At 38.2% G+C, this 72,089-nt stretch overlaps 1 protein-coding gene across 1 annotated transcript; it reads left to right on the top strand.

The window, feature by feature from the left end:
* Positions 1 to 13,499: 13,499 nt before the first annotated feature.
* On the top strand, positions 13,500 to 68,060 carry LOC109429070 (uncharacterized). Its single transcript, XM_029870680.2, has 3 exons — positions 13,500 to 14,981; positions 66,767 to 67,242; positions 67,305 to 68,060. The coding sequence occupies exons 1-3, from the start codon at positions 14,683 to 14,685 to the stop codon at positions 67,616 to 67,618; spliced, it is 1,089 nt and encodes a 362-aa protein (XP_029726540.2). The 5' UTR covers positions 13,500 to 14,682; the 3' UTR covers positions 67,619 to 68,060.
* The last annotated feature ends 4,029 nt before the right edge of the window (positions 68,061 to 72,089 follow it).

Below are 72,089 nucleotides of genomic sequence, written 5' to 3'. Positions count from 1 at the left end.
AAGTTTTTCTTTCAATCGATGACAGAACTTTACTGACTCGAACAAAAAAAGGAATCACAGGCCAGTTGATTAATGATAAAAGCCAACCTGTCGCCAAGAGCGCTAAACCAAAGAAACCTAGACAGAAGGAAGCCGGTGGCGAGTCGAGTGTTGAGTCCCCTTCCCCCAAAGATTTTCATTACTAAGCCGTGGTGGAATAGCCAGTTCCCGGCAAATAGGAACCAGTCAGCAGTAAGCCCCAGATTGTCACGTTTCGCACCAGTCAGTCTGGCTTATTCGTTTCACATATATGTATGTATGTATGAGGAGATATAGATAGCATAGCAGCAGCTGTCTGTTGAGGTTGGTCGGTCATATGGTAGGAGGAGATGACGATGAAGTAATCTTAGAGTCACGCACCCACAATCCCCGGGTGAAATCGCGACTGACACACTATGTGAGTCTTTGAGGCAGGTTCCACTTGAACGGAGAAGAACTTATCCTGGCTCTTTGCTTGATTTTGGATGCTTCAAATTCTGTAGATATCTGTAACCAAAAAAGCTTTTCTATAGATTATTCATAAGTATTGCCATTTCAATATTTATGAGCTTCTTTATCCAGCGTGAGCTTGCATGTTATTGATGACAAGTGAATGATGAACATCGTTTCATTTGAAGTAATCAATTAGCAACTTTGCAGATAAACAACTTTGGAAGATATTAAAACCATTAGGGGCATGATAAACATCGAAAATTAAGTAGATCCTTTTTGTTTTTTCCTTTTTGTGATACATGCCGTGAAAAAAGGGGAAACTTGCGAATTGTGAATCATATTGTAGACTAATTATCACGTATAGAAATCTATGAAGTGCTTGTATTAGGGGCTGTCCTTTTATTACGCAAGGGAATGTACAGCATTTATCGACACACCCTCCTCCCTCGTAAGCCTTATTCGCACGTGTAATACGGATTTTCACTTCACGGCAAACGTCATTGGCACATGTTACAAGTGTTCCAAGATAAACGAATTCATCAACAACTTCAAACACATGCTCATCAATTACTACCTCAGCAATAACATCACTAGGCCTGCCTCTGTCTCTGCCCGCTATCATGTACTTTTTCTTGGTAGAGTTAATCGTAAAGCCTATCCTCGGTGTATCTCAATAGAGATCAATATCGTCCGCAAAGCCGAGGAGCATGTGCGACCATGCCATTCCTCGGCACGATAGACCTCTCCTAATCGCTCCTTCGAGTGCAATGTAGAACAGCAAATTTGAAAGAGCATCGCCCTGCTTCAATCCATCCAAGATCACGAACGAGGTAGACACTTCGTCTACGATCCGAATAGTTGATTTTGATCCATCCATCGTTGCGCGTATCAGCCTAATTAGTTTCGACGGAAAACCATAATCTGATTTTCATTTCACTGTAGACGAGCTTGGTGGTCTAGTGGCTACCGCTTATGATTCGTATGCAGAAGGTCCTGGGTTCAATCCCTGGCCCGTCCCTTTCCTCCTATTTTGTATCTTTCTATTCACTTTCTCAATATACTATCTACTTATGCAACTCATGTACATACCTACATATGTTCGTTCATAGGCATCGCTAGAACCAGAAACGGATTGAAAAAATCTTTTTCCCTCCCTTCCAACATTCACAGCACAGTATCTATTAGATAATGCCGACGGGTTTATGCAATCAAGCGAACTGTGCCGTACATCTTCAAAATAATAAAACACACAATTCTATCCACGCACCAATACGTGAGCCCTCTGCCAATCATATCCTACCAATACTTCGACATCCGCACGAATTTGTGCAGACGCAGAGGTGTATATTCGGTCTGATGTGGATACACGATTGGATACGATTGCAATCATCACTTCCTTCCCCTTCCCAACATTGACCTGCAATCTGACGTGACAGGCGCCATTATCGCCTAAAATAGAAGATCACCAACGCTTACACACTGAAGATGCCTGCTAATCCCTGGCAGATATCTCATTGGTTCCTTGTGTGAGTATAGCAAATCTGGCGATACTGAACAAGCATCTACAAGCGGTAACTCAAGCTCAAACTCTCAAGCACAAGCTCAAAGCTTATTTCATTTCACTGAATTGTACGCTACTTTAAAATCAAAGAACAGTTGGTGAGTCTGCAAGTTATATTTCCGAAATTTATCTAGGATCATCCGCAGGTTAAACATTTGATTCGTCGTTGATCAGTTTTCATGAAAACCAACCTGTTATTCGCCGACTAAGGACTCATCAAGAGGTCTCAGTCTGTTGAACAGGACACGCGACAGTATCTTAAATGCCGAATTCAAAAAGGTAATCCCTCTGTTATTGGCACATACTCACATAACATAAGTGGAACTCTGGCTCAAAAAGTTGATGCCTTTCCGAGTACGTACGCTGGTATACAGGGCATCGAAATGTCAAATGCATTATAACATGATTGCCATACTATGTTTTAGCATGTATACCATTTTTCATTGCTGTGAAGTAAAACAAAGACCTCATAGGTCTAGGCTGGCAGCACGTGGAGATCTAAAATAGGGCATAAATTGTAATAAACTTTGTAAACTCAAGTCGAAAGTACGTTTTATGGCTTTAAATATAAAGGGAGATCGATATGTGGAACGTGGATGTGTTATTTCGAAGATTTCAATGAATTTATGACAACATGAATAAGTGGATTTCCAGCAGCTAGTTTTGCGCATATCTCAGATGCCAATCTTCGTTCCTGTATTCTTTGCCAAAACTGGAATACTGGTTGAATCAGATGTTTTTTGTTTACCAAAATAAGTGACAGTTCGACGCCTTTTATGAACGATATAACAGTTTTGCGTGCTGGAAAAGGATACAACTTTTTCCTTCGCTCTGACCATGGAGTTCCACTTATGTTATGTGACATACTAGTCTGAGCCCTTCTTTGTAGATTGGGCGTATGAGTCCATCCAACCAGCATGCTCCCAAATCTATACAATAAACTGGTACATTGATTGATGTAGCTGCTTGCTTTCGTGCCAGAAGCTCGACCGAGATCTCGTCCTTCCCAGCAGCCTTCTTATTTATCAGCTCCTTATGGGCCTTCTTAACTTCATCCAGTGTTGGTGGTTCTACTGCTAGACCGTCATCCATTATGGTGATCCTGTTCAAGGATGCACATTCACTGCTACCATTCAACAAGTGCTCCCTCCACCATTGTTTTATCTGCCAGAATATTTCCTTCCCAGTCAATGCACATGGTGGGCCCTGACGCAGTCTTGTGCCGCGCACCATTGATAGTTGCATAAAACATCCGCATATCGTTGCTGTCCATACTTTCCTGCACTTCAGCAATCACACTCTTTTTATGCTGCCGTTTTTTTTTTACTACGGTGGATTCGTTTCTCTGCTGCTCTTGCTACCCTGTACCGATCCCTGTTTAGCCGACTCTACTAGCATTCGACTTTTGGCGACATTCTTTTGGTTCGTTACTCGTTGGCCCTCTTCGTCGAACCAACCATTACGTTGGCATCGCTGAGCTGTACCTATCATCTCTTGCGCTATTATTGTCACTGCTTCAAGGATAAACTCCCATAAACCGTTGACATCTCCAGATCCGTTGGCCTCGCCCATCCTCTCGTCCAGCTTCTGATGGTACTGTGCAGCAACCCCTTTGGCAGACAAGCGTTGTTCCTTGAATTCATGACGCTGGTTAATCTCGCATGAATTTTCCGGTACAAAATAATGATCCGAATCAATGTTCGGGCCTCTGTAAGGCCTCACATCTATGACGTCCGAAAAATGTCATCAGTCGACCAATACGTGGTCTATCTGGGAGCAAGTGTCACCACTCGGGTGTCGCCAGGTATGTTTTCGGATATTCTTACGTGCAATGTAGGAAGGGTTTCCAACTACTTGGGCGCCGGCGTCAATTCCCGGGTACTTACAGAAAAACAAATTAAAATATCACGTGTCGCATATTTTCCAAACGTCCTTCCATAGGTAATCGTCTGCCACACCATTTTTGCAACGGAATCCACAGTCAATGAGCTATACGTTCACTCTGAAGCCGCACAAGTGCTCAAAGCAACTATTATCGCACATGAGTGCACTTCGTCAGCACAAAGATGGGTGCCGAACTGATTTCCCATTTGATTTTGCTGGAAGTTCAGCACTGGTGCCGGGAATTGGCTCCAGTGAACTCGTTCAAAATCAACTTTCCGGCAGTTAATCTTCACAACAATTACTGTTAACGACAAGTTCACGCAATAAGGTATCTGATTCAGATTGAAGAAGTGGATGCAAAAAAGGCCACGCCAAATAACGAATAACACTAGTTTACAAAATAAAACGAAAGTCGTGAGTTACTGTCAACGATCAAAATTTTTGAAGCACAATTTAGTGCTGATTTAGAAATAGAGCTTCAAATAATTTTAAGTAGAACAGTTTTTGAGTTTTACCTCAATATTGAGTTTTAAAACTTTTCAAAACAAACTTGAAATCTTTTTCCATAAATTTAAAGCTGAATACAATACCATTCGATCATCTGAATTCAGGTTTTGCGTCACATTAATGTAATTCAAGATATTGGCGAGTTTAAGGGACGATCTCCTTAAATTTTAGCAAAATTCTCAAAAAATTTAAAAAAAATGTATTTTTGTCAATAAGAAAAAAAATAAAAATTCTTTCTTGACGTTTATTTGACATATCATCCTAGGTAGGCGAATTACAGTAAAAATTTCAGCTTAATCGGAGCATTGATTACGGAGAATCAGATGTTTGATGTGAGCGACTTTGCTTAAAAAAAGAACAAAAATCAATTTCAAATCATCAACTTTGTATGGAAAGCCGATTTTTTTTTCTTTCGCGTTTTCTAACTCATGATCATCAGCTTACCGAGTTCAAAAATGCTGTAAACTGGTGTAATCTACTATCTCGCTATTTTTTAACGATCGAAATCTTTTGTCCCCAATCTATGTCTAGTTGATTGAAAAGGCATTATTATGAGCAATTTACATACACAATAACGGTATTTGCATAAATGTCCCAAAAATTGAAAAAAAAAATCAAAAATTCATTCACAGATTTCTTTGTAAATGTCTCTGAAGTTTTATCTACCCTGGAATTGCTGCATGAATTCCTGAAGGGATCCCATCTGAAATTCCTCAAGGGGTTCCTTCGGAAATATAGTGATTCGTGACACTTGATAGAGCGTGGTTACTGGTTGTGCTGTATTTGCCGAACGATCTTTCTGTTTGAGTAAAGTAGATTTGTGTCATAATCTGCTCGATCGCCTTTTTTTGCAATTCTGAGGTGTTAAATAAAACTAAGTGAACCCAGAATTTTCAACTTTATTACGACGGTCTCTGAATAAAACTTCCCACATCTAACCATCATGTTACAGAATATTTCAGAAAATCATCTATGTGATCCTCCAGAAGAGTCACAAAGAATTATTTAACGAAATTTGGCAAGAATTGTTTCACCAATTCCTACATGATATTTCACAAATCATTTCAGAGATTTTTGAGAAATTCACCCAGGGATTACTTCAGAAATTCCTCTAGTTATGTATTCATAAATTTCTCTAGGCATTCGTTTGGAGATCTCTTTAGAAAATCTACCAAAAAAAATTTCTTCAGAAATTCTTTTAAATCATCATTCTATTTTTGTTTGCGGAACTTGTCCGAGTATTCGGTTAAAAAATTCTTTACGGATTCTTTCTAAACATTTTAAATGGATTCATTTGGAAATTTTCTTTATATGAAATTCTTTCTATTCTATAAATTTTATGTAGAATTCCTTCAAAGCATCTTCCATGATTTACGTCTGAAAATCCTCCACTTTTTTTCCAAAAAAATATTCATGAATTTAAGTAAAAATTCCTCTAGTGGTTCTTACAAAAATGCGTTCAGAGGTTGACATTCTTCCAAGGATTTCACCAAAAATTCCCACAGCAAATTCCAATTTACACAGAAATTCCTTTAATGATTTCTCCAGAAGTTTCTGAAAGAGTTGTGTATGATTTTTTTTTTTAGAAATTCTTCCAGGGATTTCTTCGGAAATTCATTCAAAGATTCACCTTCTTTGCCACGTTGCTGTTGTATACAACAAGCGAGCTTTTTTAACGTGTTGCTCAAAATACAACAGCGCGACTACTGGAGGGTTAAGCATTCTCCAAGGATTTCCAAAACTTTCTCCGGGGTTTGCTTTAGAAACTATTCAAGTTATTTTTTTTTTAATCTGAATTTCAGTCAGAAAAACTTTCTGGGGTTTCTCTAGAAATCTCTCCAGGGACTCTTAAAAAAATGTGAGATCCATTCGGGATTATTTTGCAGGGATTTCTGAAGAAACCACCCGGGGGGTTCCTCCAAAAAAACTCCTATGGGTTTAAATTTGACTAAAAATTTCTTCAAAAATATCTCCAGATTTTCCTCCAGAGATTTCTTTACAAATTTCACCATTATTAAAAAAAAAAATACTTCCACAGATTTTTCGAAAATTCTTTCATTTTTTTTTATTTTTTAATGACACTTTACACTATACAGTGCATTCGTGGCAACATAATTCTTTCATGGATCCTTGCTGAAATCCATCCTAGGATTCGTTAAAAAAAATCTTTCTCGAGTTCCTGAAAAAATCTTCCAGGGATTTTTAAAGAAATGCATTCAGGGACTTCTTTGGAAACTGCTCATAGATTTACTTCAAAAAATTATCCAGGAAATCCGAAAGAAATTCATTCATATTTTTTTTTACAAAATCCTCTAAAGAGTTCCTTAGACTTTAGCAATTTCTCCAAGAAATTCTTAAGAAAGTCTTTCAAGGATAGCTTCCAAAAATATTACATATGTTCAAATTTTTTGCATAAATTGTTCCAGAAGTTCATCTACAAATTTCTTTCAAGACTATCTCCAATTTTCTCTAATAAATCTCCCCTTTCTCCTTAGTTTTTTTCCAAATTTCCATAAGTTTTCCTGAACTTTTTTTCCTGGAATTCTTGGATTGCTACTGCAGTTTATCCCGGAATTTTTCAAACAATTCTTGTTCGCTAGAGTTTATTTGAGAAGTTTCCAAAAATTTTGCACCACACTTTTGTGTATGTATTGTATTTTTCTGCCTGTATTCTTCATAAGAAAAGTTCCAAAACTCCGAAAAAAATCTCCAATTCAAAACATTGTGTTGGCAAAAAAATGTATCAGCGAGGAACGCTGGCAAAAACTTGAAAGGAAAGCCGACTGAAATCTCGAAAAAAAACCTTGAAAAAACAAGAGGAATCTACATATGTACCATATGGTAAATTTTATATAGGAACACTGAATTATTAGTAATCTAATGCTCCAAAATTCATCCTTTACGAAACAAACTATTACGGCACCGATTGATTACGTTCTTGTAGTTATCATTTGTGCTTACTTCTAACAACAGCGCTTCATTCCTTTGTATTGAGTAGGATGAAAATGGGAGCGTACACATGTGCTGAGTAAAGGAACCGATACCCTATATAGCAGAAGAAATTCTGAAATAATTCTAGGAGCAACGCTGGGAAAAATAACATAAATACTGGATGGAACTCAGGGTAAATTTCCTTCTTCTTGGGAGAATCCAGGAAATTAAAGCAACTTTTCGAAAAAAAAAAATCTTAGAGGAGCCCTAAAGAACATTACGGGAACTATTCGGAAGAAATTCTAGCAGGAAATGAGAAAGATTCTATAGAAATCCACTGAATGATTGCTACAAGTATTTTGGAAGGTTGTTTCCAGAGTGCGTAATCACTTTCGCATATTGATTTAGACTTGTACCGTTTCTTTTGTTGAATAAATAGTCTAGAAATAATGCGCGAATGCACGAATGACAAATTCTAGAAAAAACAACGGGATTTCTTTCTTCATCCATGCTTTTACGGAAGATTCCCAGAACATTTTTTCTTCTTCTCTCCTAATTTCCGTTGTTTTTCCTAGAGTTTCTTGAAATTCTGGAGCTCAAGAAGTAATATAGAAAATAAAACCAGAAACATTCCTGGAAGAAAGCATGGAATAAATGGCTGAAACAAGTCTGGATCATGGACGGTATAATCGAAAAATATTACCAGAATGTCCGAAAAAATCAGGAAGCAGCGCTGAGAAACATATTGGAAGAAATTTCAGAAAAAAAAACTATGTAGGGAGTCTCGGGAAGAATTTGAAGAGAAAAGCAGCATCTAGAACACGGAGTATGAAAAAAACCTGTGAAGAAAATATCTTAAGAACTTCGGGAGAAAATCTGGAGGTAACTCAAGACTTTTGGCATAATCACGGGCGTACATCCGGGAAAAATTCGTGAAGAAGCTTTAGAATATTCAACTGGGAATTTTATGAGAAATCCTGCGAGAAATTCCAAAACAAAATTTCAAAGGAAACTCTGATGAATTGTCAGTGGTCATCCTAGGATATGGTGAAGTGGCGCGGAATTTTGTACTTGTAACTGTCACTAACGAGCTGGCACTGAAAATTCTAGAACTTTGATAGGTCGCATGGTAGGGTTTGTTTCATGACGGTATGTGGCCACTTCCCTGGGGGCATGGCTTCTAGTCCGGAACAAGGCCAAGTGGTTCCACCAAGAAAGGCCATCCTTGTAATGGTCACCAATGAGCTGGCACTGAAAATTCATGAAGTTTGATAGGTCGCACGCTGTGGTTTGGTTCAGGTCGCTAAGTGGCCACTTCCCTGGGGGCATGACCTCTAGTCCGGAACATGGCCAAGTGGTACCACCAAAAAAGTGTTGTACTTCCATCGACAAGCTGGCGCTGAAAATTCATGAAATTTGATTGGTCGCACGCTACGGTTTGACTCAGGTCGGTAAGTGGCCACTTCCCTGGGGACATGGCCTCTAGTCCGGAACATGGCCAAGTGGTTCCACCAAAAAAGGTCATCCTTGTAATGGTCACCAACGAGCTGGCACTGAAAATTCATGAAGTTTTATAGGTCGCACGCTAGGGTTTGACTCAGGTCGGTAAGTGGCCACTTCCCTGGGGACATGGCCTCTAGTCCGGAACATGGCCAAGTGGTTCCACCAAGAAAGGTCATCCTTGTAATGGTCACCAACGAGCTGGCACTGAAAATTCATGAAGTTTGATAGGTCGCACGCTAGGGTTTGGCTCAGGTCGGTAATTGGTCACTTCCCTGGGGGCGTGGAATCTGTAACGGTGGCCAGGTGGTTCCCAGAGAGTTCATGAGTGCTTCCGGATATTGTTTAAACATTTTACCGAGGTTTTGTAGGATAAATAGCCTAGAAATAATGCGAATACCTTCAAGCTGATGACAAATTCTAGAGTTCTCTGGTTCAAGATAATCTATTACCCCAACGGAATCCGGAATATCTCCGGAACCACTTGGCCAATCCAATCCATCCTTGGACCATCAAAACTAGGGAAAAATCCCGATCCAACCGAGCCAAGAGAATTAAAATCGGTTAAGATTTGACTAAGTTATAGCAAATTGAAGGTAAAAATGATGTGCCAAAAAGTATGTTAGTACAGCAAAGGTTAATAAAGTGCACATTAAATCGAGGTAACATAAAATCGAAGTTCATAAAATCGAGGGTCCACTAAATCGCGGTATACCTGAACTAGCATTATTTGACTCCCAAGAAGAATTTCTTTGGTTTTTTTTAGGAAACCTGCGGACCACATTCAATATGAATATTTTGCAAAATTTCTTTAAAACTCCTGAGCTTCTAAGGTAATTCCTAAAAAAATTTTGGAGGCATCACGGATGCATTCTGAAGGAATACTAAGAGGAACCTTTATTGGGATTCTTGCCAAAATTATTCTGAGATAACCTGCAAGAATCTTTTTCGTGAACGTTCCAGAAAATTTAAAAAAAATGAGTCTGAAATTACGACATATTTCTCGAGTCTCACCTCTTTTTGGCATATTCTTCCAAGTTAATTGTTCAATGCAGTACACAATGTATGAATTGCATCTTCTGGAAACTTACCTTTTCTAAACAACCACAGGAATCTCTGGTGGAACACTTCCCAAGTAACAAACTTGATTCTATTTGGTTTTATTTGTTTTTATGATAGTTTTATCGGAACATTGTATATTCTAGTTGATCTTATCGGAGTTTCAGCTGAGCACAACTATTCTTCGTCAATATTTGGTTTTAAAAACACCTCCAAGAATACTTGAGGTTCAGTTCATAAAACCATAAACACAACAAGAACTGTTGAACTTATTTTCAGTTTTATAAGGCTCTTGTAGTTAGCTTCAATCATCCGTTCTTGATCAAGAGCAACTGTTCTCGCATAAGAACAGTTTGGTACATGAAAAATACAATAAAAAACTTAAGCATCAGATTTTGATTCTCATCATTCCATTATTGCTGCCAATCAAGAACACTGACCCGGAAACCCAACCGCGACGCGGTGCAGTGCCAAGTTCCTCCGGTTGCAGCATCCGAAATGAGGTTGGTTTGTTCATCCAGGACGTCGATTCCCTTGTAATCGGGAGTCAAATAATCGACCTGCAAAATCACTTACCTGTTGGAAATGCTAACCGGAGGAATAAGGCGCTGCACCACATCAAGGCCGGTTCCCGAAAAAGGTCTGCCTGGTTGGCAGCGGTACCGGGCTGATGATTAAATTTATCGCACTAAGTTCACAAAATCCACCGCGGTGCGATAATTTATTGTTTGTTTACAATTTGGCGTACATGATTTATGACGTTCTCGGTGGAGTTTGCATAAACCTAAATCAAGAATGTTATAAACCTGAGTACTCTTGAGTAATACTTCTTACCCTTGCATAAGATGAAATAAATTTAAGACGTTCTTGATGGAGGCCAACCAGGCTGCATTGAGAACGTTATAAATCCTAGTATTCTTGAGTTATACTTTTAGCTCTGGCATGAGTTGAAAGAAATTTAAGACGATCTTATGGTGATGTTGATTAAAACCATCGATGATGGACCGACCACCGGCCTAGATTTCAATGGAAGCCATGTTGAGAAAACTCATGAGCAATGTTCGCATGACCAGGAATAATATTTTTAAATATTTTATTAGTGCGTTATAATGGAAGCGCGTTGCAATTTTTGGAAGTATCTTGCAACATATATACGATGAATTTTGCTTGGCATTTGGCATCCTTGCTACATCCCGGAAATATTTCCAATTTGTGTAATAAAATAATCCAGATTACAATAGTGTGTCATTTTCATTGTGTTTTTAATTTCAATTTAATTCGCCGAACTTTTCTGTCGACAGAAAAGCTGCATCAGCAACAACACTGACAAATTTATTATCGTTTTATCGTGCACTTGAAGAATTCTATAAGGAGAGAGCAATTCGCCTTGAGGACAACTTGGGAAGTACAACAAGTTTTAAGAGAAATTTAAAAACAGCTCTCCAAGAGCATCTTAGGATGGGCCTCTTTGATCTTATGGCGGGTTTATGTTTGAGTTGATGTCGTGTTGTAGAGCAATTTGGTTTATGCATGGTTTTAAAGAACAGGTGTTGAAGAATACTTCAAAAGCATTATAAAATTAATTTTGTTACTTGGGTTGGTATGGTAAACATCAATTGTCTCACGAACAAAAATAGTTTGAATATTGATTGGCATATACCCGCTACTGAAACTGTTCTGTGAAATTAAAACCCATTCAATGAAAAGCCAGTTAAAAGACATAATCTCACCTTTCAAAAGCAAATCACATTTTCCTTATTATTTCAACACGCAATTGTTCATTAAATAGTTTTCCCATACAGGATTTAATCGCGTGTGTTTATATTTCTCACCTTTTTAGAGCTCACGTGCTCCTTCCAAATTAATTAAAGCGATCCCCATAATGCCAGCGGCATTTCGTGGCAAGCGGCCTAAGTGCTTCGATTCGGAAACTTTCGTGCGATACACATAAAGAGAAAGTTTTCGTTTAATGACGGTCCTCATGTTTGAAATCAACAAACATACACGTGTGGGGTATTGTACATTTGCTTGAAAATGGGCACAAAACTCCAGTCTGGTAGCACTTTAATAAACAACTGTCAAAAGAAACTAACAGTTCTTCTTGAACATGTACAAAAAAAGGCGGCGATGCAAAAGTCAGTATTTGAAAGTCGGAAATAGAAAGTATCAGTACAAATGTCGCAATGCTAGAACAAAAACGAACTTGGCATGCTTTCATTTGCACCTCATTCCCAAGAATTTCTAATTGAAGGGCGTTCAAATGAACTTCAAACAAATTATTGACAACAGGTATTCGGGCAAAAGTGCCAAAACAACACTCCAATTGGGTTTTTAAATTAAGAAAAATTCAATGATTTTTTATTTCTAAACAAAAGAGCACCTTTTTCTGAGCCGCTATGATTTTTTTTCAGATTTTTAGAACTTTATTTTGGTATCTAAAATCAATTTCAAAGAGATTTTTTGAAATCACCTTTTGACAGCTGGGCAACTGCTTGACAGCTCCGCTCAGTACAAAATTCGACGAGGGGTGATTCGACAAATCGCTCCCATACAAATTTCAAATTGATTTTTAAATAGGTTCCCGGGCACCAAAATTGATGAAAATTTGGATTTCGGCTCAGTTTGGCATGCAGATTCAGAATATGGAATTATCTCAGCACCACTAAAGAAGCCAATTATTTTTATTTTTCAGTTATTGAAGCATGCAAGAAATAACAGTCATGTGGCACAGAGTCTACATGAGGATTGTTTGAAATCTAAATATCTTTATAACGATAAATCAGGAATAGTTCTGCTTGCATATTAATAGAAATAAGTTGAAAAAACGGTGTAAATTAATCAACCATGATAGCATATTTACTAAAGACAGCAGCGCAATTCGAATCACTAAGGCGTAATAACGGTTCAATAATTGACACCCTATTAGAGTCAATGGTCCGAACAATGACCACAGCATTAAAAATGTATCGATCCCCGGTCATACTAAGGCTCTGTCACTCCCCGGCAGTACTATCAATAGACTACAATCGACTTTAATAAATTATTACTTCCTGGGCAAGCATCGTCCTCCCACATACCTAGTAGGAATGTAGTGTAGTAAACCGAGCGCAACAAAACCGCCCAACAAAATGCCCATCATGAGAGCGAGCGGTACGAGGGAAAAGAAATAATAACAACAATTTTCCTGTGATAAAAGCTGTCGTGCACGCTGTCATATCGTAACACTCTCCTCCGCGGCGCCCCATTGATGAAAAGTGTTGTTGCGGGCTTTGTGAGTCCTCCTGGGAAATGGCTGGAAAGTGCTGGGGCAGGGGTTCTCCACGATGTGAGACTATTTTTTCCAGTGAAGTTAGAGAACAGAAGATAAATAATAGAAGAAATAGAAGATAGAAAATGGAATAGTGAAAATACATAATTAAAAAATAGATAGGCGATAGAAGATAAAAAAATAGAAACTTAAATAACAGAAAACTTAAGATAGAAGAAAGATATAGGAAACAAAAGATAGAAAATACAAATTAGAAGATGGAGGATAGTAAAAAGAATATAAAAGGGTGAAAAGGAGATGGATGTTTGGTACACAGAGATAGATAGAAGAACTAAAAGCAGATAACAAAACCCCCACAGGATCGACATCCTGACCGACTGAAACACTTTCAACCCACCCACCAACCCCCTCCCAAACATGTGCAAGTAGTGGGAAACTCACGGTTTGTTTGTACATGCGCACTCACCCGCGGTTCTCCTCCCGGAGAGGAAGCTGGGACCACTCACTGGAAGGCATGTCCTCATCGTCCTCGTCGCTAGTTCTGACAAGCATCTAGCAGCTATCGGAGCCAGCACTCTCGAAGTATTGAACAGGACTTTCCCCAAGACGGTTGTGTATTTTCTTGACTCTCCAAAGCACAAGGATTATTTTTAGTGGTTGTTTAGTGGTCATTTTCCACCTAAAATAAGTACTGTTTTCCACGAATTCTTTGAGAAATGTGATGGTGCTAAATGTGTGTCAACTTCGATTGGGAAGTTTTCCGAGAAGGTATTGAAGAATCCGTGTGAAAGTTCTTTATCGAAAATGTTCCTCAAATTGACGATGAATCGGAAACCGGAGGAGCAGAGGGCTGCAAGCGGGGTTTGACAAATTGGAAAAATACAGCAGGAAGGGATGTGAGTGCGTGTTTATTTTGCTGAGAGAGCGACGGCGACAACGTCGGCTAGGATTTAATTAGAAAAGTCAACCCCAACAGTACTACTGGGTCTCCACTGGGGAGCAGTGATGATGTTGCTTGCGAAGGATACGGTTCAGCTAGCAGAAGAAGCTCCCCCAAATTGGATGGCTGCTGTTTTCGACAACACATGTCCTCTTGTGTATTGAGCTCATGGTGTAGTTCAGTGACGGAGCCTCGTAGTTCGCGTGGTCTCCAATTAGTTCAAAGCTGCTGTTGTACGCGAAGAATGTGTGATACTTTGCAAACATAAGAAGATAGCTTTCTGGGGCAATGGAATGCTCCATTTCCCCTACTAGCTGTTGCTCCGTAGATCCCTATCTGTAAGACACAAATAAGTTTTCCTCTCGTGCTGTATGGGCTTCTTGCCTACTCGATAGACAATCCAACAACCATCTGTGGAATACGCTATGTAGTGTGTTAGTGAATTAGGTGCAAATTATGTGTGCTGCAAAAAGTGATGCAATCTAAACGACAAACTAGCAATATTCTTATAAATGCGAATCTCACTGTTAGGCATTAGGCTAATCGAGAAACCCAACAATAATGGCCTTACAGAAAAAGTTGTCCAATAACGAATTCGAGTTGATCTCGATAAATAAAGTGAACAACAACAGCGCTGCAATGTCAACGACGACGACGACGAACAACGACCCCAATGGGAACGGTATTACAGGTATCATCAGCAACGGTGGTGGCAGTAACAATGGTGCAAATAGCAACAGCACCGGCGGGGCCAAGCCGGGGCAGCCCAAGAAGATTCAGTTTAGCACTCCGGAGTTCAGCATTACGCCAATCGAGACGCTGCCCGGGAGTGCGGCACGGCCACCGCCGAGTCGAAGGAGGTAAGCGGCTATGTTTATGGTAGGGTTGGGATGGGAGGAGCAAAGTTTAGCTAAACAACCATAAAATGTTGATATACGGCTGTTTAACGGCTCATTAATGTAATCCTGAACGAAATTGCAAGTTACCTGGCTTGTTGAGGAAACATTGTTTATTAGCAATCCGTAAATCAGGATGTCCTGATGTGATGAATCGTGAATGAAGATGAGATTGATTTCCGTTAGTTCATACACGACAAATCAGTGCAATACGCAATCAGGTTTTTTATACATTAATGTTTTCGCGTCAATAAAGGCTTCATGCATTTGTTTAGAAGGAACATGATCATGTTTCCATTACTTACCTTACTTACCGGTCATACTAAAGCCGAGTGTCCCCTGCTGTACGAAGGAATCGTATCCATTCTACTAGGCCCATAGCTGTACGTCTCCAGTTCCGCACTCTGCGATGGGTCAGCAAATCGTTGTTATCCGACATCCTGATGACGTGACCCGCCCATCGTAGCCTTCGCAGTGTGAACGATTTTCACGGTTTGATTCTCTCAGCAGCTGATGCAGCTCGTGGTTCATTCGCCTTCTCCAAGTCCCGTTTTCCATCTGCACTTCGCCGTAGATGGTACACAACCGTACGAAAACCCTGGCGGATGGCGAACATATCGGCACCAACATTTCAAAAGGGCGTAACTGCATTTTGAAACAAACCACTCTTTCACATCTGTGGGTCATATTTTAAGTTTCCCACGAAATTCACAAACATTACTAGACAGAGAAATTGCTCTTCTTACTGGCGGTGATTTGCATGGCGGCATTGAAATACGATCCACAGATGTGAAAGAGGGGTTTGTTTCAAAATGCAGTTACGCCCTTTTGAAATGTTGGTGCCGATATGGTCCGTTGTAGCGCGTTCACCCATGAATCCAGCCTGATATTGCCCCACGAACTCTCTTGCAATCGGTGATAGACGGCAGTATAAAATTTGAGATAGTATCTTGTAGGCAGCGCTCAGTAGTGTGGTCGTGTGATAAGTCCAGCAATCCGACTCGTCGCCCTTTTTATAGATGGGACACACGATACCTTCCATCCATTCCTCCGGTAATACTTCCTCCTCCCAAATCTTGGTAATGACCCAGTGTAGTGCTCTCACCAGTGCTTCTCCACCGTATTTTAGAATCTCGCTTGGTAGTTGATCTACTCCAGCGGCTTTGTTGTTTTTCAACCGGCCAACCTCCTCCTCAATCTCTTGGAGGTCAGGGGCCGGAAGTCTTTCGTCCTGTGTACATACTCCTAGATCTGTTACCACGCCACCTTCGGTACTTGCAACGTCGCCATTGAGGTGCTCATCGTAATGCTGCCGGCACCTCTCGACTACCTCACGCTCAGTCGTGAAAAGAATCCCGTGATTGTCTCGGCACATGTCGTCTTGTGGCACAAAGCATCTGCGCGAGCGGTTCAGCTTCTCGTGGAACTTTCGTATGTCCTTTGCGCGGTACAGCTCTTCCATCGCTTCGCGATCTCGTTCTTCCTGCTGGCGCTTCTTCATCCGGAAGACTGAGCTCTGCCCAGTGTACGCAGAATATGGCACCGCAAGCGAAAAATAGGCAACAAGGAAGGCACGTCAACAACGCTTCGTTTTTTCGTTAGAAGATAATGATAAAATCACTCCCGAGTTTGTTCACAACAAAAACGGTAGGAATATTTGTCTCGTTCTATTCACATCGTGATTTTCGCATTGTTTTACAACTGAAACTCGACTCTGAGGTTTGCAAGAGTCTTAATTCGTTCAAATGCTTATGAATTCGATGATGTGGGTCGAAACTTTCAGCAGAAAAGCCGGAATATCGGCACACGCATGACAAGCGATGTTTGTTTTACTGCTCTCATCGCCTGACATGCGTTTGTTGCGGAGCGCCTTTGTTACCAACATGCACCGCTTAGGACAAAGCGTTTGTTTTTCGGCGTGACCCGTTTTTCGTACCCTGGTTCTGCCTGTTCCGCGCCTGTCTATAACGTGCCTTATTCGCCTTCGTACGGTGTTGCAACATTCTCGCCCATGCTGCATTCTTCTCGTTTTTCAACTGTTCACATTCGCCGTCTTATCAGTCGTTTCTGTGATACGGAGTCGCGAAGCCTAGTGCTGCAGCTGAGGTACTACCTATAGGGCACTTGCTGGCTTTGTTTAGTGTGCCCAACAGACCCATTTGATTTTGCTGTGGAACGTTTCGTAACGCGATTCTCATCACAAAGCGTTACCAGCTAAATCAAAGGGTCTGTTGGGCACACTAAACAAAGCCAGCAAGTGCCCTATGGCGGATCGGATGTCCTTCCAGCCATCTTCAAGCAAGTGTAGCTGCGCCAAGTTGTTCTTCCGTTGGTTGGGCCACTGCTAACCGCTGCGCGTGGTCTTGAACCACTTCTACGTTACGAAGTTGCTCGATGTTGAGCCGCGGCGTTCGACTTCGACGCGTGGTGATAACTGTCGAAAGTTTTGAGCGCATGCATACAGCGACTAAGTAGTGACCCGAATCTATATTCGCACTGCGGTATGTGCGGACGTTGGTTATATCCGAGAAGAATTTACCGTCGATTAGAACGTGGTCGATTTGGTTTTCTGTTTGATGGTCGGGTGATCTCCAGGCGGCTTTGTGGATATCTTTGCGGGGGAAGAAGGTGCTTCGGACTACCATACCACGGGAGGCTGCAAAGTTTACGCATCGCTGGCCGTTATCATTCGATACGGCGTGCAGACTGTTTCGCCCGATTACCGGTCTGTGCATTTCCTCCCTTCCTACCTGCGCCTTCATGTCGACGACAACGATTTTCACGTCACGCGGCGAGCAACCATCGTAGTGACTTGCAATTCCATGTTCCAAGTTTCCAATCGTAGTCCTTATTTCGTCGTATGGGTCTTTGCCGATTGTATCGAGTCGTATTTCTCTTAGGGGCTGTTCATAAACCACGTAGACTTTTTGGGGGGAGGGGGGGTCTAGCCAAAGTCTACGCTCCATACAAATTTTAAATTTTTTGTATGGACAAAAGTCTACGAGGGGGGAGGGGGGTCTAAGATGGCCAAATTTTGGTCTACGTGGTTTATGAACAGCCCCTTATGTTATTCGCAATGGGGATTTTTACGGGTGGCTTATTGGGCCTACGCCAACACTCCTGTCTCGCCGGAGGGCCATCGTGCCAGTTCTGTATAACGTCCCGACCAACACTGGGACGACCACGCTGATGGGACTACCACCTTAGATCTAGGTGGGCGTGGTGCAGCGTTTCTTACGCAGCCGCTGGATGCCATAACAGACGCTGTTTGAGCCGCACCTCCTTGGTGAACAGACGCTCGGGTCGTATCTCCTCAATCTAGCTGAAGTTAGAAGGACAACAATGCCCAGGTTGCACTACCAGCTAAGAACACAGCTCTTAGCTGGCGGTCTTTGTCATCTCTTGAACCGCGGATCAGAACTACACTTTGGTGCATAATTGATCGGACAAACGCCGATTTTCATACAAAATGGCCAAGTTTAAGATGCTGTAACTATAGTTTGCTTTGGTGGATTGAGCTCAATTTTTGACATGGAACTACGAATATGCTGAATTTTGTGTATACAAAGTATAAAATGTTTTCGTTCACAGGTGTGGGCGTGGCAAGGCGTTGAAGATATTGCAAAAGTGATCGGACAGCGGCACGCGTGTAAATCAAAGAGGTACCGCTGTCCGATCACTTTTGCAATATTTTCAACGCCTTACCACGCCCAGACCTGTGAACGAAAACATTTTATACTTTGTTTACACGAAATTCAGCATATTCGTAGTTCCGTGTCAAAAATTGAGCTCAATCCACCAAAGCAAACCATAGTTACAGAATCTCAAACTTGGCCATTTGGTATGAAAATCGGCGTTTGTCCGATCAATTATGCACCACAGTGTATGTTGCACGCCTTCCTTATCGATTCACCGTTTTGCAGCTCAAACTCAAATTTCTGCGGTACTCCAAACAGAACGTGTGAAGATTTGGCGGGAGTCATCGTCTCAATTCACTTCTAGTTTCCACAAGTTCTGAATGAATATCTTGTGGGCTTCGTGGCCGTGCGGTTAGCGGCGACAGTCGTCTAGGCGTTTCGTAAGCATCGGAGTGCGGGTTCGATTCCCGCTCCAGTCGGGGAAAACTTTTCGTCAAACGGAAAATTCTCCATTGGGCCACTGGGTGTTATGTGTGTTGTCCGTTGTCTCGTGTTAGTAATGTTCAGTCTGTGCAGCCTCTGGCTGAAGACTGTGTAGCGTCTTTCTAATACTTCAGTATCGGAATAAAGTGGTTTTCAAATAACCCTGGAATTTAAATGCAGATTTGTTATACTTTAAAAATGTCTTATATAAACCTCACATGGTAACCTGTAACGGCAATGCACGCACAGTTATAAAAAGCAATGTCTGACTTCTGAGAATTAAATATATTTATTATATGAATTGCCTTAACTACAATAAATCTATGCCACTATTGAAAAATTATGAAACGCTGTTCATTTAATTGAAAAATTTTGTTGGTATTAGAAGTGTCCAAAGTAGCCCCCATTCGGTTTTATATGCGATGTGTCCGATTGGTGCATGAACAACTTTTTTGTTTATTGATGGATTTAGTTCAAATTTTGCATACACCCTACATACATACTCACAATTATTATGTGTAAAAATTGTGGAAATCCATTCACTACTTTGGGAGTTATAATATCATAAAGTTGAAAAACCATGAAAACGTGTAAAAAGAAGCCCCGCACGACGGTATGTACTTCTGGTCGGGATTCGAATCATTATGAATTGTTTAACCTTCGAGTGATCGCGCTGTTGTATTTTGTACAACACGCTGAAAAAACCTCGCTTGTTGTATTCAGCGTTAGCTTGGGGCTGGCGGTGGTGGCCAACCACGCGAGTTACAGAAGGCTAAATGCTGTTTCGTAGGTTAGATCTTATGAAATTGTTATGTTGATTGTTTGACTTGTCTTTATTATAGAGACTTTCAGCCCTTGGCTGGTTCGTCTCTTAAACTGTTATGTTATTTTCGATGAGTTTACAGAATTCAAAGAACACTAGCTTGAAAATAGGCAGGCGATGTTCTAGTGGAAGAAGAGAACACACATTCCACAAGGTGTGGTCAGCAGCATTAGTTATTTAATTTAAACATATTATCAGTGTCACAGATCTGGCGATGTAGACTGTTTTAGAAATTATAAACACACTAACGATTGACTGCCATTTCAATTTGAGCACAATGTCCAAAAAAGTTTCTTCTGGCTCTTATAGCAAACATGTCAACGAAGCAAATAATACCAGTTTTGTTCATGTTTCTTGTAAAACTTTAAAAATAGGGCTCTGTAAAAATATTAGCATAGTACAAAAAAAAACTCACAAATAAATCATTGAATTTTCAAACAAAATAAAAGTTACTGGATCGATGAAAAAGGTGTTTCTCGATTGGTAAAAGTAATTTTCACTGGAATATTGGATCAAGAACCATCATTATGGGCCTTCTGAATGCAAAATTTTTTGTTTAAAATTTCTTGACAACACCACTAGCATCAAACGCAAACGAATGTCTTCATTACTGCTTACTGCATTCGTTTTTATGGATTGCCGAGCTTTGCCATCTGAAGGATTGAATGAGTTGGAAAAATAAACTAGTTCAAATTAAATGTGTCCAGAAAAGCCAAAAAACTGTGTAGTAGTTCTTATGTTCCATAGAAAACTTTAAAAAATAAGAAACTTGATCTCGGAAAAAATATTTTGGCAATACTTCTATCGATTGCAAAAAATTCCTCAGATAACTTGTTGAGAAAGCGAATATGATAAAAACTTAGATAGTCTTTGGTATTTAGTGATGAATATTCTTTAAAACATTAAAAAACACCTTTGTGCAAATCAGAATTTGGAGAATTCAGTTCTTTGTTAGAGAACCCGACTGTTCTTCAAAATATCAAGACAAATATCAAGACAATTGAAAGGAAATACAAAAATGTGGAACACAATGTGCTATATTCTAAAAGAAGTTGGTAGAAATTATCGAAATCTTGAGATACGAAATCAGACAGTTCGTTCATTGGACCCCTCTAAAAGATGAAACGACACTAAATAAATAACAGAGCACCATATGGGTCGAGAAGCAAGCCTTTACACCATTAATCTTCTCCTATCGGCGTTTTTGCAGTCGCCCTCATCCAGCTTTAGTTTTTGTTACAGTTCGAAACAACATCCACGTGCTATAAAAGCTAAATCGAGCATAAAAATTCCAGCAGGCCGACAAGGTTAATCAGACTGTTCGAAAGTTCGAATCGAAACATTCCAAGCTCAACCTTTGCTGAAGACTAGCAGCACCCCAAATACTCCCTGATTGGATTGAAAACGATTCGACAAAGGCATTTCGAAACAATGACGTCAATGCGAGAGCGAGAAAGATAATCGGAAAACTGGCTAGCCCCCATGGCTGCGGAAAACTCGAAATGACCGCAACTGAGAAGGGAAGATGGTGGAAAAAGCACCTAGTGTGTGAAACCTTGACGCTTTTGACGCTTTCAAGTTTTTTAGCATGCAATATCTTACAAATTACAACATCACGGTTACTGAAGAAACAAACACGGCTACTGGAGGATTTTAAATACGAGTACACAGGATCAAAAACTACAAATCGATGCTTTAACATATGGTATAATTCGATCGAATTTTGATTAGTGTCAAATAGATGTTGACTTCTGAGTTGTCGTTGTCAAATATTAATAGACCCTGTATACTCGGAACCTTAGAAAACTTAGCATTCAAAAATCGAAATTTATTTGATACCATCATCCCCTAACTGCACGTCACACGTGTACCTCTGATTGAACTTGTGCTTCTATAAAGAACCCCTAGGTAAGCCTCGATAATACGGATAGGAATCTAAGTAGGGTATTGGTTCCCTTCTTAAGCAGGTGCCTCCCATTTTCATCCTACGAAAAACAAAGGATTGAAGCGCTGTTTGTTTTGTTTCTTATTTTTGTATTTTTTGTTTGAAGTGAGCACCCATGAAAACAAAAAGAACGGAATCAATCGGTGCCGTAATCGCTTGTTTTCGAATAGGATGAATATGGGAGCGTGAGATTAATGATGGAACACATACCCTATATCGTATTGGGAAGCCGCGTTGCTGTATATCTATAAATCTATACATTCCAGGTGCTGAAAATCTATCCAATAGGCAATCTCGGTCGTCGTCTAGGTCACAGTTGTGCTACCTTCCACTGTTCGATTGGCTGGTTCTGTTTTGCCTTCATTTGTATTCATGAGCCACATTGTTTGCACAGGATCAAATCTACACGCACAGATGGCGCGGTGGCAACTGGCGATGACGACGGTGATGGTGATGATGACGATGATGGGATAAGTTTTCGGTAAAGCCGGGTTGTTCATTCATGCCTTCAAAAGATTCAATCAGTCAGCAGTAGTGTGGGCGACAATCGATCCCATTTAAGTGGAATAAATGAACTCTTGCAAATCCATTCAAACAACCTTTTCCTAGTACCCGAAAGGCAAAGCATCAACAGGAAGCCAAGTAAGCGAAGTCAACGGTGAACCGGGTCAAGTGGAAGAATTCCAAAGTACGGATACTGAGAACCCCTACAAACGGAGGAGGGGTGAAGAGCAAAAGTTTCGACTTTTTCGGGGAATTCCTCTGTGATGCAAAACTGGCACAGGAGTTTCACAGCTTTGGCTTAGTCTAGTCTAACAACAAACATTCACGATTGCTTTTACATTATACACTGAAGTTTTTTTACGCGGTACCGCGTAAAAAACCGCGTTATTTCAAAAAACGTCGTAAAAAAACCGCGTTATTTCAAAACCCGTCGTAAAAAAAACCGAGTTTTTTCAAAAACATGCGCAAAATAGTCAGGATTACATCTAACGTGACTTGATTTTTATGGACTTTTTATACGACGTTTTTTGAAATAACGCGGTTTTTTTTACGACGGTTTTTGAAATAACGCGTTTTTTTACAACGTTTTTTGAAATAACGCCGTTTTTTTTACGCGATTTTTTTACACGGTACCATTACCGTCGTAAAAAAAACTTCAGTGTAGTATCAAGAGAATTACACTGACTTTTGAATGGTTTATTCTTCAATGAAATAAGAAATCACCTTACACAGTTTAGAATAAACCACAAAATACCTGTCCAGCTGTTGAATAATACGGCATTGCTGTGTATATATTTAGTAGACAGCAGGTAACTTAAAACAAAACCAATACCGCTTGCAATATACATTCAAAACCCTAAATAATCCACCTAGCGGCGATGGCGCCTTTCTCGTGCCCATGGATGGAAAACATCATTCATTTATTACGTATCCCTCACTCACGACCAAGCACAATCTGATGCGAGTGTGGTTCTCCCCCAGCCCCCAGCCAAGCAAAATCTTTCCACTTCAATTAGCTTCTTTAACGGTGTTGAGATAATTTGATATTCTGAATCTCCATTTTAAACTGAGCCGAAATCCAAATTTTCATGAATTTTGGAGTCCAGGAACCTATTTAAAAATCAATTTGAAGTTTGTATGGGAGCGATATGTCGAATCACCCCTCATAGCAGTTTGTACTGTGCGGAGCTGTCAAACAGTTGCCCAGCTGTCAAGAGATGATTTCAAAAAATCTCTTTGAAATTGATATTAGGCACCAAAACAAAGTTTCAAAAATATGAAAAAAATCGTAGTGACTCAGAAAAAGGTGCTCTTTTGTATAAAATAAAAAAATCAATACATTTTTCAAAATTTGAAAACCCAATTGCCCTTTCATTTTAATCGCCGAGCACCGGGCGACGTATACAACGACGGCCGAATGAATCGCTACTGATTCTGTGTGCCGAAGACCAACGAACCAATATTGAATGAATGTTTGCATTCTGAGTCGGGTGCGAGAACATTCATTTTGGGACGTTCATTTAGCGTTCAGTGAAAGCATTCAGTACTGGGAATTGAGTCAATGAGTGAGTGCGTTTTGATTCAATCAGCTGAATGCCACTCGGTAGTTGAGAGAGCGAACGTTCTTTTCGTATACACCGATCCAAGCCGATTCATTTCACACTCTATTTGTTTCTCTCAGGGTTTCTCTCTTAGGGCTTAAAACTCCATAAAATAGCCGCCATCTTCTCATACCAAATATACCCATGTTGCATGATTTTAGGGTCTAAAGCTCCATTAAACAGCTGCTGTCTTGAAATTTGAGCAGCCATCTTAGAATTTAGACCGCCATCTTTGATATTCTGGTCAGCATTTTTGGACTCCGGAAATCTTCCTCATACAAAATTTACTCTTATTACATGGTTTTGGGGCTTAAAACTCCACAAAATAGCCGCCATCTTGAATTTGGAGCCGCCATCTTGGATATTTTGATTGCCATTTTTGGACTCCAGACATCTTCCCCATACCAAGTATATCCATATTGCATGGTTTTAGAGCCTAGAACTCTATTAAACAGCCGCCATCTTCCATTTGTAGCCGCTTTCTTGAATATTAGGCTGCCATCTTGAATTTTGGGCCGACATCGTGGAATTTTTGGTCTCCAGTGTTGATTTTTGCACAAAATTCGTCAACCATGCTGAAGGTTACACAAATCGCCGTAGTTTTATGGGTCGCGTGCTGGGACTTGGTTCAGTTTTATATACCTACCTCCGGAACGCCTTGACAGATCCGAACTATTTCTAATAGCAAACAATACGGTAAAATACAATACGGTAAAAAATCTACCAATGGGAAGTGCCTTAATAGTGAGTGAACTTTTTTGTGTTCAGACATACATACACACACACATACACAGTACACACACATACATACACACAGACATCATATTAATTCGTTATACTGAGTTGATTGGTATATGTGACTTGACCCTCCGAGCCTTCTATCGGAAAAGTTGATTTTTAAGTGAACATATAGCCTTTCAGTTCACTAAGGTGAACGAGAAATTGATTGATTTATCTTTATTATAGAGACTTTCAGCCTTTGGTTGGTTCGTCTCTCGAACGAGAATGGTTAAAATACCAGAAAACTTAGTACGAAACGAGCTCACCAAGAATGTGAAAAGTTTACCAAAAATGTTGGTCACATACAAGTATAATTTCAAAATATAAGCATGAATTTGAATTTAGTTATAAACATTATCAAAATTTTACATGAGCTCTAGCTGTACGATTCCACAACGAGATCGACTAATTGCTAAAAAAGTTCGCGCTATGGAAGAAAAACACAAAATAACCCGCGTTTTAGACTCCCTAGAAAGCCATAGTGAAGGCATTTTAGAGCACGGTTCCATGGTTTAAGACCGAAATTTGTATGGGGAACCAGGGCTGTTTGATACTGACGGAAAATAATAGGTTGAATATTATTATGTATAAGCTTTAATTTACTTTTCTCAACCAATTTTTATTGGCAGCCTATTTATTGCACCCATAAATAAATAGAAACGCTCCATAGAAAATCAAAAAGCGCTCCATAAAGAATGAACATATGTTCCATGAAAATGTGCAATGTATCCCATAAATTATTGAAAACGTTCCATGCTTTATGAAAAATGTACCGGTAAAACATAAAATTTTCTCATTAAAAGTGAACTTTTGCAGCAATAAATTATACTGAAATGCTCCATAATAAAATACAAATGCTCCATAGAAAAATGCAAATGCTCCATAAATAACTAAAATTGTACCCATAGAAAATTGAATATTGCTCCATAGAAAAATTAAATTGCACCATAAAAAATTGAAATTGCACCATAGAAAATAGACAAATGCTCCATAAGTATTATCAAACTGCACCATAGAAAACGTGAATTGCTCCATGAAAAATTGAAAATCTTCCATAGATAGAATATTCTCATAATTTAATTCGACAGGGCTGAATTGCTTTACATTGCACTGCTTTAGTGGTGCAAATGTTTAAAGTTATGGAGAATTTTCAATTTTTTATGGAGCAAATTGCATTTTATGTGGTGCAGTTTGATAATACTTATGGAGCATTTGTCTATTTTCTATGGTGCAATTTCAATTTTTTATGGTGCCATTTAATTTTTCTATGGAGCAATATTTAATTTTCTATGGGTACGATTTTAATTTTTTATGGAGCATTTTCATTTTTCTATGGAGCATTTGTATTTTATTATGGAGCATTTCAGTATTATTTATTGGTGTGAAATTTAACTTTTAATGAGAAAATTTTATTTTTTACCGGTACATTTTTTATAAAGTATGGAACGTTTTCAATTATTTATGGGTAACATTGCACATTTTCATGAAACATATGTTCATTCTTTATGGAGCGCTTTTTGATATTCTATGGAGCGTTTGCAATTTGTTATGGTTGCAATAACCTTTTGCCATTTTTATTTTATTTTTATCTTTATTAACGAGATTTTCAGCCCAGGGCTGGTTCATCTCGGTAGGCTCAACCAATTTTATTTTTCTACAGGAATGAACTTTATACTATAGGGCACTGCATGAAATTCTCTCCTTCTCTTTCACTCTTACAGAAATTTTGTAAACAACAAGGCCAAGAATCGTCAAAATCCCATACCAAATCAAAACAGTGCAGTGCCCTATACCAGAGGTTGTACAGTGATAGACATTCGTTTAGCCGAGGCCAAAAAATTTCAAAAAAGTGTCAGGAAACTCATACAAAAGATTTTATAATAAAACTTTTTCATCGTAGTGATAGCATATCTAGTACTGTTTTATATATATAAAAAAGAGATACATCACACTTCCATATATTGCTTTTTTTGCACCGTATTCGACCCCCTGCAGAAATTTTTTGTCACACCACAATATGTTCCCACCAGTTCCAGCATACATGTCGGATGAAAATTTATAATGAACAACCCTAGTGTATTTTTTTGAATCCTCTCTCTTGAATTCTCATATAGATTTAACGAAGTTAGTGCCCATTTGATACTGTAAGAGATCGGTTGTTACGGCGCGATCGCGATACACTTGAATTACAGTTAGTTGAATTTGTATAAACCGCCTTTTTTGTCGATAGCCAGATCCGAAAAGTGTTCGATGGTGGTCAATTGTGGTTCGCGGTAGAAATCCTTCGAAAACTCACAAAATTGGGGGCTCAACCGGGATCCGCAACGCACATGATCCACATGTGGCCGAAGTAGTGCATGGCCAACGTAGCTTAGTGATTGTGAAAGCATTCTTTATAACAGCAGATGGGTTACCATTGAAGTGAAAAGTGATAACTATTGTCGAAACCATGGTGACAATCACCGCTGTATTTTTGTCGTAGTTAAGAAAAGATACGGCAAAGCAAGTTAATTCGCATTGGGTTGAGTCGAGTCTAGTGAAAAGTACATGCAGCTCCAACAAGTGCTGATCGCATAAAAACAAAGAAGACCAGTGGTGTGATCAAATCTAAACTACAATAGTGGGTTCGGTGAGCTTGTTTGTGCTTCGACCGTTGTGGCTGTATTGAATTGATCGAAAACCAATACTTCCTGCTAGAAAACATCGCAGAGAGATCCACACGTCTACAATCTCGTTTTACAACAACTAGCAATAATGAATCCCCCTCACAGTAATACTCCTCCTCCCAATACTCAACCACAGTATGTTAACCCAAACGATAATACTTTCGCGCGATTAGTGGATCAACTCAATTTCTCCAATATGTCATTGGTGAACGTCACTACTCAATTGGAGGGAATGCGGAGTGAAATGAATTTGTTGCGAGCGGAAAACTATAGACTTCGTAGTGTGATTGGCGAACTTCAGGCCCATCCTCCACACGTTTCGAGCACACCGCATCGTAATGCTCCTACGCACGGAGATAGTTCGCGCGGTCACCGGTATAGTGAAACCGAGAACTTTGAGAACAGTAATGAACGTGAATCGATCGTACAATATCGTAGTGCCCCACTTCGCGGAGACGGGATACGAGGTCATCGCTTCGATGAAGTCGAAGATCATTTGGATGGTGTCAGTGAACATAGTCTAGAAGCGACTCGATATCGTCGGGGCCAAGGACGGGGCAGTGATGTTGGAAGTGTCCGTGGTGAAGCGAATATGTTGGGAACAACTAATCTAACAGTTTCTGAGGTTGAATCGGCATTCAATGAGTTCTCCGGAACTGACTTTTATCCGGTCTTGAAGTGGGTACAAGACTTTGAAGAAATGGCCGATTCAATCGGTTTGTCAGACTTGAGAAGATATGTTGTTCCCAAAAGAAAACTGACAGGCCTAGCAAAATCGTCTCTCAATACAGTGCGGCATGTGACGAACTGGAACGCGTTGAAGGATTTTCTCGTTGGAGAGTTTCATTGCCGTGAGAACAGTGCGGTGATACACGAACAACTTCGGAATCGTAAGAAAAGCGCAACGGAGTCAGTATTTGAATATTATTTGGTGATGAGAGAGCTCGGTGCGAAAGCAGACCTCGAAACAGAAGCAGTCATATCGTACACAGTGAATGGAATAATAGATGGAAGTGCGGAGAAGACAGTGTTATACGGTGCTAGAACTGTCAACGAGTTCAAGGAAAAACTACGTATCTATCAGAATATCAAAAATGGCAAGGGATCACCAACAGTACAATCTACGGATCGTAGTCAAGGCAGGGCCGTGAATCGTGATGGTGTATTTCGTCCTAGAAGTGGTATTGCAGAATCAAAACGCCCTGTTTGCTACAACTGTCAAGAACTGGGGCATGTTATGAGAGAATGTCCTAAGGATAAGCGATCAGTTAAGTTGTGCAACGCGAAGTCCGTGGTAGATAGAGGAACATTCTTGGCGGTTATGATCGGTGCTGAGCCAAAGCAGGTGTTTTTTGATTGTGGTGCTGCAGTTTCTCTGATTCGCGAAGACGTGCTTGAACGACTGAACCTATCGTTAAACGATGATGAAAAACAAGAGTTACACACTCTTAGTGGTCCTGTTTGGACGTTAGGAACAACAGTGCTAGAGGTACAGATCGCTGACACCATTATGCCGCTGAAGTTTTCAGTGTTTGCAACAGAACATTTGAATATGGAAATGCTTATTGGACGAAATTTGCTTCTGTACGGCGATGTGAATGTGTCGGCATCCGGATCGAGATTCTCCCCGAAAGAGGACAATTTCGTTTACTGTATCGATCTTGCTCCTGAACCAGATGATCCTTTTTCGCATATTATAAACCCATCAGTTCGCGAACAAACGTCGAGTCTTGTGCGTAGCTACTCACCGAGAATGTCAGCTACATCGGATGTTAAGTTGAAAATTGTGCTGAAGGACGAGACTCCAATCCAACAACTTCCACGCCGGTTAGCACCCTTGGAGAAGGAAATCGCTCAAAAGCAGATTGATCAATGGCTGGACGATGGCATCATTCAACCTAGTACATCGGAATTCAGTAGTCCGATTGTGCTAGCACACAAAAAAGATGGATCTAGGAGGCTTTGCGTAGATTACAGACGGTTGAACAAGGTTCTAGTTCGCGATCATTTCCCTCTGCCGTTAATCGAAGATATCCTCGATGACTTGCACGAAGCGAGGGTTTTTTCAACCTTGGATCTGGAAAACGGGTTTTTTCATGTACCGGTAGATGAGAGCAGCCGCAAATTCACATCATTCGTTACCCCGTTTGGACAGTACGAATTTCTCGTCACCCCGTTCGGATTGAGCACATCACCAACCGTTTTCCAACGGTATATCCATGATATATTTCGTGATTTGATCAAAAAGAAGATTGTGATTGTTTACATCGATGATCTTCTCATCCCTGCGAAAGACGAACACGAGGCGTTGGATAAGTTGTCGGCCGTTTTGTCAGTAGCAGAGCAACACGGGTTAAAGATAAAATGGTCGAAATGTCAGTTTCTCATGCGAAAAATTGAATATCTGGGCTATGAAGTTGAAGATGGCTCGATTAGGCCAACGACATACAAGACGGCAGCAGTTACGCATTTTCCTGACCCTAAAAATTTCAAGGAAACTCAACGTTTTCTGGGCTTAACCGGATACTTCAGGAAGTTCATTCAAAACTACTCTACCATTGCCAAGCCACTGACTGACTTGTTGAGAAACGATGCTGTTTTCGTGTTTGGTCCAGAGCAAAAAAGATCGGTGGAACAGTTAAAGGGAGCCCTGTCAAATAGGCCAGCTTTGGCCTTGTATCATCCACAAGCAGAAACGGAGGTACACACGGATGCCAGTAGGATCGGTTATGGAGCAATCCTGTTGCAAAAAAGTGTGGTAGATGATCATTTCCACCCAATTTACTACTATAGTAGGAAAACTCTTCCAGCGGAAGCGAACTACCCGAGCTACGAGCTCGAAGTTCTGGCAATCATATCGGCGTTGAAGAAGTTTCGGGTCTACTTACTCGGAGTACCATTCAAGATAGTAACCGATTGCTCCGCGTTCAAAATGACGATGGAGAAAAAAGATATTGCTCCTCGAATTGCTGGGTGGGCATTGCTATTGGAAGAGTACGACTACACGCTCGAACATCGTCCAGGCGCACGTATGAAGCACGTAGATGCATTAAGCCGAAGCCCAGCGGTATACCTTCTACAGAGCAATGTCATCGAGCAAATGAAGGCGAATCAACAAAATGACCGAAGACTGCAAGCAATAATGAAGATTCTGGAGAAAGAGGATTACGATGACTTCTTCTTAGACCACGGGATACTCTACAAAAACTATGCTGGTGGCAAACTCCTGGTAGTTCCGGGAGCAATGCAGAACTCGGTAATTCGACAAATTCACGATCAAGGACATTTCAAGGCTAAGAAGATGAAGGAACTTTTGCTACGCGAGTACTGGGTCGAGGACCTGGAACCAAAACTAGAACGCTTTGTCGAAAATTGTATCCCATGCATCTTGGCGGCTCGGAAGGCTGGAAAAAAAGAAGGTCTACTTCACCCCATTCCCAAAGATGATCTTCCTTTATCAACATATCATGTAGATCATCTTGGACCACTTACAGCATCCAAGAAAAAATATCGGTACCTGTTTACCATCGTGGATGCATTCACCAAATTCGTCTGGATCTATCCGGTAAAGCAAACAACAGCGGAAGAAGTTGTACAAAAATTAGAAACCCAAAAAACCTGTTTTGGAAATCCAGCCAGAATTATTTCGGATCGAGGAGCAGCCTTCACTTCCGTCATGTTTCAACAGTATTGTGAACGCGAAGGAATTCAACATCTACTAACAACCACGGGAGTTCCCCGTGGAAACGGACAGATTGAAAGAATCCATGGTATCATCGTTCCAGCATTGGCCAAATTGTCAATAGAAAATCCAGAGAACTGGTACCGTCACGTGGCCAATTTACAGCGTTATATAAACAACTCTTATCAACGTTCTATCGATCGAAGCCCATTCCAGTTGCTGTTCGGCGTTAAGATGAGGAGCCCTGAAGATGTGCGTTTATCTGAGGTTGTTGTGCAAGAAGAGCTGCGTTTGTTCGACGGCAAAAGAGATGCAGCGAGAGCGGAGGCGCGAATGAAAATTTCGGAGGAACAACAGAATATGAAACGGCAGTTCGATCGCAAGCGTAGGGAAGCTCCATTCTACGATATTGGTGAACTAGTGGCGATCAGTAGAACTCAATTTGGAAGCCACTTGAAGATTGCCAAAAAGTTCCTTGGTCCCTACCGGGTCACGAAGCAGAAACGGAATGACCGCTACGACGTCGAAAAGGTTGGCCTGCACGAAGGGCCGACGCGGACTTCAACATGCGCGGAGTACATGAAGAGATATGTTCCTGGCGAAGATGACGAGTACATCGAAGAGGCGGAAGACGTCGGTATGGACTCATCCGGGTCGTATGATTGTCAGGGAGGCCGAATGTCGGATGAAAATTTATAATGAACAACCCTAGTGTATTTTTTTGAATCCTCTCTCTTTAATTCTCATATAGATTTAACGAAGTTAGTGCCCATTTGATACTGTAAGAGATCGGTTGTTACGGCGCGATCGCGATACACTTGAATTACAGTTAGTTGAATTTGTATAAACCGCCTTTATTGTCGATAGCCAGATCCGAAAAGTGTTCGATGGTGGTCAATTGTGGTTCGCGGTAGAAATCCTTCGAAAACTCACATACATTGGTTCGTTTCGCTGCTAGAAATTTTAAGCGTCGGTTACACTTTTTGGGTGGTGCATGGAATAATCGGTTTGTTTACTTGCTACTTCCCTTGGTGTTTGACGTGTGAACAAATGTCAATTTCTTGATTTTTGCTTTGGCTGACCAAGCCATGTGGGAAATTACACTGTTGAAAATGCTTTGACATCCATGTGCACAACAGAACATGTGCTCGATGAACAAATTGAGATTTGAAATTATGAAAAGAAATCCACGTACTCCGGTGAGACTCGAACTCACGACTCCCAATTCGCTAGACGGGCGCTTCTATTCCTTCAAGCTACGGAGTCACTCGACTATCTCCGTCGCCAGCAGGCCTAGAACTGAACTCGATTCCACAATCGCACATGGTTATCTTCTTTTCACAATCCAAACCCCCTTCGGATGGGATTAGATGAACATCTAACACATTGTCTGTTGTGCACATGTATGTCAAAGCGGGAGAGGAAGTTATTTTTAATTGTCGAGAGCTTCGGGCACTGCCTTCCAATCACTTATTGGTATGGCAATTAGTGTGCAATTAAAAATAACTTCCTCTCCCGCTTTGACATACATGTGCACAACAGACAATGTGTTAGATGTTCATCTAATCCCATCCGAAGGGGGTTTGGATTGTGAAAAGAAGATAACCATGTGCGATTGTGGAATCGAGTTCAGTTCTAGGCCTGCTGGCGACGGAGATAGTCGAGTGACTCCGTAGCTTGAAGGAATAGAAGCGCCCGTCTAGCGAATTGGGAGTCGTGAGTTCGAGTCTCACCGGAGTACGTGGATTTCTTTTCATAATTTCAAATCTCAATTTGTTCATCGAGCACATGTTCTGTTGTGCACGTGGATGTCAAAGCATTTTCAACAGTGTGTGAACAAATATTTTAGACGATTGAACATTTGCACGGTAATCTATAAAGCAAAGCAAGATGCAATACACTGAAACAAAAAACAAGGGTAAAAACCCTTCAAATGTCATTTTTTGTCTAGACATTCGTTTAGCCGAATTGAACAATTTTTGGAATTCCATAATAAAAAACTAACAAATTTCGAAAAATATCCAACAAAATAATTTTGTATAGTGACCAGCATTATAGATCGACTTTTAATTAATGAATTAGATCGTTTTTGGAAGTATTGCCATATTAATTTTACTTGCATCTCATATAAATATGACATAATATTGTAATTGTTTCCAAATTGAGATTTAATGTAGTTATTTTTATTGGAAGTGTTTCAAAAGAATCTAATGAAAGTTTCATGACGAGTGCAGGTTGAAAATTGATGAAAAACAATATTTTTAACACAAAAAATAACGCAAACCATCAAAAAATCACGTATTTAAGTATTGTTTTGCTGAAATAGGGAGGGTTCACTTGCATAAATCACAGCGTTTACTACTATTGCGTCTTCTAATAGCTCATAAAAAATTTTCTAGACTGTATTCTGGCTGAAATAGCATACACATTTCGAGAAATGGCACCGAAAGTATTCAAATTTCTAGCATGAACCACTTGCTTCATAATTTAGACGTTCTTTTCAAATAAATTATGTTAAAAATGAATGTAATTCAAAACTAAGACTCATTTACAATATATTTCTTCAGATTGAATGAAATAAGCCAATTGTTTGACCATATCTTGTATTTTTGTATGAGCATCAGCTTTTAAATAAACAGGGTACAAAAATTCTGACACTTCTTGCAGTTCTTTCACTTAGCAGTCTTCTTACTCATTTGGTAATGCAAGTATCAAACAGGTATACTCCACATGCATTAGGGCACGTCTTTATTTCAACGCAGATCTATTTATTTTAGCTTCTATCAATCCCATTTTATGGTTTAACCAACCAAAAACCAATATTCTTATTTTTTTCATGACATTTTATGCAATAATTTGAACATTTCTAACAATAATTCTGTGTCATATTTTCAAAACTGCACACTAAGAAATTCTGAAATTTCCACGAAACGGAATCACCAAAAAACGTAAACGTTTTCAAGACTGATTCACAAATTGGACTCAATTTTACGTGCATCATGTAAGTGCTGATTGGTTCCGTTAGATGTCAACAAATCCCTTTCACCAGACATGTAGAATCAGTATCACGTTCATCGACCACCTTCCAACTCGGTGAAACAGCCGAGAGGTAAGAGACGTGGCTCACGATCAGCAGATCCGGTAATCGAATCCCATGCATAACCATATTTTACTTTTCTATGTTTTATCTGACATATCGGTTCTAGCGATTGCTAGACGCTAAGAAAAAATAAGTTTTTTTTGGGGTGTCTTGAAAGACGTAAATTTACATGTTATAACCTCTAAATTTGTGTTTTTGAAGATGCTCGTATATGTCAGGTTCAGGACACTTAAAATTACATGATATTTTCTAGGTGTGTGCTAATCTAGCTTACGTTTGAGTGTTTACAGAAATCGTTTTTCTTAAATAAATTTGTTTATCATCGCTTCTCCTTATCGGGACATTTTTTTATAATATTTCTCTGAATTTCACAAATAAATAAACTTTTAAGGTGAATTATCTTGCTAACACGTCCTAAACTAAATGCCTTGGGGTATATCCTCGAAATATACTCACGAAATTGCAAAAAATCGATTGAAATCCAATTTTTCATTTATTTCGGCTAAACGAATGTCTAGGCAGAAAATGACATTTGAAGGGTTTTCACCCTCGTTTTTCTTTCAGTGTATATGTAAGTGTTATGTATCACATTTTTATAAAACAGTACTAGATATACTTTCACTGACATAAAAAAGTTTTATCATAAAATCTTTTGTATGAGTTTTCTGACACTTTTTTGAAATTTTTTTGGCCTCGGCTAAACGAATGTCTTTAGCTGTACACTGGAACCTCTTTTTATGCACATGGCTGGGACTGCATAAATTAAAAATGTGCATAAATTAAAAAAGGCATAAAAAGAGGGAAATTTATGCATAAATCAAATTTGGGCTTTAATTAGAAAATCTAGTTTGCGAGAACAGATCTTGCTCCTGGGCAGATGAGGTGGGGCTAAGGGGGTTTCCAGAATGTCCCCAGAGAGCCCAAAAAGGGGGTTCCAAGGGGCTTCAGGGGCGTTTTAAGGGGTTGTTTCGGGTGGTTTGAGGAGCCTTACAAGGGTGTTCTGTCAGGATTTTTTGGTGTTTTCATGGGATTACGGAGAATTATGGGGTATTTCAATAGCATTAAGTGGGTTTCGGGGGCGTTCCAAGGAGTTTTAGGGGCAATTCTAGGGATCTCAGGAGACTTTAAAGGGCGTTGCATGAGGTTTGACGGACGATTTAAGGTATTTCAGAGTCTGCTCTGAAACTTCCTGAAATGCCTCAAAACCCCCCTTGAACCCCCCGGGGACCCCATGTAACGCACCTGAGAGGCTTAGAAACCCCTGAGAACTTCTCCGTAATGCTACCGTAACGCCTCTGAATCCCCCAAAAATGCTCTGAAACGTCTTGAAATGCCTCCAAAATCCCTTTTAAATCCCCTCGAACCCCATGTAACGCACCTGAGAAGCTCCGAACACCCCGAAAGCTCCTCCGTAACGCATAAGTAACGCCTCTGCATCCCGCCGGAAAAGCTCTGAAACGTCTTGAAATGCCTCCTAAATCCCCCTTAAACGCACCTTAGAAGCTCCGAACACCCCGAAAACTCCTCCGTAACGCTTTCGTAACGCCTCTAAATCACGCCGAAAATGATCTGAAACATCTTGAAATGTCTAAAAAAATCCTCCTAAACCAAAACTCCCAAAAACGCCTCCATAACGGCTTTGAAACCACACACCTAGAAAATATCATGTAATTTTAAGTGTCCTGAACCTGACATATACGAGCATCTTCAAAAACACAAATTTAGAGGTTATAACATGTAAATTTACGTCTTTCAAGACACCCCAAAAAAAACTTATTTTTTCTTAGCGTCTAGCAATCGCTAGAACCGATATGTCAGATAAAACATAGAAAAGTAAAATATGGTTATGCATGGGATTCGAACACCGGATCTGCTGATCGTGAACCACGTCTCTTACCTCTCGGCTGTTTCACCGAGTTGGAAGGTGGTCGATGAACGTGATACTGATTCTACATGTCTGGTGAAAGGGATTTGTTGACATCTAACGGAACCAATCAGCACTTTTATGATGCACGTAAAATTGAGTCCAATTTGTGAATCAGTCTTGAAAACGTTTACGTTTTTTGGTGATTCCGTTTCGTGGAAATTTCAGAATTTCTTAGTGTGCAGCCTAAAATGCTCTGAGACTCCTGAAATGACTCCGAAATCCCCTTGTAACGCACATGTGGAGCCCATGTAACGCACATGAGACCTTCGGAAACACCCAAAAACGAACCTGTAACCTTCCTTTGCTCTCATCTGTAAGCACCCCCCGGTCGCCGTTGCAATAGTTCCTGTCATCATTAAATATTCTTATGCACAATATTGGTTCTGATTAGCTTTCCCTCTTTTTATGCAGGGCATAAAAAAAGGTGCATAAATTAAAAGTGCATAAAAAAACATGCATAAAAAGAGGTTTTAGTGTATTAATGATTATATGGGCCAATCTCCTTAAATTTGAGCAAAATTTCCAAAATATAATGAAGATTTGATTTTTTTTCAGTAATAAAAATCAATTAAAACAGAGAAAAGCTCAATCAAATTTGTTAAAGGAATTGTCTATGGAATTTCCGAGAAATTGCTAAAGCAATTTTCAGATAAGTAATTAAAAGATTTTGTATGAAATGATTCTTCTAGAAATGCAAATGCTTTGGAAAATTTCGGCCGCCTGGCCGGATGCCTTTTTTCCGCATGTCATTTTGCCGAAAGCCATTTGGCCTAATGACATCTGGCCAAAAACCATTTGGCCGAATGCCATCTTTCCAAAAACCATTTGGCCGAATACCATCTGACCGAATCGGTCGTTTGGCCGATTGTCGTTTGACCGAATTATGATCGAAAAAATCAGAGGAAGTTTTTTGGCATTCTTACTGCCTATATGATCATCAGAAATATTTCTTTATTTGAATCATAAGCTATTCTTCCTAGCTTTGCACTCAGGGATTAGTTGATATTGAAACTGTCAATATTTTATCAAAGATTTTTCCTTCTTTGAATCAAAGGCTGTTTTTTTCGAATTCTTCTGATACGAAAAACAGTGACTTGGTCCCCTAAGTTCATCATTTACTTTTCGGTCAAACGGCGTTCGGTCAAATGACCCGTGAACGTAAAAAACAATCATAAAAAATTTATTACAAAAAAAAACATTTATTAAAAAAACAATCAAGTACTGAAAACATTACCAAAATTTGTTTTTGGAACATCTGACATTGCTAAATTTGGTATTTGAAAATTCAAACTCAAAGATATCGATATTAAACTATTCGATCAAAATTCTACCAAATCATGTTCGGCATGGCCGAAAACGAATGCTAACAAAAACTGAACACCACTGTAGGGGTCATTTCAGCAGGAGTTGGTTGGGGAGAAAGTTTTCTCTTCCTGCGGCAATGGAAGACAAGAAACTTTCATCGCCAGATCCTTCATAAATTTTATAAATTTCCAAAGGCTTCATGGAAATCATTCTGAGTTATGATAGTGCACCGGTAGCAACTTTGGGTGCAATGGTTGTTGAATTCTCGGAGAGGGTAAGTAGTAGGAGTTTTCCCTTTTTCTCGCGGTGAGACTTTTGGAAGTTTGAACATAAAGTTGGCCAAATATCTTTTACTTTAATACTCATAATTACTCTTTCATTCATGCTCTTTTACTGATTAAATTGTATATATTTTAGATTAGGATTAGGTTCATTTACATAAATTGACAGAAGTTACTGGAAGCTAACGCTGTTTTTATATTGCTTTTTCGAGTAGTAAACGTTAGTTCTATTACTCTAATTGGGCGTAATTCTTATAATGGGTATCAGTAGTAACCCCAACACCAATGACGCATTTCTAATCCATCGATATAAATTGCTAGTAATCTTTCAGCAGCAAACCTGATGAAGCAAGCAAATGCTGCTGTTGGTCGTCATCAAGATCGGATGGATATCCATGGCACTAACGAAGCACTAGAAGCGAACGAACCGTTCTGCTTACGCTAGGGTGTGCCGGTTGCTGATAAGCTTTCGAAAAATACCATCGCCCAGCACAAATGGTACCCAAGCACGCAAAGCATAGCGTAAACCGTGGTGAGCCCTTCTGTCCGGTTCGTTTGATGACGGGAATTGGCAGCAGTCTGTATCGATGTTCAGCTATTTACCTCCCTACCAGATGTGAAACCGTAGTAGATGGATGACTTATCATATTGCTCGGTTCGGAATCACTCCCAAACTACAGCTAATGACTATCCTAACCTAACCCTGTTCTTAACCAGCTTTGAGCTAAAGGATGCGTTCAAATGGATTTGGATTAATGAGTTGTCTACATGTGATACCCATTATTCATCGCCATCAATCGTTCAAACTAGTAGTTGATGACGAACAAGTATAACGTATAGAAAGTGAGAAAATGGGTAAAATGCGTCTTCTAAGAACAAGTGAGAACTCTCACTAGGGCTTAGAATCTCTACTGTAAAAACATAATCTCTTCAAATCTTATGCATGTGATTTTGTACCGACCTCTCGAACCCTCAAAGTCGAATAACAACCCCATAACAAAATGATAACTAGGGTTCACTCCAGAACTCATTTATCAATGTTGTGTTATCACGCTGATAATTCATATTGCCGCACCTGTCAAACTCTGAAGGATGCTTGATGATGATCATCGACAACAACATAGGAAGTTAGTTATCAATGACCGTGTAAATATCTTACTGATAATAAAACGAGTTCTCAATCGGATCACATAGATTTACAGAATTTGTTATCAGGATGCCCCTGATAATAACATAATGAGATATTTAAGAGCCAGTTCGCGAGAGCCACAACCCCTTCTTGTATCGATGTGCTCCGATTGAGCTGAAATTTTCAGGGTATGGGTTTCCATATAAAAGATGATATCTGGCCGATTTTCAGATTTTTCCGTTAGGGGGAAGTGGGGTAAAATAGCCCTCGAAGATTTTATGCCTAAAAATAGGTAAAATCACTAAAATCGCAATAACTTCCGCAAAAGTTAACGGATTCAGCTGAAATTTTGCATGGACACTCTACTCCCATGGCACTTCCATTTAAGCCAAGCGCTGGATATTCTTTGATATTTAATTTGAAGAAAAAGGTTATTTTCATAATTTTTTTGACGATTTTCAGGGCGCCTGTTTTCGTGCCAACAGAACTAGGATGAAAAACTGAGTACTACGTTTTGAAGGTTTACCCAAGAGCTTTCATTTGATATGTTACCCAGATGCGCCAACTTAAAAACTTTTGAAAAAAAAAAAATTTTCTCGGGATATGCATTTTACCCCATATTTTTAGCTGTCTAAAGAAGTGTTGTCGCAAATTATGACAACGTTATTTAATTTTCAAGGGTTTTTCTTCAATTTTAATTCAACAGAAAAATGATGACTAAGAAATGCAATTGTTTATTTTTTTCATTTGGGGAAAGTAGGGTAAAACGGACTAACTCAACCTCTTTTCGAAATAACGTTGCTACGATGTTCTCTGATCGGACTTGAAGTTTCAGAGTTCTTTATTCTATTCAAGAATAGATGCTTTATCACATATTATTTTTTTTTTTCTTGAGAGGATAACGGGGTAAAACAATTCTCAGAAAAAAAATGTTGAAAATAATCTAAATTTCAAAACCTACAAATGCTTTGGTAAAACTTGGCGAAGTTTCATGAAATTAGAAGAAATTTCTTAATTTTTATTGCTTATTCAAATGAACAAGTCTGACAACATTTTGACGTCGAGAAATGTCACAGACTAGCACGTGGTGTGTGATTCACCGGATTCTTTCTCGATTTTGCTTTTGACATGCATCTCCGGTTCAATTTTCTCTCTTTTTTTCTCGTGAAAGTTGCAGCAGTGCACAATGGTCCACGAAAAAGATTTACGAGGAAATATATATTCAGCGCCTTCAAATGATTTTTTGGACAAATATGGTCTTCTACAAAGTTGTTCCCAAAAATAAGGCCCTCTTTTCAATGTACATAAAAATTAGGGTGGCCCATATTTTCAAAGAAATTGGGAACCAAACTTTTTTATTTGCTAGAATAACTGTATACATTCTTCGAGAATGTTGTATATCTATCAATTTTGAGCAAGTTTCCTGAAGACACTTTTTATGTAGCTTTGAATTTGACCAATCTAGAGATATTTTCTGAATAAGCTTAGGGTGGTTCAAGAAAAACCGGTTTTCTGGCGTTAACTTTTTCAGTTTCGATTTTCCATCAAAGTCGCCCAAGAAACACTTGTAGAGCATTTGAAGATGCGTCGTTTCATACGCTGAAATGGTCTTTATCTCTTTTGGTTCAATAGTAACAGGTGTTTTTCCTAAAAAAAAACATATTTTTTTTGAAAAGGTGATATGACCAATTGGTGTGTGGAAAATACTTGAAAAGTGCCTATTTTTTCTAGAAAATCATCAATATATTTTGAACGGAATGACGAAGCAACATTCCCAGCGCACGGAAATGTGCAATATTTTTGAGTTCTAAAAATGGTTCTTAGACAACTTTAATGTGAAATTTGAAACAAAAAAGATAAAGAACAAATCGTTTATTGCTTTATCTTTTTTGTTTAAAATTTCTCGTCTAAGTCTCGTAAGAACCACTTTTACAGCATCCAAAAAAGCGCATTTTCGTTCGCTAAGAATGTTGCTTAGTCATTCCGTTCAAAAGTTATTGATGATTTTCTAAAAAAATGAGCACTTTGCAAGTATTTTTCACTTGAGTTACAAAAAAAAACACCCTTCTAATTTTTTGATATGTTTTATAACAACGTTTCTTTATTTGAATGCGGGCAAAAGATAATTTTTATGATTGGCTCAACCCGTCTTAACACTTTTTCAAAAAACTATGCTCTACAAATGTTTCTTGGGTGACTTTGATGGAAAATCGAAACTGAAACAGTTAACACCAGAAACCGATTTTTCTTGAACCACCCTAAGCTTATTCAGAAAAATATCTCGAGATTGGTGAATTTCAAAGCTACATAATAAGCGTCTTCAGGAAACTTGCTCAAAATTGATAGATCTATAACTTTCCCGAAGAACGTATACAGTTATTCTTGCAAATAAAAAAGTTTGGTTCCCAATTTCTTTGAAAATATGGGCCACCCTAATTTTTATGTACATTGAAAAGAGGGCCTGATTTTCGCGAACAACTTTGTAGAAGACCATATTTGTCCAAAAAATCATTTGAAGGCGCTGAATATATATTTCCTCGTAAATCTTTTTCGTGGACCATTGTGCACTGCTGCAACTTTCACGAGAAAAAAAGAGAGAAAATTGAACCGGAGATGCATGTCAAAATAAAAATCGAGAAAGAATCCGGTGAATCAGGGCTTGTTCACAAATGTCACAACGCTGGAGGGGGTGGGTGGGTGTACTTCATGGTGTTACAGCGCGAACAAAAATTGTTTCTTCCCATATAAACAATGTTACGAAGGGGTGGGTGGGTGTCAAAAAAGGCTAATTTTGGCTTTATGACATTTGTAAATGAACCCTCACACACCACGTGCTAATCTGTGACATTTCTCGACGTCAAAATGTTGTCAGACTTGGTCATTTGAATAAGCAATAAAAATTAAGAATTTTTTTCTAATTTCATGAAATTTCGCCAAGTTTTACCAAAGAATTTGTAGGTTTTGAAATTTTGATTATTTTCAACATTTTTTTCTGAGAATTGTTTTACCCCGTTATCCTCTCAAGAAAAAAAATGTGATAAAGCATCTATTCTTGATTAGAATAAAGAGCTCTGAAACTACAAGTCCGATCAGAGAACATCGCAGCAACGTTATTTCGAAAAGAGGTTGAGTTAGTCCGTTTTACCCTACTTTCCCCAAATGAAAAAAAAAAACAATAATTGTATTTTTTAGTCATCATTTTTCTGTTGAATTAATATTGAAGAAAAACCCTTGAAAATTAAATAACGTTGTCATAATTTGCGACAACACTTCTTTAAACAGCTAAAAATATGGGGTAAAATGCATACCCCGAGAAAAAAAATTTTTTTTCGAAAGTTTTTAAGTTGGCGCATCTGGGTTACATATCAAATGAAAGCTCTTGGGTAAACCTTCAAAACGTAGTACTCAGTTTTTCATCCTAGTTCTGTTGGTACGAAAACAGGCGCCCTGAAAATCGTCAAAAAAAATTATGAAAATAACCTTTTTCTTCAAATTAAATATCAAAGAATATCCAACGCTTGGCTTAAATGGGAGTGCCATGGGAGTAGAGTGTCCATGCAAAATTTCAGCTAAAGCCGTTAACTTTTGCGGAAGTTATTGCGATTTTAGTGATTTTACCTATTTTTAGACATGAAATCTTTGAGGGCTATTTTACCCCACTTCCCCCTAACGGAAAAATCTGAAAATCGGCCAGATATCATCTTTTATATGAAAAACCATACCCTGAAAATTTCAGTTCAATCGGAGCACATCGATTCCACTTCCATTGGAAAGGGGGTCGCGGTTATAGATGACTCTTAAATGATGTCGTGGGAATAATTTACTAATTACCCAAATAAGCAGGCAACATAAGAAACATGATAACATTCTTATGTTGCCTGCTTATTTAGGTAATTAGTTGTTTATTTTAGATATCAGATAACACAGTTTGTTATGAAACTTTGCTCGGATAAGCAGAATACCCACTTCGAATGAATGTACCAGGCGAATAACTTTTTTCACAAGCGTCGGATCACTTTGCGGTCTTCGGCAAAGTTTTTCGGCATATCCTAGGCTATACTTTAACGTTATTAGTTACATGGTGTTAGACAAAAGAATTCATTGGATGCTTTCGACTGTGAATGCTAATTTGTTTCGTAGGTTATCGGCTCTTTCAGTCTTCAAAGCAGCTTAAACGACTATTGCTTCTACATTTCGACGATTCGACGTCGAAAAATACGTCGAAACGTCGAAATGTAGAAACAATAGTCGTTTAAGCTGCTTTGAAGACTGAAAGAGCCGAAAACCTACGAAACAAAAGAATTCAACTTATGAGTAAAATGCAAAAAAGTACGTTTTCCCATACTAACTTCCATACAAAATTCAATCGCAATGCGGAATACGGGGACACAACCAATCCCTCCCAAATTTTGCACAGTTGTTTTGGACGCTAATATAGATTGAAAAACCTTTGTTCCGGGTTGATACGATCAAATTTAAAGTTTCTCCATACAACGTTGACCCACTCTAATGGACATGCTTATAAATGGACTCTAGTTCAGTTCTATGTCTACCAGGGACAGAGATGGTCAAGTGCACGGGTTTAGGTGCACCATCCTAAAGAAGAAAAAATCATGAATTTTTTGTAGTTCGTCAAACTGTCTTTGTAGATATCCAGAATAAGTTTCCAGGAGTATTATGAATTTTGCTTATATCTAGGAGTAGTTTGAAAAACACAGGAATTTAGCGATACATTCGTCAATCCCCTTTTGGTTTATTTAGGGTTAACCATTACCAACCTCCCAATCGCCACCCCCAAGAGCCACAATTTGAAGAACAAATTTTCAGTAAAAAACGCTTTCAGAAGAAAAAAATTTTCGGCTGCACCGCTATTTTTAAGCAACGACTTCAATTCAATGTACATGGCATCATTGTTTACGAAATGTGAGTGTCAAATTTGTGGCTACGCCTCTGTACTCAAATGAATCGGTTTCGTATATTTAATTCATATTTTATCTAAAAAAATTCATTGGGCCCCAGATGTTTTGACAATTCTTGAAGGGGGTTGCCATCTCAAAAAGGTTGGGAACCCCTGGTCAAGTGTCCCGTAGCTTGGAGGAAAAATGTGCCCGTCTAACGAATTGGGAGTCGTGGGTTCGAGTCCCACCGGAGCACGTGGATTTCTTTTCACAATCTCAATTTGTTCATCAAACGCGTTTTTTTGTTGCGTGCATGAATGTCGAAGTCAAAGCAATCTAGCATTGAAATTTCTATTTGGCTTCATTAGCCTGAGCAAAAATCGAGAAATATTGACCATATTTGTAGTTCGCTCTAAATGTTTTGGCTAAATCGATCATAGGAGAAAAAAATACAGAATGTAAAAGTTAACTATTTTGAATGAAAATTGGCGCTCAGTGTTATTTTTATGAACACAGCTGTACAACATCCAAGATACAGTGGCGGGCATCTATTCATGGTTTTGACAAAATCTCATACTTTGCCTAAATTGGCTGTAATTTTCACGTACCGTAAAACGGGGTATCTTTGATAATGCGGGTAACTTTGATAGTGCGGCAGGCATTGTATAATTTATCTTATTACTATGAATCCTTCAACCAGTTAAGAAAAAGGCAAACGTTAATCTATTCTAAACATATGAAAGTTCATCTTGGACGTATTTTCATTAAAATCCAGTTTATATACAACTTTTTGGATAAAAAATAAAAATTGTTGATATTTTTGTCATTTATCAACCCCTTCAAACAATCTGCTATACGACTTCGTTACAACTATTTTTTCAATGAATGGGCTCTTATTCTCGATAGATTCATCATAGTAGATTCCAAATCTGGCCTTGAATCTCTTAACGAAATGTTTTTTACGAAATGGAAGCAATTTTGTAAATTGGGATGTAAATCTCCATACATTGATAAACGCCTAAAAGTATGCAATGCCCTTGTAACTTCATGCAGATAAATATGTGTTGTACAAAATTTGTTAATAAAACATTGAAAACTACAAAAATAGAAAACTAACCATGAATAGCATGTAATCATAAGATAATAGCATGTAATCATAAGATAATGATTTTTGATAGCTAAATTTATTGTGTTTTGCACTCAATACTGCACAAACTCATGTTTATATGTAGAATTTTGTAAAAATCAATGTTTTGATATAAAAAAAAATTATCTGATATATTCCACAAGCCTTCTCTAATCATATGTATACTCCTAAGATTTCAATCTGTGATTATTTTTTGAGATTTGATGTGTTTTAGGGCATTATTAAAGTTACCCCAAAATGAAAATCTGATTTCCGCTTATATAAAAACTAAAAGTTACCCAACATATTTCAGATTATCGAATCTTTTAATTGCAATTGATAACTGATACCCCAGTATTTGTTTAAAAAATATAAAACTCGGGGAAATACTGTTACATGTAAAAATATTGAGAAAATTCGCTGAAAAACTATCAAAGTTACCCCATTTTACGGTAATGACAATTTCGGTATGCTGATTCTCCATTTGAAGGCTGCTTAATTGGCTATTGAGATAATTGCGGGACACTTAAAATAGAAACTTTTCATAGGACTTCCCAACGACAAAATTAAGACATCGCTACAAGCTGAATGTTTTGGACAGCTACGAATAATTATTTGTAAGTTTATGTTAGATGTAAAACGACTGTGAATAATTAATGTTTCTGTCTGCCAAACAAATAAAAACAGATCACTGATGAAGATCCAAATTGAGATCGAAACGTTGGAGCGAACACACTCAATCCTGAATTGGCTGTTCGGTACTTTTTTGATGAAAATAAAACAACAGAACTTTTCCGTTAGTTTCGGTAATTGATTTTACTGAGACTCGGTACACCAACTGTCTAAAACGTGAGCAAAAGGTAAACAATACATATTTTCGGTATTCAGCTGTTCTTTTTTCGTCAAAAAATTACCGTACTCGGTAATCGAAATTAAGTGCGAAGAAAATAAATTCGTAAGCTAATTTATCTGCAAGCCAGACCAAAGTTCGTTAAAAATATATTTCTGTTGTTGTTTTCATTTTCGGATTTCTTATTGAACGAAACTTCAACATAAATTGTGGTGGTATGATTGGAAATCTCGTTCTTTCTACGATTGCTGCATTCCGGGGTTCATTCTGATTGATCTCCAGCCGGTTCGAGTATCGAATAGTACCAACTCTGAACTTCCGGAATTAGCGGCGGCAAGAGGAGCTGCTGTGGATTCGATTAAACGCACAATATCGGATTATTTTGCCTTTGCAGTACACATGGCTGTGACATTTGAATTATAAAGTATTCGACAAATGTCAAATAAGTGGGGTATGAATTATGCCATTGAAGAGGAAACACACCATAATCCTTCACCAGAAAATCAAAATCAGTTTTTTTGCTGAAATCACAACCAATTGTAATAAAAATTTATCAGCAGTGAAGTAATTTTTATAGACGATTTTTGGATTTCTAGCAAGAAAACTACTTTTGAATAATTGATGATTGCTGATGACTGAATGATGGTTATTTGAGCCTTAAGAAAGTGTCGAATTAGCGGGGTAAGATGGTACAGTCTATCAATGACTACCGATTACTGTTCATCATAACTGACGAAGAAAGCAATGTGGCAACCGTATTCCAGGTGAAACTCTGACATGCCAACATTTGAAATATTATCTATTTTGCCATTGATGGAAAAACAAACCTACTTTCATTCAACTCTGAAGAAAGATTACAACGTCGCAAAAGTGAAACGTCACCGCTATTTGAAGTGTAAGCTCCCAACATTGAAAATTCCGGCGGAAATCCTTTACCATCATCTCACACCTTCCCGCACCGTCTTAGTTTTATAGATCGTTCAAGCTTCCAACCACCCTCTCAGCTAAAGCCACATCTCGCCTCTTAGGTATTCTTATTGGCTCGCTGAAACGACTCGTTAGCGTGCTGTAGATATATTTTCCTGTCTTCCAGGAAAATGCCATAGCCTTCACGGTTCATTGACGACAACATCGGGGCTGAACAGGAAAATACGAATGCCATAAAATGTAACTGAACGAACGGGGGAAAAGAGTAATACTATCTACGCACTTTCGTAACGATGGGTCTCGACACCGGCTGTGGGGATGTATTTATTTGTAGCCAACCAACGATGTTTATGTAAGACTACATAGAAGGAAATACGGGTGAAAGAATTCCAGAAAGTTATCTTTCATCTGAACCTTCCAAATAACTTTGACCTATTTCAGCATTAAGATGGGGGACGGAACCAGACATAGTAAAAGCGAAACTTGACCGAATTGTTTCTTTCGAGGTCATGTCTGCCATGGTAAGAAAGGATATTGTGATTTGTCGTATCGTGTTCGTAGCTACACACATCCTCTCAATCCGACTCAGTTGAATTTGCTTTTATTTAGCCCAAGTAACTTTGCGTAGTCGCATCATGTGTCATAGTGAATGTCTAGATATCCAGAAGGATAGCAACAGGTATCGTTAGTATGGAAATATGACCTTCAATGATGTTAAGGTGCAAACGAATTAAATTATAAGTATTTAAAATATGTACTCTGATCTTGCTTTCAAAGTATAGTCACACAAGTTCCATTGGTTCCATATGTAAACTTCTTCGGTTAAAGATTAGAACCAATAAACTTGTCTTTCCTCTTTCCCACAAAATTAAGAGTAATTACTCTGGTGAAAAGCTCTCGTTATTAGCTGTGAACAGATCCCAAGGACGACGATGGTTTAATTATAATATCTTTACTTGGTGTGTCATCGGAAAAGTAGTAGCTCCAAAGAAAACTGGTTAACTCAAATTACAATCGGTGTTTCGCACATCTTCAGCGAGCTTCTGCGGTTTCACAATGTCCCGCATGCTGCCTCTTGACTAAGTAAGCAGTAATTTGGATCCTTTTCCTATGGCGATGAAAGAAACCCGAAACAAAGGACGACAAAAGATCTCAGCTTCGTCATTGAAGAAAGTTGAGCGCACTAGCGCGTGGTCTAAAACGTGCGGGCTTACTCCTACCGGAGTTCCCATGCAAGCAGCGCCGGAGGAGTGTTTCACCAACCGAAGGATAATGGTTTGGAAAGCAGAAACTTGAAGAAGCATAAGCTCTAAGATTTTCATACATCTCCACCGGAGCTGGTCTTGGCGGTGAACGAGCGAACGGACGGACGTAGTACGATGAGCTGCAAAGTATTTAGATGCACACCTCACTGAAAAGTTATGAGCAAAGGTGCAAAATTTATGAGTGTGATTAAAATCAACATTTCTGTGCTTCTGGCTTAGCGTGAAACGAGAGCACTCAAGTGCAGCATTAAACGGTTGCTGGTGTGTAGCTGAAAGCTGAAATGCACAAGGTTGCTCGTTTCTTACGAGTAGAAGGTATAACGTTTAATGAATTTAATCGAATGACATGATTTGTGCCGTGTGGATGCAAGAAGCACATGCATAATTAAAGTCCAGTACTATGAGCACCTACTTAAACAGTGTCTGAATCTTTACTTCGAATGCATAATGGGCCCGTCACACAAAAGGCGTAAAGGCAACCATGATGAGGGTGACGGGTTCGGTTTCCTGTCGGTCCTGGAACTTTTCGTTAAGAAAATTTCCTTTACTTCCTTGGGCATAGAGTATCTCTTGCTTAGCTTATACTGGCTGTACATGTCAATGGTTACTCCTCCATGATTGATTGGATCTGGTATGAATTGCACTACAATTCAAATGAATAAGAGCTGGGGCACTCCACTTATTCTCAAAGTGCAATTTAAGCATCTCATACATTTTGGATCAATAACGGCGCCAGCCAAGTCCTTACTGAAAAGGGAAAGGAATGTTAGAGACTGCCGAAAATACATAAATTCCTGTATACAGGGTGCGTGCGATATTTTTGCACTAAATCATATCGTAATCATAAAACACGTTTTAAAAATAATTCGACAATAGATCTATACTAAATGATTTTTTCGCGAACAATTGTGATAATTTCAATGATTTAGGAAGAAAAAAAGTGGTCCTAATATCAATAACCTTTTTTGAACGATCCTGAGAACCGCTGCAAATCCGTTTTAGTGTTGTTCTCTATATTTTGGTCAACAATTGTGTTATTTTCGGTGAAACTAGAATATTTTTTTGTACGAGGAGCTCCAATGGTATCATCGTTATGTGTGCCGTTCAAAAAATATCCCATAAATTTGAAAAAGAGGTTTCTAGAAGACGAAAATGCGAACAACTTGAGTATAAATATATGGAGCAGCTGCATACTATCTGCATTTTCTCAGCTGTCAAGAACGCTATGAAGCTGATTTTTTTCAGTATAGTTGGGGGATTCCATAGGCTTGTTACCTACAAAAAAAACTACATCGCTGGAATGGAAGATAGCGGAGAAATAACTGGAAGAAGTCGGAAATTCTAATTTGAGCAATGGTATTCTACTAGGGCTGCTCAAACATTTATGAGAAAACTAAAATATCCTAAGTCTGATCACCTCAATTTGCTGTTTTAGACTCCCATAAGCTACAGCACAAATTTGAGCTGAATTGATAAGGTCTTAGGTATCGCTCGACTAGTCTGAAGTTTATATGGTAAAACTGGTACAAATATGTGCAGGAATGGCATAGTTTTAGTTTTCTGCCACTAGATGGCACTGGAAGCGTTCAATAACCCTTATTTTTAGTATTATTATAGGGAATTCTATGCGGAACATCTTTGTTGAAGACCGCTAAGTGATCCGATGCTTGCTAAAAAAAAAAGTTGTACCCTAGACTTAGTGTATCGAAAAAACAACCAGTTTTTATTGATGCTATTCGATAATGTGTTAAAATCACCACGTCAAAATTATTTAAATTATAATTTTTAAAGCATATCTGTAGCATTACGTCTCGTGTATCATTATTGGGCTTTTACACATTACATTTTCTGATTTCGTCTTATTTACACAACAAATAGTAGAACCCGAAATGTTATTGGGCGCGCTAGTGTAAAACATAGGATCTGAAAATATTTTCTCATACCACCACGTTTTTGATTATTAATGGTTTTATATTTTTCACAGTTCACTAGAAATATGGTGCATTTGATGATGTGGGATTTATATTTTAATGCAATCCTTTGATGAAATGTCCCTGTTTGAAGGTTAGTGCAAAAAAACCGCACGCACCCTGTATTTAATTGCACGAAGAAAATGTTTGTCAGATCTCAAGTCACTTAGATTGACAAAAAAGAAGGCCATCTTTGTCTCACTCATGCAGAACTGTCAGAGAGACCTGGAAACTGCCAAATCGTGTAATGACAAATATAGGTGAGTGTGAAGAATTAGCATTAGTTAAAATTCACCAGTGATGTGAAATCGAAACAAAACTGAAAATATTGAAAAAAATCATTCTAAAACAACAGGTAATGAAAAGGCTGGCCAAACACAAATGGTTAGGCAACAATCTATACGGGAGTCGACCCTTGAAAAAGGCCAAAACCCTTCGGCCGAAACGTCGGCCAATTTGTTCTTGACTTAAAGACTGAGAAAGCTACCCGAAATATCGGTCAAACATTGAAATTCAACAATAAAAAAAAAATTAAAAAAAAGAATTTAGGTGAAAGATTGTGTATTGATTACTCTGAAGTTGGAGCGACACAGTTCACTCGGTTGCATAAATTGTAAGCGTTATATGACAGTTTGATACTGTGCTGAAAAAGTTGAATACAATGGAAGCGGCTTTTTTCAATCCATTTAAGGTTTTGCTTCAAAATCGACTAAAAATTAAAAAAAATCGAGAAAAAAATAGAAGCATTTGACCATTCTAGGCTACTTGGCAAATTTTAAGGCTGGCAGTCTGCTCTAAGAGTAGAGTTTTTATTTAATTAAAATTATAAGACATCTAACATAGATTCGCGATGAATATTACTCTCAGTGTATTTTTTTTTTCTAAAAGTTCTTTGAATATCCTCAAACATCTTCGAAAACATCATTTTAATCCAATTAAATAAAAAATAATAATAATATTTTCAGATAGAAGCGCACACTTGAGCAAAATTTCATTTAAGCAGGAAATGCCCAGCTTAGCTTTACTGCACATACTGAGGATAGACAAAATGACCGAGACAGGTAAAATTTCATTTTTCAAAAATTGGCTAACTAGCTGTAACTTTTCGAAAAGTGCATCAAAAGTTCTGAAGTTCTCACTATTATTATGGGGCGTTTAATTGCCTGCCACATCCCCGGGGGAACCCGGTGCCCGGAAGATTCCGGAATGTGGTCAATGTGACCAAAAATGTCCGAAATGGCCTGAAATGAACTTGTACATCATTCACATATTTCGTCTGGGATTCCTCCAGAAAATTTTTCTCCCAGAAGAAGTTTATTTGTCAAGAAGATTGTTTTGGGCTTTCTATTCGATTTTGTTTTTTGAGTTCTCTCCCGATTTTTTTTTTTTTCAGATATTCCTCTAGTAGATCCTTCTTGTACTCTTTCTGTACATCATTCTAAGATTTCAAGAGTAACTTCGCGAGAAATACTAGAAAGCATTACTTATTTTTTTTAGGAGAACCCTCAGGACAAATCCCACAAGGAACTTCTTGGGGAGCCCCAGAAGGAATTCATAGGATAGTATTAGAAGGAACTTCTTGAGGAATCCCAAATATTGATTGATTGATTTGTCTTTATTGGAGAGACTTTCAGCCCTTGGCTGGTTCGGAATCCCAAATACAATTTTTGAACAAAATGCCAGATTTCTAAAATGAACTCCGGAAAATATTCCAAAAGAATCTCTAAGAGAAATAGTACAAGAAAGTCTTGGAATACCCTAAAAAGATTCAAAGGATAAGCCTGGAGGAGCACCAATTACTAAACAATACCTACAATGAACTAAAGATGTAATTCCAGAAAGATCCCCAGGATAAATTCCTGAAGACGCTTCTTCAGGTATTCCTTCATGAATCTCTCTCGATTTTTTTACTACGATTATTTCAGAAGAGCATTCAAAGATTATTCTAATATTTCTGCTATCTGTATAGTTATTGGTATCTATGGTAGTCCTATCGGCTTTTTATTAAAATCCCTTAAGAAATTTCTCTTGAAATTATCAAGGATTCCTTCACAACTTTCATCCATGAAGTTAGAAGGATTGAGGGAGAACTTCTTCAGAAATCCCTCAAAAAGTTTTTCTTAAAATTCCTGAAAAAATCTCTGTGGAATTCAGCAGGAATAACATTGCATAGCTGGAAAATTCCCAGATATATTTTTTAATTAGTAATTTGTTATTTTTTTTAGTGGCACAACAATTTGTTTTTATTCCAGATATAGAATCCAAAACCATTACCGGTCATTTTGATTAAAAAATTTTGAAAATCGGTCGAGAAACGACAGAGATATGATTTTTTTTAGTCATTTGACGTCAGCCAAAAATGTATCAAGGAAGGATAAGGGTTAACATAACCTTTCGGGACGTGCGCCTGAGTGATCCTAAAACTGCACCGCGCTTACGTAGTACACGACGAGCGAGGATTTTTAGGTAGTGATGTACTTTTTACAACGGCGCGCGTCCTGAAGAGTTAAACTTCTTTTGAAGATTATTAAATAAAACATAAACGTACAAAAATTCATTGCATTCGGTTCATTTATTCCGGAGTTATAACAGTTCAAAGTTCGCTGTCAGATAAATATACTGTTTATTAGAATCTATCTGAATTCACGTAGAATTCTCAAATTTAGACCATAGATAGACAGCTTGTCAATCAATTTACATGCAATGAAAATTAGAGAACCTTCAATGCAGTTTTCAAAAATTTTCAGTTAGTTCAATCACACGCGCGAAACAGGACATAAAACTTTTTGTTCATACAAAAACGATTTAAATTTACTTTTACCTAGCTCTTACGTTGTTCTGACCAAAACTCGCTTCACATAAATAATGACGCCCCCAACCACAGGACTTAGTTGGGATTATCGTAATACTAATTTTAAAATAATAAAAAAAAATCCTGATAATTTTCACATTTATGCTCTTGAAAATTCGTGGTGTAGCCACGTCATATCCTAAATTCTAGCAAATAATTTCTAGAAGAATCGGTTTTATCATTTTTTTTTCGTTAATTCAAAGGGGGATTTTAATCCTACCTGAGAGGTTATAACTTAATATATGAAGGAGATTTTTCTGAGATTCCAGATTGATATTGAGATTTTCTTAAATTCTTATAATAGTGTATTTTCTTTTGAACTCAGTTTAAATGTTTAAGCTAATTCTAAAATTCAGATTCATAAATTTGAATTTTATATTATTTTTCCATATATAATACAAATGTTTATGTAGATATGCAATAAGGATTCGGTTTCGCTTTCATACTGACACTATTTTTTGACGAACAAATAAATGTTCAATTTGTTTTTAAATACTTGTATTAAGTAGACTAATTGACCCATTTTGTTAAAAATTCTCAAAAAATGGTAATTTTATAACCACGGAAAGATTCTACGATCAACATAAACAAAACATTCCGAATACATATAAAAAAATATTAAAGCATTGGAAAGGTTCAAAATTCAAAAACTGATTTTTTGTATTTTTTTAAAAAAAGAGGTAATTTTTCAAAAATTTATCCGAGGACTAAATGCTTTTTTAGCAAATAGAAATGATATACAAAAAGGTTTAACCCTAGTAGGATGCTGGGATCAACATTACCCAGTCAGGCACGCTGAGCGTGATACGAAAAATTTAATATTTAATTTATTTTGAGCACATTGACTTTTCATTTATTTTATTTTTTTGACAGCTTGTCTTAGAGCAAGAGTTTAGGATAAGGAATATCAATCCAAATTTTCGAACGTTTAGATGAACCAACAACGAAGTAATAGCTTGATAAAAATGGTGCACAATATTTCCAAAAATTAAAAATGTATCTATCCACTTAATTCGTACTCTCGTAGTCTTATATCTAAAGAATAAAAAAACATCCCCAATAATGAGCATTCATGTTGCGTTTCTAGATAATTAAAAGGAATAATTAAAATAAGTTCTCGAGCAACTCCAGCCCCAAGAAGCGTTTAAGCTGCATAACAAGCTCACTCTAAACTTGCTCAAAACTTCGTACAAAAGCTCACCAACAAAATTAGCCTCTCGACCCTTCAGGACGCGCGCCGTTGTAAATAAGTATAACGCAATAAAAAAACACGCTTATCGTATACAGCGCGAATACGGTTTAGTTTTGAACATAAGTGATAAACAGCATAAGGGATAAACAGCATAAGATGCTCATACGTACTTGACCGGAACTTTCGTGATCCTAGAAGTTCATTTCAGATGCTTGAAAAAAGTACATTCCAAAAATTTCAGCGCTTTCGGTTTGCAAATAATAAATTCCTGAGAAAATTTGCTTTCATTTTCATTAAAAAAAACTTTGTTTCTACGATGCTTAGTTCTTGAGTTATGATTTTTCAAAGAAAAGGCTTTTATAGCACATTTGGACATTTTTAAAGAAAATTGGAAATAATTCAAAAACGAAAAAAAAGTGCATTCCAAAAATTTCAGCGATTAAAGCGTATGAAATAACCTTCTCAAAAATATTTTTTCGAAAATTTTCCACGAGTTCGGGCATAGTTTTTCCGGCTTTTCTTTACGAATTTTCTGTGGAAAATTTTGTGGGAAACTTTTTCCAGTTCATTTTTTTTTAATTTCTGAGAAAATTTGCTTTTATTTTCTTAAAAAAAAGACTTTGTTCTACGATGCTTCGTTCTTCAGTAATGATTTTTCAAAGTAAGTAGTGGGCATTTTTTTTATTATCGTACAAATTGGTACCAAGGTTCTCAGAATTCAATGAAATTTTTTTCACAGGTATGGTTCATATATAAATGAACAAAAACAAAATTGAAAAAAATCAGGCTCGCCTAATTTTCCGGAAAACTCCAGTGGAAAACCAACATTTTTCACAGACACCACCTACTTTGAAAAATCATAACTCAAGAACGAAGCATCGTAGACACAATGTTTTTTTTTGTGAAATCATAAGCAAATTTTCTCAGCAATCCAAAAAGAAAACAAAATGAAAATTGTTTTCCACAAAATGTTCCACTGTTGAGGAAAATCGGTTGGAAAAGTCGGAAAAACTATTTTCGTAGCCCGGAAAAATTCTAAAAAAAATATTTTTGGAAGGTAATTACATAAGCTATATTCTGTAACATTTTCAAGATGTGGTTTTTCTCCGTTCCTGAGTTATGACCAATTTTGTGAAAATTAATAATCAAGACGGTCGAAAATCAACCAACATCTGGACCATTTCCACAAAACTGATCATAACTCAGGAACGAAGAAAAACCACATCTTGACAGAAAATAGCTTATGTAATTCCCTTTCAAAAATATTTTATTTTAAAATTTCGAAAATAGTTTTTCTGACTTTTCCAACCGATTTTTCTCAACAGTGGAAAATTTTGTGTAAAACAATTTTCATTTTGTATTTTTTTTTCAATTGCTGAGAAAATTTGCTTATGATTTCACAAAAAAAACATTGTGTCTACGATACTTCGTTCTTGAGTTATGATTTTTCAAAGTAGGTAGTGTCTGTGAAAAATGTTGGTTTTCCACTGGAGTTTTCCGGAAAATTAGGCGACCCTGATTTTTTTTCAATTTTGTTTTTGTTCATATATATATGAACCCTACCTATGAAGAAAATTTCATTGAATTCTGAGAACCTTGGTACCAATTTGTACGATAATAAAAAAAATGCCCTAGTGTCAGGGGAAAACAAAAAATTTCCACCTGAGTTTTCCGTAATAATAGGCGACCCTGAATTTTCCTCAATTTTTTTTTGTTCATATATCCATGAGCCCTGCCTGTGGAAAAAGTTTCATGAAAATCTGAGACCCTTCGGCCCAATTTGTACAATAATAAAAAAAAATGTCCTATATACGAATCAAAATCAATGCTTTGGGAAAGCATAAGTTGAAAAGCAGACCCTATCTTAATGGGAAAGAAACGTAAAAAGATAAGATCTGGATATGTTTTAAGTTTTAAATTATGATAATAAATCTATTAAAAGTTCTCAAGAAAAAAAAACTTGGAGAAATAATCAGTGTTCAAGTGACAACGCATAAATTTGGAAAGGAGAACTGGGTGGAACAATCTTTAACTTTTTGATTTTAAGTCAAATGACCCAAAACCGTTCAAACCACATAGTTTATCCACGCTTTGAAAAGCTGCCAAGTGCAGTGCGAAGAAAAATAATTAACAATTTTAAGTGCATACTGTGACCAAAGTTTTTAATTGAAATTGCTTCCCCTCCCCATTGCGTTCTTGGTTTCTCTCCTCGTCCTTTGCATCTAGTCGCACAAACCATCCACTACTAAAGCTGCTGCTAACTTTCTTTGTACCGTGTCAACAAGATAGGCGCCAGCTAGTCATGAAATATAAAAACAATAAATTGTTTTGTAACTAGGGTAGTCGCGTTCGGTTTGTGAAAAATAAAAACATTAGATGCGACCGAATGTCCCCCAAGCCCTGTGATTTCAATAATGTTTTATTTGCTGAAACTCCAACTAGTAATGAGCAAATGCACTTCGCCTCGACACGTGTGGACATTTCTTGGCCACCCAAACACAGGGGAAATACTTAGTCCAAGATTTATGCTTACCTCAAGCGGAAATACACTGTTTGTGCATTTTCTCTCCGTACCGATCTAACCCAACGATACCTACTGTTGTTGAGTGTAACGAGTTTTCGATTGCCTGCAGAAGGAACACAGTACTTTCGCCCGTACGTAGTGCAATATGAAAATATGTATTGCACATCGAGAGCCATAGCATTTGTTATTGCAGCCGCGCGCAGAGAATCGGAAAGCTGGAAAATTATGTTTCCATTCGATTTGCTACTTCTGGTAGGGTATTGCGCTGATTCGGTCACTGTACTAGAATCTGTGTATCCCGTGTATCAGAAGGCCGGTTCCTTTTTCCAGCATTTGGGAAATTTGGGCCCATAACCTTACACGCTGAGAAAATCAACCCGATAGAAAGACGGGAAAGCGTACAAAATCTGAAATGTTTGTCGAACAAAAGGGAATTTCTCCTGCCGTTGCTCTTGGGGGAGTTCACGTTATGCGATCACCACCACCAGAGGGAGGAAGTGAGTGAAAATGTACACCGAAACTGGGTCAGGAATGGGTGGAAAAGTTGGTGAACTTGGAAGAATAATATGGTTATGTTTATTTATTTGCTGGTTCATCCATTTTTCATAGACAGAGTCTCCCGATACGATGGGTGCCGGGCGAGGGTTTGACGAAGGTTGACAAATTGCGAAACATTGACAAGTTACTCGGGGAATCGGCGGAAGGTTTCTATTTTCGGTCCAGTTCACTGATAAGTTGTCGTATTATTCATGTGATGATTTTAGATTGACTAGAAATGCGAAGCGTGGAGCTGGTATATTTTGCAATCGTATTAGAAAAATCTCTTTCATGATCTTTTAAATTTCTCTTGACTCCTTTAAATATATATATCATATAATATATAATATATGTAAGTAACCTAGGTGACCATTACCAATATTTTGTTATTTTTTATATCTTTTTGTTTTATTTTTTTACGCTATGCAATGTTTTCGTTTCAGCGCCTTTATAAATAAGGAAAATTATATTTGCCATTTTTCAGAGTTTGGTTGCTTCTCCATATTTTCTACCACATTCTTAACGAAAATGGCAAGCCCTCCTGAGTGTAACAAAATCAGCTACATGAATTTTCGAATCTTTCTGTGCCGTCACAAATATATGGATAATATTCTCTTCATAATATGCCTTTGGAGTGGACCTGGTGTGGTGGTTAGAACACTTACTATCACGCCGAGGACCTGGGATCGAATCCCACTCCCGACATACTCACAAAACGTGGGTTCTTCCTTCGGATGGGAAGTAAAACGTGGGTCCCGAGATGAACTAGCCTAGGGTTAAAAATCTCGTTAATACAGACAAAAAAAAATGCCTTCATTCGTATAAGAAAAACCTTGACGCTGCTTCTCCTGAGTATAAGTATATATGGGTCATTCCATATGAAGTGACCGAGAAAATGTGAAAACTTGCAACCGACCATCACGGATTTGAACCAAATTTGGTTGAAACATTTGTTTAGATGGTAATAGAAAAAATCCAAATTTTGGTGCCGATCGGATCACCCCTCGGCCCATGGCAGCACCCCTCGTTTTGGCCGATACGAAAATTATCCTCTCTTTCTTTTATTTTTATCATTGAAACGATTGCACATACACATTTTCGACCTACGGCTTTTTTAAAGGAAATCGTTCAGGGAATCCAGAAAAAATATATGTTTTTTTGATACAGTGTTGCCAGATATCATATTTTTCAGTTTTAAAACTAAAAATCGATTTTTCTCAAAATACGTATATTTTGATTTTAAAAATTTTGATTCCATCGTGTTTATCAGACGTTTTTCGATCGAAAAAGCTTAACTCCCCAAGGTAATTTGCGTCGTTCCTGAGATATAGCGTTTTTAAGAAAAAATATTCATTTTTTTTTTCATATAAAGCATCATATAAAATCAGGTGCAGTTTATAAATTTCGCAAAAAAAAACATTGTTCGATGCCATATAAAGACGTTTTGTGTTGATTTGAACAATATCAAGTATAATAAGGATTAAAAAAATGTTATAGTATTGCCAGTTCATCAATTATGAGTCTATCGTAATGGACTAGCATAACCTGTTGAACTAAAAAAAATGTGTCTATTGAGATGATCAATTCTAAACAAATTTCATATATTTTAACATTATCTAAACGGAAGTGCTGCCAAATATGTAATATTTATCGTAGAAATCCTAATTTACTAGAACTTTAGTATGAAATCTAATTAACAAGCCAAAAGTATTTTTTTTTTATTTAGGTTTAGTACATTTGGCAACATCGACGTAAAATATATTCAGGAAAACATTTGATGAGTGTATTTATAAGCAACAGTGCTGAAAATGTCACTTCGATATAACTATATTCAATGACCCACAGCTAATTTCAGAAGCTGAACCTGAAAATATGGAGTATGATAAAATATGAAGTATGATATCCTTTGGAATTAGATAATATTAGATACTACGCATCGTCGCGCAACTGGTAGCTCAGACTTCAGTATTTTTATTTTATATTCGAAGGTTCAACTCCTTATAAAAATCCCCGTTAATATATCTTTTGATTGATTTTTACGGCAGTGTTGCCAAGTATGCTAGTATTTCGCGGAAACGCAAATATTAGGTGCGGGATGCTTAGTATTGCGTTTACTCTTACTGTGAATGCATCACCCCTATGAGGGGATCGCAGATCATGTCCTTTATTGTCCCGGGCAGAGAAGTGAAGAACAATGTTGAGTATTGTGTTGTCTATTGATGTGATTGCATATGGTATGAGTTTTTGTTTGTTCTTCGTGGCGAAGAATGAACTAAAATTTCTGAGTGAAATGGATTAGTCTAGTGGCGTTTGCTCCCTAGAGGGGTGATAACTACTTTGCTTAGGCTTTTCTTTTTGCATGGAAAAGAGATCGATTGTACGTGAAGGTTAATTCCGATAAATCAAATCGATTGTTCGATCAATTATGGGTAACTCCCAGATCGACAATGTATAGTATCATATTAAGGATCGGTATATTCTCCTCACTCCATTCATATTCACTCATTTTTGTGGGAAGCTAACACACAAACTAAAGCGACAATCGTTCGCTGCGATTAACCATGGAGTAGCAATCATGAATTGTGTTGCCATCTATGCTCATACTCATGCAGTGTTGCCAAATGTGCTCAATATGTATAAAAAATAGAAATCATTTGTTTTTATTTTGTGTTATCTATTTACGAAAGCTTTCGTGTAAATTAGATGTTTACAATAAAAATGACATGTGTGGCAACACTTCCATCTACAACATCGTTGAAATCAATAAAATGACAATTGAAATGAATTTCACAATAGATACATTTTACATTCCTCATCTTTTCCAATAAACCAATTTTTTTATTGCTAACTATTGCGATTTTTTTTTTTCACTTAGACTTCAGTGCAATAAATTTCGTCGTTCTCCGATTTCGCTTTCGATTTCGCTGCCACTCTCTGTTGCCGGTCTTTAGCAATTCGCCCGATATAATGACAGATTTCGCCGGCCGTCTCAATGTTTACACATTTTTCTCATTGTTCTCCTCGTTGTTCTCGGTCCACCAGCTGATCATGTTTACACAACAAAATCAGCTGGACATCCGATGTTTACGTTCATCCTCATTGTCCGGCGACCACCAGCTGATCTTGTTGTCATAACAAACCGCGCTAATTTCGCCTGAATCATGGCTCGAAAGCGAAAAGCTGTCGGAGATGACAGATTTGTACTTGGATTTGTACGATTTTGGGGCGATTTCAATTTCGTCGCGAAAGTCTGATTATTCGTAAAAAATACAATATCAAACTAACAATAACTGCAAATTATGGTGTCATTTTGTCAGATAGGACCATAAACAAGAAAACATAGACAAACAGACGTAAAATTGGAGAAATTTCCATCTACCACGGTTTTAACGATTTTTTTAAACCTTCATAGTTGTGGCTTTCACAACCAGAGGTGCGCGCATCGTTTTTCTAAGCGTATGGCGTTGCACACTAGTGCCTTCTGTTGACGATATTGCACAATGCAGTGTATCGTGAAACATTTCCACCAGTTGATGGTAGTGTGAACTAGGCGATGGATTTTCACGGAAATTTTTCTAGGTGTTACGTCTGTTTGTCTGTGAAGAAAAGGTCAACAACAAGGTCGTTAGAGAAGATGTGTATTGTTTTTATATTGCTCACACATCTTGCAGCACACATGGTGCGGTTTTTCAGAATAACCTGTACATTGTCAAACACTTGAAGGTTAGGTTTCATGTTATGATAAAAAAGGTAAACTGGCAACATTGTCTCAATTTTTTAAATCCTTTTTATACTCGATATTGTTCAAATCAGCACAAATCGTCTTTATATAGCATCGAACAATATTTTTTTTACGAAATTTATAAACTGCACCTGTTTTTATATGATACTTTATATGAAAAAAATGAATATTTTTTCTTAAAAACGCTATATCTCAGGAACGACGCAAATTACCTTGGGGAGTTAAGCTTTTCCGATCGAAAAACGTCTGATAAACACGATGAAATCAAAAATTTTAAAATCAAAATATACGTATTTTGAGAAAAATCGATTTTTTGTTTTAAAATTGAAAAATATGATATCTGGCAACACTGTATCAAAAAAATTATATTTTTTCTGGATTCCCTGAACGATTTCCTTTAAAAAAGCTGAAGGTCGAAAATGTGTATGTGCAATCGTTTCAATGATAAAAATAAAAGAAAGAGAGGATAATTTTCATATCGGCCAAAACGAGGGGTGCTGCACCGGGCCGAGGGGTGATCCGATCGGCACCAAAATTTGGATTTTTTTCTATTACCATCTAAACAAATGTTTCAGCCAAATTTGGTTCAAATCCGTGATGGTCGATTGCAAGCGGTCGGTCACTTGGCGCGGAATGACCCATATATTTTTTTTCTTTTTTTGCACCCCTCGCTTTTTGTCATTTTTACAGTTTTGTTTTCTTCGTCATGATGTTTTTTGTCCACCAATTCACCTGAAACTTGGCCAAAGAGTTCAGATCAATGGGGATAACGTTGAGTTGTGGCCAATTCTGAGTACAACAGGCTTAGAAAACACTTCATCATGAATTCAAAATTCGCCACATGAATTTCTCCAGAAGTTAAAAAAATAGTACTTTTACAAAATCTTACATGGATAGCTTCAGAAATTCTTCAATGAATTTCTTCAGAAATTTCACCAAGGATTCTTTAAGCATTTCGTCCAGGGGTTTCTTCAGAAATTCCTCAAAATATTTATACAGATATTTCCCAAGTTCAGAGGAACATACTTCAGAGATTGCTTCACAAATTATTCCAGGATTATTTCCCAAAATCCTTCAGGGATTACTGCAACAATTTTTCCAGACCGCTAGCACGTTTTTGGTCCTCGAGTTGCTGTTCAAATGTTCCTAGGTGAAAGTAGTTGTATTGTTTTTAGCCGTTTCATCAGTCTTTGTTTTATAAGGCGAGGACCAAAAACGCGTCAGCAATCTCTAATAGAATATCTTTTTTGGAGAGAGGTTTCGGAAAAATTTTGTAAATATTTCTTGAAAAATAATCTTAAAGATTCCAATTTTTTATTTAGAAATCTTCCACGAATTCTTTAAAAACTTCCTCCAGAATTTCTTACTGAAAATCTTCCTTGTATTCAGAAATTCCACAAGTAATTATTTCGAAAATCTAGGAATCTGTCCAGGTATTCCATGATGTTAAGAATGGCTCTCTTGGTGCTTAAGAAAAGCGCGATTGTCTTCTACTTTCCCAGTGATAGTTGTCCGAAACGTGAATCAAACGCCCTGTCGAAATCCTCATATATATCCTTCAGTTCTTTAAGAATTTTATCGGTGGATTCTTTTGAAATTCCTTCAGAAATTCCGCTAGTAATTTCTCCAGCGATTCCTCAAAAAATCTTCTTTAAATTTCATCAGTAATTTCTCCATTGATTTTTTTTAGAAAATCCTAGTTTCTTTCATCAATTATTTATGTATGATCTTCCACAGATTCCTTCAGAACTTTCTCCAGCGATTCCTTTAAAAAAATCCAAAGATTCTTTCAATTTGAAATTTTTTCAGGGCTCCTTCCATATAAACTATTAAGGATTCCCTAAGAAATTTGTCTGGAAATTACTCCAGAAATTCAACCAAAACTGTTTTCGGAAACTTTTTCATGGTTGCTTTAAAAATTGCTGCATGGATACCATTAGATAATCCACAAAGCAAAATCTTCTTTGAATTCCATCAAAAGTTTCTCCAAAGATTATTTTTATAAACTTTGCATGAATTGCTTGAGAAAGTCCTAAAATTTTAAAAATTTCATCAATAATTTCCAAATTAATTTCTTAAGAAAACCCGAGATTCTTCCACTAATTCTTTTGAAAAATTCTTTCACAGATTCATTCAAAATTTTCTCCAGTGCTGCCTTAAAAAATCAGGGATACTTTAAGAAATTCTTCTTGAAATTCCTTCAAAAATATCAAGGATTTCTTCATTAAATCTTCCGTAGATTTATTTTTTTTTTCTTCGAAAGACCCAGCGAAAAGTTCCTCTAGGTTTCCTTTCATATAAACTACTAGGGATTAACTAAGAAGTTCATCTGGAGATTACTCCAGAAATTTATCCAGAAACTTGATTCATAGTTGCTTTTGAAATTGCTGCATGGATAGATACCATTAGAAAATTCACAAGAAAAAATCTTTTTTGGTTTCCTTCAAAAATTTCTCCAGAGATTCATTTGGAAAATCTTACACAGATTGTTAGAGAAATTTCTCCGTGAAATCTTCCACTGATTCCTTCAAAAAATCAGTAAATCAAAAATTTATAACTTTCTCAGAAATGTTTTCTGAGTTGCCTTCAGATTTTCATCCAGGGATTGTTTTAAAAAATCTCTCAGAATTTTCTTCGGGGTAATGACTTTCAGTCCGTTGCGGATTCTTATGCTTTCATGCAACGTTTCGGACACATTTATTTTGCCTTCTTCTTACAAGGGAAGGTTACGATAATGTATTAATAGGAGGGGCTCTCAAAAGGGTAGATTTGACAAAACGCAACATTTTTGAACAGTCTCATACTTTATAAGATTGCTAATTTTAGTATTGTAGTAGAAACAGGCAAAATAAACATAAATGAGTGATACAGAACAATATTATTATTCCTCAGATTTTTTTCAAGGAATTATCAGGGATTCCACCAGAAATATACCTAGAGAATCCTTAAGGATCCTTTTAGAAAATAACTCATGGATTTCTTCAGGAATTACCTGAGGGATACCTTCAGGAATTCCCTGAGGGATACCTTCAAGAATTCCCTCAGGGATTTTTTAAGGAATTCCCTCAAGTATTCTCTCGGGGATTCTTCAGGAATTTCTTCAGGAATTCCTTCAGGGAATCCCTCAGGGATTTCTTCAGGTATTCCCCATAGGGATTCTATCTGGGATACTTTCTGAAATTTCGTAAGGAATTCCTTTACGAGTTCCATCTGGGAAAACTTCAGGAATTCCCTCAAGCATCATTTCATAAGTTCGCTCGCGGTGTCCTTCAGGTTTTTATTTTGTGATTACTTCCGGAATTCCCTCAAGGACTCCTTTAGAAATTACTTCAAAAAATCCCACAGGAATTCCACTAACAGTTCCTTGTGGGGTAGTAAGGAATTTTCTCCACCATGATGCTTCGCTGAGGCAATTTCTTGAGTAGTTACTGGAGCAATTTCCCACTGGACATTACTTGAGTAATCGCTGAGAAAAATTGCTTGAAAACTCTCTGAGGAAAATTCTTCACTTATGCGTGATTCTCTGGGGATATTTCTTGAGGAATCCCTGAGGTAATTTCTTAAGTAATCCCTCTAAAAATTTCCCCAATGAATACCTGGAGGAATTCCTTGAGAATTCTCTAAGGGAATCCTTTAATTAATTTTGAGGAAATTCCACGAGGAATCCCTGAAGAAATTCCTTGAGGATTCTCTAAGGAATTTTCCTGAGAATCCCCTTACGGAATTCTTTAAGGGACATTCTTGAGTTATCCCTTAGATGATTCTTTGCGGATTTCCTGGAGATTTTTCTTGTGGAATTTTTGATGTTATTGTTGATTGTTATTATGTTATGTTATTTATTATTATGTTATTTTTGATGTTAATTTCTTGGAAAATATGATGTTAACCTTGAGGATTCTCTGGCTATATTTCTAGCGGAATCTCTGATGTAATTCCTTGAGTAATCCCTGAGGAAATTTTTCGAGGAATCCCTGAGGGAATTCCTTGTGGATTCTCTGTGAAAATTTCTTGAAGAATCTGTGGGAAAAATTCCTGAGGGCTCTCTGAGGGTTTTTTGGGGAATCGTCGGAGAAATTTTAGAGTTATTCACAGATGAATTTTTGGATGAATTCTCGGAGGAATTTCCGAAGAAATTTCTGGAGGGATTTCAAGATAAATATCCGTAGGAAATTTTTTGATGAATTCCTGGAGGAACTTCAAGAGGAATTTCCAGAGCTATTTTAAGGAGTTCCCGGAGAAGTTTATGGAGGATCACGCGGAGGAGTTGCTTGAGAAACTTCCGGAGGAATTCACTGATAAATTTTTAGAGGTATTTCCACAGGAATTCCTGAAGCAATTCCCAGAAGAGTTTCTGGTAAAAAAAAAAACAATGTAATATCTTGAAATATTTCCGGAGTAATATCCAAAACAATTTCCGGATAAATTTCCAGAAGAATTTCGGGACGAATTACCAGAAGAACTTTTGGAGGAATTCCTGGAATAATTTGTGGAAGAAATTCCTAAGGATTTTCTGCAGGCATTTCTCGGAGGAATTTCTTTGGGATTCGTGGAGAACATTCTGGAGGAATTCCTGGAGCTATTTTTGAAGGAGTTACCGGAAAAGTTTCTGCAGGATCTCGCGGAGAAGTTTCTTTAGAAACTTTCGGAGGAATTTCTAGAGGAATTCACTGAGAAATTTTTAGAGGTATTCCCAGAGGAATTTCTGGAGAAAATCCCAGAAGAGTTTCTGGTAAAAAAACCAGAGTAATTTCTTGAAGTATTTTCGGAGTAATTTCCAGAGAAATTTCCGGATGAATTTCCGGATTAATTTCCAGAACAATTTCGGGATGAATTACCAGAAGAACATCTGGAGGAAATCCTGGAATATTTTTTTATGGATTCCCGAAGGAATTACTTAATAAATTCGCGGAGGAATTTCTGTAGGGATATCCAGAGGAATTTCTGATGGAATTTTCGAAGGAATTTCTTAAGGAATGTCCGAAGAAACTTCTGGATGAATTCACAAAGAAATTTCAAGAAGAGCTCCCAGAGCACTTTCTGTAGGCATATCTATAGGATTCCTTGAAAAATTTCTGGATGAATACCCGAGGAATTATCAAAAGAATTTCAGGAGGAATTCCTGAAAGATTTGTTTGAGAAATCCAAGAAGAAATTTCTGAAGGAATACACGAAGTGAATTTCTGGAGGAATTCCCAGAGAAATTTTCGGAGGAATTCCCGGAAAAACTTTCGGAGGAATACATAGAGGAATTTCTGGAGAAATTCCCAGGGGCATTTATGGAACAATTCCCAGAGGAATTTCTTTTGGAATTCCTAGATAAATTTCTGGAGGAATTCCCAGATGTTTTTTCTGGAGGTATTTCCAGAGGAGTTTCTGGAGAAATTCCCGAAGTAATTTCTTGAGTAATTCCCGGAATCCCTGAGGGAATTTCCAAAGTAATCACGTACTAAAGTTAATACCCGGATGGAAATCTAGAATAATACCACTTGATGCTTAACGAAATCGAGGAAGATACTCGATTCTCGTATAATACCCCGTGGTGCTTATCCTTACGTTTTTAGCATTGATACTTGTATAAGAACATGACTAGATGTGTGCAGATGAGTAGATCTACGTTGTTGTAGATAGTAACGGAATATGCAATGACAATGAAAACACTGGTCTTTGCAACTCCATCCATGATATTATCAACACTTGATCCTGCTTTAGTATGCCTTAGCATTGATAACAAAAACTTTCGATGTATGTTGAGTTCAAAATGACTTCGGATTAGATTTGTAAAGAGATCTACATCCATCGACTTATAGTTCACATGATCGACCGTTCTCGATCAAAGGCAGGCAAAAACTGTCGCTTTTTTTTTTCAATTACATATCACATAGCAAGCCCATACAAACAACTTCAATTAGGGTTGTTCCAATTTACAATCATTTTTATTCCAACATGTATATCACGTCAAAAACGCTCATCCCTACTCTCAATCATTCTATTCTCCTCCCCCAGGGAAGAAGCCATCGTGATGGCCAACCTCCGCAAACGGGTCGCCGCCGTGGATCTGAACAAGGCCCCGCGCAGAAATAACACGGCCACCAACCTGGACGACATCAGTTTCAACGACACTGGCCAAACGCAGGACCAGCTGGATAACCGTCCGCTTCTACCGAAGTCACTCGGGCAATCCACCCCGGACCGTAAGGACCGACAGAAGAACGGTAGTAGTGCAGATGGTGGAGAGGAATCTCCCAAAGTGAAAGTGGTCATGGATAAGGATTTCATTTTTGAGTGTTTGTGCTGGCACAACGAGTACCGGATGCGACACGGAGCGCCAGCCTTGAGCATCTCGTCCGAACTGTGCGAGTACGCTTCGGCCTGGGCGAACCATCTGGCCAGTACAAACGAGCTGTACTACCAGAGCGGCACCACCTACGGACAGAACATCTTCTGCTGTCCGGCAAACTCCCTGCTCACGGATCTTTCCGGTAAGTTCGGGGAAATATTTCTCAAAGTTCGATCATAATCTAAATGGGGTTTTGTGAATTAGGTCAAGAAGTGGCCACGTACTGGTACAGCACCAGCCGGAGGTACGACTACTTCAAGGAGAGCCACCTGCTGCACACCAACGTCAACACCGGTCACTTCAGCCAGATGGTGTGGCGGGCGAGCAAGTACTTCGGTGTCAGCAAGTCCATCTCCAAGACGGGTAAACTGTTTGTGGTGGCGTACTACTACCCGGCTGGCAACGTGATGGGTGAGTTCCGGCAGAACGTCCTGCCGCCCATCGTCGCTACCGACGATCCCCACCTGTCGCGACCGCCCTCGAGCAAGGATCTGGAAAATCTGAATGCTTCCCACTGAGTAAATAAGAAACGGTGTTCCATTATGTAACATATAAGATACTTCCTAAGCCGCCGCCGCAGACTAACCGCATGGATTTCATCGTTTTTGAAGAGGCTTGCCCAACCGCGTGTACAGCCGCCTAACAGTCCTTAGTTCTCGTTTTTCGCGCTTTTGACAAAATCGCTACCGTAACAACAACGAGCTTCTAACCGTATAATTGCTAGGGCATCAATCATCGAAGCGTGGTTGTAACTCCCAGTCAACAATCCAAACCAAACAAGCCAAATAGTGAAGTAGTCGTTAGGGAAAAATGGCTTCCGCTAATCGTCGTAACCAAGCTTCTATCAATACAGAGTAAAAATAAAACAATGTCATTCAGCCTCGACAAAAAAAAAACGTTCGCCTCGCACACTCAACTGCACTAGTAACATTGCGTCTTTCACTATGTCATTCATCCGTTCGTACACACGGAAAAATATTAAAACCCAAAAAATAAGTTTTAAAAACTCAAATTTGGCTAAACTGCTTTTAGTTTTAACTCAAAGTTGGGTTGTTTTCTCCCTCGCCCCACCGCAATGTTGTCGAAAACAAAGAGAGAAGCACCGACACATCCGCTGCTCTTCCGTGGAAGAAGCCAAATTTGGGTTTTCTTGAGTTAACCCAAATTTGCGTCATTTGAGGCCTCCGTTGGGTGAAAATAACTTACCAGTGGGTTAATTTTTTTGCCGCTCTCAAACGAGAACTACTCACTCACCACTTTCGCTGTTTGACGCAAATTTGAGTTATTCCACGGAAGACCGGGATTGCGTCAAAACAACTTAAATTTGGGTTGATTTGTAGTTCCGTGCAGGTAAAGCGCAACAAAACATAACGATTACGATTACATACCTAGGTGTTAGCACATAATTGCAAAATCACGTTAAAAACCCATTAGACTGCTTGCCGTTGTGAATACATATGTAGGACGTTGTTGTAAGGGATTTTGAGGCCGCCGCAGAAGAACAAACTTGATTGATAAGGATAGAGGTAAACTACAATGGTATGGGGTAAGCAAAATCAATGCATATAGGATAAGCTTGAAAACAAGAGCGATAATCGATGCAAGTTATGTGAGAATCGATGGCAGACGGCAAAAAGGATTGATCCAACGAAAGCAAAATGGTCCTAATATTGAAATCCATAACATTATTGTTATTATTATTATTGTTATATTTTATTAAAGACAATTTACCAAATAAGTTGGCATTCGTGCCCATATAACATTAGGAATGGTGGAATTGTTCTGCGAATTGTTCAAATTTTTTAGTAATTTTCCAAACCAAATTTATTATTACTAAAGAATGATTGTTATTGATGGTCCTTACCTAACTGTTTCTATGAAATAATCCTAGAGTTGTCTACGATTTCAGCAATGCTAAAACTTTTAAGGCCAATTTTAAAACAATTCTAACAATTGAGAACGCCAAAAATAGATCATATGACCACCGAAGTTTGCTTGTTAGCCCATACGATGTTTTGAAAGTAGAAGAATTTCTCCTTTAAAATATAACAGATTCTCAAAAATGTGAAAGGTTCCTGAAGTTAGCTCTTGATTGCCGAAAGAATCTAAGGGATGATCCATAAAGTACGTCACGCCTGGGGGGAGGAGGGTTTTGTGAAAATGTATCAAGCAATTCATTAAGTATAGGAAAAGTTCATACGAACGGAGAAAGGAGGGGGGTCGAAAATTTCCAATTTCAGCGTGACGTACTTAATGGATGGACCCTTTTGATTCCGGAGTAAACATACAGTTCCATGTGTATGATAGTGCTTTGGAGATTCAAGAGAAAATTGGTGATCATGAATAAACAGAAAATCAATCCTTGAAGATCTTCAACTAGGGGTTACACATGAAATACAATTTTAAAACACTCCCAGAGTTCCGCGGAAGGTTCTTCCAAAAGTATCAAAGTGGATTCCTCTAATGCTTCTGCTGGGAATTCCTCGAAGATTTCCATCGTATTTAAATTCTAGAAATTTGTATGGGATGTATCGCTGGGGATTACAGCAACCATGTGACACTTCAAATTTTAATTGAAATTACTCTAGGGATTTCATCAAAAACCATACAAAGGTTCCACCGAAAATTCCTAAAGGAGTTCTTTTGAAAAATACATCCAGAAGCTACCCTGGAAACGCCCGATACCCTACGAACAGTTCTCCTTGAGAACTTTTCTAAGAATTTTTCATGCAATTCTTTTAATAATTCGCCGTGGATTCTCTATATTCAATTCAATTCAATTCGCTTTATTTTAGAGACTTTCAGCCTTGGGCTGGTTCATCTATAAGATACACCGAGAATTTCTCCAACAGTGATTTCTTCAGAAGTTCCGATGAGAATTTTTCTAAAAGTTTTTCCAGATATTATAGTAGGAGTTCAGTCGACAATTTCCTTTGAATTACTCAAGAAGTTTCATAGAAAGTTCCTTCTAGAAGTTTCGTCGGGAATTCCTCCAAAAGTTTCATCGCAAATTCTCCAGGAGTATTCAAGAAAAGGGAGTTTCTCCCGGAAATCTTCACCCGGGATTCCTTGAAGTTGAAGTAATTATTTTAACAGTTCCACTGGAAACATCTCTACGATTTTCATCCGGAATTACAATAGATGTTTCGATAGAGTTTTTGGTTGTTAGGTGTCGCAAGAGGAGTTTAATTTGGAATCCTCTAATAGTTTCACTGGCAACTTTTGAAAAAAAAATCTTGAAGGTATTCCACCAGGAATTCCTCTGTAAATTCTTTCGGGAGATCTCATAGTTCACCCTCCGTGCAAATGTTCCTTCGGAAATATGTCCACCAATCTCTCTGGGAATTCTTACAGCGGTTCACACAGTAATTCTTTCGAAAGTTCGACGGCAGATTCCTTCAGGAGTTATTTCGGGAATGCTTCTCCGGAAATCAATCCAGAAGTTCCACCAAGATTTGTTTCCTTCATTCCGAGGTATACTTTCAGAAGGGGTATCCAGTTAGTCTAGTGGTTTAGGCTATGGACCGCCAATCAGGAGACGGCGATTTCGATTCTCGTTCCGAAGTGTATCATTGTGCTTGCCTCACAATGTACAAATTCATGCAATGGCAGGCAAAAAAAGCCCTTCAATTAATAACTGTGGATATACTCAAAGAACACTAAGTTGAAGAGAGGCATACCAAGCTCCAGTGGGAACGTAGAGCCACAAAGAAGAACAAGAACTTTCTGAAGATTCTCTGGTAATTTTGTCACATTCTAAAAATTACTCCAATAATTCTACTAGAACAATTATTCCAGCATTTTCTCTCGAAACTCTTCCGAGAGTTTCTCCGGGGATTCTTACGGAAATAGCTGGGAATTTTCTTCCAAAAGCTTCTACAGGATTTTTTTTGAGTTGCTCCGAGAATTCTTCCCCAGAAGTTCACTTTCTGTTCCAGGGGTTCCTCTGGGGTATTTTTTCTAGAACCTCCAAGAATCTAAAAAAAACAAGTCTCCAAGAATTCTACCAGATGTTCTCCGGTGAATTATTCCAGCAGTTTCTCTCTAAATTTTGCAGGAAATAACTCAGAAATATTCCATAAATTGCACCAGGATATTTTTTAAAGAGTTGCTTCGGGTAAATTTCTCCGAGAATTCTTCCGAAAGTTCCTTCGAGAGAATGGTTAAAATATATCTTCTCAGAATTGTTTCGAGTGTTCCTGCAGGAATACTTTCGGAAGTTCCTTCGGAAATTCTTTCCAAAACTTCTTCAAGTTATCTTCGGTTAGTTTCATTGAGAATTCTTCCGAAAGTTCATCTGGAAATTCCCCAGAAGTTCCTGCGGAAGCTCTTCCAGAAGCTTTCAGAAGCTACTCCGGGAGTTGTTTCAAAAGTTCCTTAATGATCTCCTCCAGAAGATCCTTCACGATTTCTTTCTTCTCCTCTAGATTTTTTCTACAAGTTCCTTTGGAATTTTTTTTGGAATCTTATCTAGAATTTGCTCAGGGCATTCATTCGGAATTCTTTCATATTCTTTCGAAGTTCGTCTCCGAATACTCCGGGAACCGTTCCATGCAATTGCTTAGTGAATTTTCCCAGAAGGTCGACATAAATTCCAGAATTCTTCCTGGAGTTTTTCTAGCTGCCCCTTTCCGGTGGGGCAATGCTTCTGTAGGAGAAGGCCTCTAAAAGTTAAGCTAGTTATACTTCCTGGAGTTCCAATGAAAATTCCCATACACCCAAGCAGCACACATGTCACACGTGAATCACGGTAGCGCAAGCTTTGGTTGCACAGAAGTAACTTTGGCTTACTTTTAGTATTGCGTTAGAAGTAAACCACCACCACCAAAATTAGCGCTTCCGTATGACTCTTCTGTTACATGCAAGGATGCCATATATGAGCGATTCCAAGCAACAGCATCAAAATTAAGGAAAATTTTTAATTCATGATTTTCTATTGAACTGAAACTTTGCACAGTTTTTCAGTTCCATCTAAATCGCCATTTTTCG

This window comes from Aedes albopictus, chromosome 2 (assembly GCF_035046485.1).
Source record: "Aedes albopictus strain Foshan chromosome 2, AalbF5, whole genome shotgun sequence".
Classification (NCBI taxonomy): Eukaryota; Metazoa; Arthropoda; class Insecta; order Diptera; family Culicidae; genus Aedes; species Aedes albopictus.
This window is presented reverse-complemented; position numbering and strand designations above follow the sequence as displayed.

Coding starts and splice junctions, on each gene's coding strand:
- LOC109429070 (XM_029870680.2), top strand. CDS start 14,683: ATGGCCTTACAGAAAAAGTTGTCCAATAACGAATTCGAGTTGATCTCG. Junction 14,982..66,766: donor CCACCGCCGAGTCGAAGGAG/GTAAGCGGCTAT, acceptor CTCCTCCCCCAG/GGAAGAAGCCATCGTGATGG. Junction 67,243..67,304: donor CCTGCTCACGGATCTTTCCG/GTAAGTTCGGGG, acceptor TTTGTGAATTAG/GTCAAGAAGTGGCCACGTAC.